The 72,089-nt window shown below is 44.5% G+C and overlaps 1 pseudogene; it reads left to right on the forward strand.

Annotated features, from left to right (window-relative positions):
- The first annotated feature begins 45,033 nt into the window (after nucleotides 1-45,033).
- On the forward strand, nucleotides 45,034-45,150 carry LOC136332614 (U4 spliceosomal RNA; annotated as a pseudogene).
- The last annotated feature ends 26,939 nt before the right edge of the window (nucleotides 45,151-72,089 follow it).

Below are 72,089 nucleotides of genomic sequence, written 5' to 3' on the forward strand. Positions count from 1 at the left end.
TTATTGTTGAGTAGTAGTCCAATTATCTCTATTTTATAGATAAGAAAACTGAAAGTAAGCAACTCATCTAAGGTCACATAGTTAAGAATTAGATTCAAATGTAAGTCCACCTGACACAAAAGCCTCAGATTTTCCCACTAAAAAGTCTGCTTCTTTTCATTTTTAACTGAGAAATGATTCCATGTAAATCTTCAGTATGGGAGAGACATAGCCTCCAGAATTAGCAGAATATAATGACCACACACAAAAAATAATACGTTGTTGGACAATCAGAGAGAATGCCAACTGTCCCACCCAGCTACCCCACCATGCCCACTTTAAACAGTACCACCTTAACCCTTGGGTTTCTCATGACTGTGTTATTGACTCCAAAAAAAGAATCCCAGGAACCTGGGGCTGCCACAGTACATGGAGATCACCATATGCAGGGCTGAGGCTGTAGCTAGCATCCCATCTTATACACCAAAAGGGAAGGCAGTATGTGGGACAGTCAGATTTAAAGTAGTTCTGAGAAGCAGCCAAGGAATTATGAAGACCTCATTAAACTGAGTCACTTGTATGACTTCCCCTGCTAAATGGACTTTTAATTAGAAACAGTAGAGGAGATAAAACTAGACAGTGAAAAGAACAGAAAGGTAGACTACCCTTGCCAAACCCTCAACTGCTCATTTGGTGAAATGAGGCACCCATGGCCCATGGACTATAAAAATAGACTGCATTTTTTTTTCCATAATCCTCAACATACTTTAGAGAAGGCATTAATGACATTAGTAACTAGGATTTATTAGAGTTCTTATTATATGCTAGACACCATACAAGAGAATCTTATTGCATTTCCATTTTACTAACAAGAAAACTAATCCTCAGAATATATAAGTGACTTGTCCAAGGTCACACCACCAGAGACTATAGAGAGAATTCAAATCTCTGAGACTTAATCCAATAGTCTTCCCATGACTCACAAGGACTCCAGACTGCTCTTCACCCAACCACCTCCACACACTTTACCATCATTGGTCCCACCACAGGTTTACCCAAGGGTAGATGTTGACTTAGGTCATTTCGTTTCAGACCCCCTGACACCTTCGCTTATCCCATCAGAACATGTCATGCTGTGTACCCTGCCCTCAGAATACTGTTCAACACTAGAGTCAACTGAAAAGATAGTCCAATAAACTATTTCTGCACCAAAGAGTTAATGATTATAATGTTACAATCTTCTGGGCTGCCAGTGGGGGCTTAAGAAGACAGTGCCTGAAAGACTGATGAAAGTGATGGACATAGAGATTTTCCAGGTCTCATGTTTACACATGAGAATGTCATAAATTTATAGGCTGTAATTCCAGGCAAAGTAAACTACTATCACTCTTTCCAAGGGGTTAATTTGGGCTGAAGTGGCCTTTTGCCTGGGGAAGAAAGAAGAGAAGTAATCATTATAGTTAAATAATAATAGTAATAATAAGAGCCAACATTTACCAATTGCTATATATTGGGTATTTTTACCATTATTATCTCAACCCACAATTCCATGAACTGGGTGCTAGGGCTAGTCTCATTACAGATGAGGAAACTGAGAAACAAGGGCTAAGTAATCTGAGAATCAACAGCTGGTCTTTCAAGCTCCAGAACACTCATTCTTAACCAGTTGCTAAATCTCCACCAGTTGCCGTTTCTTATGCACCTATTAAGTGCCTGGCACTGCGCGAACCTCAGGCATATCAATTTATTGAAACTTCAGAGCAATCCTCTGAGATAGGTACTATTATTCCTATTTTACAAATGAGACCCAGCCAAGAAAAAGAAACTGAGTAAGTATAAAGCTGGAACCTACCACAGGCAGCCTGCCCCGAGAGCCTGCGCTCGGACTCCAGCACCGCTCATTCCTATTGGAGTCTAAGTCTTTGTCTTTCTAATTTAAAAGGCTTTGCGTTGCGGGTGCCAAAAAGCCGAGCGTGGAGTCAGTGCGGCCACAGCGCCAGGTGTTACTCTTGCGCACCACAAGGGGGTGCCGCCGTCCTGGGCTGGAGAGGGAGGCGTGGAAGCCAGGCTCCCTCCCCAAGCTGCCGGGGCTTCTCTCCAGGCCGGCCACATCCCACAGCGGCCAATCTGAAAGCTCGGTGACAGCGCAGCGGTCACCGCGCGAACAAGCGTGGAGGAAGACTGGATAATTCCCCTTTAGGAGCATCTGGTTTCCAAAGATGGAAAGTGACGCGAATGAGTCTACACAAGAGGACAGAGCCGGGAAGTGAAGACTCCAGGCATTTTCACCTGCAAAAATCTCCAGGTGAGGAATCTCTGCCCGGCCTGCTACAGCAGAGAAGGCGGCGACCAATCCCGATAGTCCTCTTACTCATTTATCGCTCCCACCAATTATCGCTCTCTCTTCTGAGCCCATCAGGAGCGCAGTTTGTCGCTTGCCGGTCACATGGCAGAACGAGGCGGGCTCCTTGTGGCCCGAGCTGAGTGTTGGTGCAGAACCCAGGTATAGGTTGGGGACTGCGGGAGGTCCCCGGGCCTGTGATAACAGTCGCTGCGTTTCTTTGACAGATGCTGCCCTCGGCACGGGGCTTGGTCCCGACCCAGAAGTTTAAATCGAATCTGCGCTCATTTATCCCAAAGCCTTGCTTGTGCAGTCCCCCCTACGGTTACTGCGCTCACCTCCACTTTCAGGATCCCATACAAAATGGCATTGTTCCCCTGGCACGGACTGGTCAACTCTGGCGCCTTTGGAGCTTTGTAAATATCAATTGCAGCCTTTACTGCATTTTGTTTTGTTTTGTTTTTAAATACTCCCATACTGGACTACGGGTAAGACCATATCTTAAACATGTTTGCATTGGGCAAGTTATTTAAACTTGATGCAACCCTTTTCTCAATTGTAAAGTGAGGATAATAGTACTTCCTGCATGAAGCGTGTAAATTATATTAACTCTTGTAAAACACTTAGTGTCTTGCACACAACAAATGCTCAGAAAATGTTAGCCACTGTTTTCATGTGCCTGTGGTAAGCATGGAAGTACTCAATAGTGTCTAGAATCAGTTTCACATAACTCACTCATTCTTGACGTTTTAACTCTCAGCTTCCTCAGAACTGCAAGAAAGGGATGACAGAAAGCTTTATATGCCATATATATTTGACAATGACTGGGTCCAGGGTGCTTCAGCGTGTTATTGCAACTAAGAACAGCACTCAGGAGGGATTCAATTTCTGACTGCAGCTTGCTAGTTGAATGACCATGGAAATTAATTTAAAATAATTCCTAGCTGTAAATTGGGGATGACAACAATGCCCACTTCAGAGGGTTGTAGTGCATGTACGTAGTGCACAAGAAACCCTCAGAACAGAGTCTGTCCTGTAATAAGCTCTCAGTTGTTCCTTCCTTATCCCAATTTCACTCTGGGAGCAAGGGCAGGAAAGTCATGGCCCAGTATAGTTTCACATCCTCTATCTCCCACTTGTCTTCCCCTTGACCTTTGGCAAAGCACATTCATATATTAACTCATTTAAGGCTCAGAGCAACCCCATGAGGCTCAGAGCAGTGTCACTAGTTTGCTGAAATCCTAAAGCACCTTGTTTTTTATTGTATTTTAAATTTTACTCTACAATTTTCTTCACTTAATGATACATCTCAGAGATCTTTTAATGCCTAGATCCCTATTTTTAGTTACATCAGTCTTTCACACCTGAATTCATTTAACCATTCCCCTATTGTCATACATTATCATTTTTCCTTCTTCAAAGCAAAATTGTTTTCAAAAAATATTGATTCATGAACACGCATTGAATTTAGTTGTCGCGTCTCTTAAATCTTCTCTCTTTTTTTTCATACATTCTAATTTTTAAGGTCAAACTCTATTGTGTCCCTCCAGGCCCAAGTCTTGATTGATCAGACTCAAAGTGACTCCAGACCCAACGACTCAACTCACCAGGAAATAAAATCCTTATGGTCAAGAGTTTCCACCTGGCTTCACCTTTTTCTCAAACCAGAAGCCCAATGCTCCAGCAAACTGTGGGGCTTGGGTCCTTCCTCCAGTGAGGAAAGGGTCAGGAGGGGATGCTCAGGAGGGCTGCAAAGGGCTCTTTAGTGGCACTGGATTTAGAGGGGCTTTCTTGGCCCCTCCCCAAAGCTTGGGGTTTCTCAGCAGCTTGGCCCTGTATCTACCCCATCCAGGGCCATCACACACATTACCCCCTAAGGACTTACTTAACTGCAACCTCTCCCCACCAAAAGAAGACACACTGACCTATTGTCAGATGCACCCCTATTTCATTAAAGCACCCAAGAAATTCTGGCCGAGTTCCCAGCCCAGCTCTCTCTAGGGATCAGGCTCAGCTGGGAGCTAGAAGGAATGCAAGGAGGTCATGGGCACCCATCACGACACAGGGGACCCTAAGACATCCAGTTCTAAATAGTAGCTCTGTTGTCAGGAAAGTTGCTTATCTTCCCTGACTCAGTTTCTTCATCTGTCAAATAGAAACAGAGAAAGGGAGCATGTAAACATCATGGGCAAAGCTATCAGAAATTGGAAGGGGAGGTGTGGGGGGAACTGGGTCAAAGCCCTGCATTCTCCCTTTTGGGATGGATGGAGCAGCTCCTGAAGCACAGCTCAGGATGAGAGCCTCCCCCAGTCCCGTTCCTTGAAGAAGACATGATACAAGCTTATGTCTCAGGACATCATCTCAGTGCTATTGCTCAAGGCTGTCACCAGGTCTCAGCTCTTATAAAGTACTCCCTCCTCGGCTCCTTGAAGACCCTGAACATCAGTAGAACCAGTCTCACATAGGGCACAGATTATCATCTGTTTACCCCACTATCCATCCCTCTTTCTTTTTTAGTAACAGAACCCTGATTTTCAGGTGGGATCATTGCCCTTTAGAATAAGACTACATTTTCCAGACTCCTTTGCAGCTAGTTTTCTGACTCATAAGATATAAGAGACAGTTTAGTGAGGGGCTTCTACAGCAAAGGCAGCCCCAGCCCCCTTTGTTTTCTTCCCCTTACTCTTTTTCCTCCTTTCCCCCTTGCTCAGTCCTGCTTTCTAGGAATGGGGTGACCTTCACTAAGGATGACAGTCACAACCTACAATAATGGGGCAGAAATATAAAAGAAGCCTGAATCTTGATAATCTGGACCTTGTACTGCCTACCTCTAGGTTTAAGCCATTGCTATTTTAGCTTTCCTGTTATATGTAGCCTGGCCTAAATCCTAATTAACCAATTTCTTTGCCCTAAGGTACAGAAGTTAGTGGAAGGAGAGATGATTAAATCCTACTGATTTTTCTTAAGACCCAAGTAGAGAAATGAGTCTGTTATTGGCTCAACTACCTTAACTTGAGAGAGATACATTTATAAATTAGAACATTTTCTTACTGGGTCAGGTTGACTGGCCCAAAATTAACCTTGGACTCATGAAACATTGGCATCCAAAACATACAACATATTCTCTTTAAGCCATGTGTTGGCATGGCCTTGACGTTCTGTTTTCGTGTAGAAAGAAAACGTGTTCTACTGAGGAAACTCCTCCGCACGCAGGCAGGCTCCTGTACGTTTTTGTTGGAGGTGGTGTTCACTTCAAGCTCCAAACTGAACTTGAAATAACAGCCTCTTTTGAAGGGAATCAGCTACATTTCAGTAATGTTCAAGCAGTCAGTTGACTTCTGGCTCAACACCTTCTAAGCTTCCAACCCCTGTTTCTCCTAGGAAGGGGATTCCTTAGGAAGGGGATTCTTTAGTAAACCTCTTACAATCCTGCACTCCACAAGACATTGCAAGAGGGATCACTTGTCCCTGAGCAGTGGTTCTCACGTGTGAGAGGGCCTCACTGTCACCAGGAGGGCTGTTACACTCCAACCCCGCAATTTCTGATTCAGAAGTTCTGGGTTGGGTCCCAAATATTTGAAGCTTTAATAAACTCTCCAGTGATGCTGATGCTGTTGGTCCTGGGAACCACGTTTTGAGAACCATTGCCCTGGAGGAAGGTCAGATTCTTCAGGCTACTTCTTTCAGGCCTTGGGGGAATTTCTTGCTCTGAGTTCAGAGGTAGCTGCCCTGAAATTCTGCCCGCCAGGACCTCCTGCTGCTTCCCTGCCCCAGGTCGCCCCTCGGGCCATCCAGGGAAGCTCCCTCTCACTGGCCCACTGAGCCAGCCGCCTCCTCTGGGGTCTGCCTTGCAACGTGGGTGATTGGGACTGAAGAGGGGGAGAGGGTGGAATTAGAGACCTTATTTTTCTTTAAAGTCTAAATATGTTAAAACCATATATATGTTCTTTCCATGACAAAATAATTTTTAAAAATGTTAAGGAATGCAGCCTATTTTGGAAGTGTTAATAATTATCATTTGTTAAACAGTTACTACATACCAGGCACTGTAATAAATGCCTACTTAATTGTTGTCACAATATTTCACATCTAAAACAGGCTTAGAGCCTTACCAGGCGGTGGCGCAATGGATAGAGCATCGGACTGGGATGTGGAGGACCCAGGTTTGAGACCCTAAGGTCTCCAGCTTGAGCGCGGGCTCATCTGGTTTGAGCAAGGCTCACCAGCTTGAGCCCAAGGTCACTGGCTCAAGCAAGGGGTCACTGGGTCTGCTGTAGCCCCCCGGTCAAGGCACATATGAGAAAACAATCAATGAACAACTAAGGAGCCGCAATGAAGAATTGATGTTTTTCCTCTCTCTCCCTTCCTGTCTGTCTGTCCCTACCTGTCCCTGTCTCACTCTCTCTGTCTCTGCCACAAAAAAAATAAAAATAAAATAAAATAGACTTAGAGAGATTATTTCCCAGTAAGACAACTAGTCAATGACAGAGCAGGGACTCAATCCAGGTCTATTCAGTCCCCAAACCTGACCCTTTAATGCTTAGGTGACACTGTGGTTTCAAAACGCTGCTAATTTTCTAATGCCAGTAGGACGTGTATTCTCAGTGAGGGTGATAGGGATATGGCCCTAAAGGGAGGAAAAATCGATTCCTGGGGCAGGGAGAGTAAGCAAAACTTTACTCTTTACATATAAAGCACAGATGTACATATGGTACATAACGGATATGCTGTATATCAGTAGTATATATTAAATTTTATGGGAGGAGAGGAAATTGGAAAAAAACATCTAAGAAGTCTCCGTACAGGGACAATAATGAAAATAAGGTTGAGAAACCCTGTGCTAAGGCGTTTGTGCAAAGAGCCTTTTCACTGAGAAAATCTGTGCTATCTTACCCAACTTCCAAAGTTCTCCCGTGGAGCAGAGGACAAACACAACATCTGACATGTATGGCTTCAGGCTTCTAGTCATTATGCCATATGGTCCTCCCAAGAACCCCCTGATGAAATTGTTAGGGAAGATATTTACTATCCACTTCTAACAAATGAAGGCACTGAACATTGGAGATAACCATCCACCTACATTTAGTACCAAACGAAACTACCCTTCAAGAATAAAGTGATATAAAGAAATTTGTAGACAAAGCAGAGTGGAACTTGCTTGAAACATCAAACTTCTTGCCAGGAAGAACCCCCATATTTTGCAAACATTTTTCCCCACTCCATCAAATACAGCAACACTCCGTGAAACCCGCTCTGGACAACTCTGGGCTAAACCTTGTTTGAGGTTGGTGGCTCTGACTGAGGACACAACCAAAAGCATGAGACATGACCTCAGTCCTTTTGAGTGGTTGTCTAAACTATTCTGAAAGGTTGAAACGGAGGCCTCAAGCTGTTTGAATCATGGCAGTCTCAGCTACCTGAAGAACTTCACAGTTCCACTCCTTGGCACCATGCATAACAAATATGTGTTCCGACACACATGGGCGGAGATCCTCTCCCATCCTCTACCTGCACAAACAGCATGCCCACCTTCACCGGCTCGTGCCTCCTGCCATCCTACCCCTAAAATAACCATTGTTGGTTTCCACACCTCATGTGGTCTCATTATTCATTACTTCCCCCACCGTCTTCTTCCTCTCCTGATTGGTGTTGGATTTTTGAACAGAGATGAGACTAAAATGAGATTTCCTAGGAGTCTCCTGGTTCTTTGCGGGAGGGCCCATGGACAAAAGTGCCTGGAACAAGTCATTTCCTTTCTCTCTCTGGGCCTCAGTTTCCCCACTTGGCTAATGAAGAGGTGGGTGACAAACTTCTGAGCTTCTCCTAGTCTCTGATTGTGCACCTGTAAAATGAAAGGATAGGAGAAGATGATTCCTAACTTTTCCTTCAGCTTCGACTTTCTCTGACCCCAGGGACCACCTCACTTCCCTCTCTCAGAGAAGGCAGTGGTAACAACCAATAAATCCAGTGAAGGGAATGTGGCTCTTCAATCTATCATTATTTAAAATTGTCTGCCGTTTTGACATTTTAAAATTTTTTTTTTTTTTTTTTTTTTTTTTTTTTTCATTTTTCTGAAGCTGGAAACAGGGAGAGACAGTCAGACAGACTCCCGCATGCGCCCGACCGGGATCCACCCGGCACGCCCACCAGGGGCGGTGCTCTGCCCCCCAGGGGGCGATGCTCTGCCCATCCTGGGCATCGCCATATTGCGACCAGAGCCACTCTAGCGCCTGAGGCAGAGGCCACAGAGCCATGCCCAGCGCCCGGGCCATCTCTGCTCCAATGGAGCCTTGGCTGCAGGAGGGGAAGAGAGAGACAGAGAGGAAAGCGCGGCGGAGGGGTGGAGAAGCAAATGGGCGCTTCTCCTGTGTGCCCTGGCCGGGAATCGAAAAAAAATTTTTTTTTTTTTTAAAATATTTAATGTTGACATTGGTTATTCATGAGTGGGAAGATTATAGTTAATTTTGAGTTTATTTTCTCCACTCTTCACCCATTGGCTTTTCCAAAAATTTGCAATAAAACAGGAGGACACTTTCATAATTGAGACAAAAGCTAATACTTGGGCATCTGTGAGTATAAAAATATAAATTGCACATAGGCAAAAAGGCTGAACGTCACCCCTCTGGCTTGGAAGGAGCTCAGTACAGTGGGATCCCCCGGCCCCTGAGGCAGCACGGACCAGATGACCCTCCTCCCTGCAAAAGAATGTCAGGGCCAGGAGATGTTTGAAGTGCGGGGTGGCCAGCCAGGCATTCTCTTTGCTGCAGATGGCAGGGCAGTGTGGCCACAGGACCCCCAGCTGCCTGTCAGGCTGCAGGCTCTTCTGCAGCAGGTTTTGTCTACAGTGAGGGCAGGAGAACCCCATGTCCTCTTCACCCCAACAAAGATGGTGCATGGGCAGCAGACGCCGCGCTGCAATGTGGTGATGCAGGCTGGGCAGAGTACTGGGACCAAGAATGAACACAAAGCTTCAGCCAAAAGGGCCTCTTTTTTCCCTCTGCATGCAGCCCTCAGGCCACCCCCTTCATACTCAGAGTCACTCACGCCACCCAGCCTCCAGGCTCTATCTCAGGCCCTCAGAGCCCACACAAAGTACCAGAAGTTGGCCGTGCAGTGAAAGTAAGGAGCTTTCAGAAGACACAGCAATGACCCCTCCAGGGTGACCAAGTGGGTGTAGCTGCTGACATCACCTGCCTCTCTATGCTCAGTAGTGAACTTCCAAGCAAATGCTCCTGTTCAGACTTCTCAGTTCCTTTCCACTGGCATCTATCACACTAGCCCTGCCACTAGAAACTCAACTAAGACACTGACTTTAGCGTGCGCTGCTGCCCGCAGGCAGGGCAGGGGTTGCAGGAGGAGGGAGAAGGGGGCTGCCCAGGGTCTGGCACCTCCATTTTAAAAAATAATAAGAAGCTGGAGCCACAAGCCCTTGAGACTATAGCTCAGGGGAGGGAGGTCCCTTCTCCTCCCTCACAGAAGAGAACTTCCTGCTTCCTGTCTTCAAGTTGGTCTCGTCTCCTCTAAGAGACCTAGAGAAGTATTTTTCCTGGAGGAGCCAGGATTTGAGCCTAGGAAACCTGACTCCTGAAACCAAGCCTTTAATGAGTATGTCAAACTGCCTTCCACATAAACATCTTTAAAGTCCTGTTTCTTAAAGGACCTACTTCCTTCCTCTTGGTTCCCAGGTACCTAGTGGGTTCAATAAAGGCATCTCCCCAGGAGCTGAAATGTTCTCTAACCCCAGCCTCAGGCTGAGCTTTGGTCGCCCTGCTTCTTCTCTCCTCTTCCTGAGGATGAAACTAGGAGAACATCCCACCCTCTTCTTGTGAGTGTGTTGTGTTTATCCACTGCCATGCCCTGTGGCTGTCCTGACCCTCTGGCTGGCCACCAGAAACACTGAAGCCACACTCTTGGCCAAATTTTATCTTGGGCCATTGCCATTCAGTGAATTTTTTTTGTTAGAGACATACAGACAGACAGGGACAGACAGGAAGGGAGAGAGATGAGAAGCATCAACTCATAGTTGAGACACCTTAGTTGTTCATTGATTGTTTTCTCATTTGTGCCTTGACAAGGTGGCTCCAGCCAAGCCAACGACCTTGGACTCAAGCCAATGACCATGGCTTAAGCCAGCAATCCTACACTCAAGCTGGTGAGCCCGTGCTCAAGCCAGGAACCTCAGGGTTTTGAACCTGAGTTTTAATGTCCTAGGCCAATGCTCTATATCCTACCCATTGCATTCATTGGTCAGGCTCAATGAATTCTTCTGAATTTCTGGTCTATGCCAGGCATTGTTCTAGTTCTGGGAAATACAATAGTAAGACTAAATCATTCCTAACCTTAAAGGATGTATGTCCCACCATCAAAATAACACCCTCAAATGCCATGTTATTTCACCTCCAGGGAAGCAACTGACTTGGCTTTGGCCATTATTGTAAATTTTTTTTGGCCTGAAATGTTCCTAGATCAATGTTTTTGTGGCCACCATAGGTAACAGAACCCCTGAGGGGACATGGTAACAGGTAATGAGGGCTCTGCGGAGGGGGCTGGGTATCTCCATGGGGTGTCTCCATTGATGGCTTCCTGAACCTTGAAGTGCCTTGAGGTTAGGCCCAGGCTTCTGCACGTGGCTCTTGAGGCTGCGTACTGCACAACTCCACATACAGAAGCATGTGTGGCACACCCAGCCAGGATTCTGGCTCACGTGGGTCACTCTGCGGGAGCGGGGACTCGTCCAGCCTCAGCAGGGGCCCCATGAAGACCTATCCCTCGGGACTGGGTTCCAGGCTGGATGCTGGGACACAGAGGTGCCCAGGTGTCCGTGATGAGAGCAGGATTTGAAGGAAGAGGGGCACCACAGAGGGCTTCTGGACCAAGGATGGGAGGAACAAGAACTCGGGTCCAGTCAGGGGGAAAGAGGTGGGGCCAAGGGAGCCAGGAGCTCCCCTCCGCTGTGCCTGGGGCTGGTGGAGTTGTAGAAAGGATAATCCCTAGGACCTCTCAAGTAACCCTCCCTGGGCCTCTGGCACAGACTCCCAGTCTGCTCCTAACTCCAGGAAGCCAAGTGCAGGGGGCATCCTGCTCTAGCCGCCCCCCATGGCTCCTCCAAAGTGGAAAACAAACTCCACAGAGTAAGGAGCTGCCTGTCCCCTCCCCCTCTTTGTGCAGCTGGAAGATGGCGTCGCCTCCGCAGGGCCCTGCCTCCCTCCCCGGCGCCCCCTACGGCCACCGCAGGGTGGTTATTCTCCCTACAGAAAAAGAACACCGTTGCCACCCACAGCAAATTAAAATTAAGTGCAAAGCCATTCCTGGGTCAGTTAAACACAGCGGCCCCAGCTATCCCGGGCTCTTAGCACAGCGGCCTTTCTCCGCGCTCCATTCTGCGCCTGTGAATTGCTCTCTGAAGAGGCCACACCGGGATCTGAGTGTTTGTGTTTCTAAAGTGCACCCAGGGAGGCACGGAACATCTCCGTAAGATCAACCTGTGAATAAAAACAAACGTAAACTTCAACTCCTCTGCTCTAGTTCACACGGGATAATTACTTACCTGCTTCTCAAACTTGAGTGTGCCCGGGTTTCCCTGGGGGTCCTGTTAAAATTCAGATTCTGACTCAGTAGCCATAGGGCAAGACCTGCGATTTGGCATCTCTGTTACCTCTGGACCAGGACTCCTCAAACACCCAGGACAAATCCGGGCCTCAGCCCTGAGTGCAGTGAGCTGGGGCTGGCACTCACGTGTGTAATGGACCTGTAAGAGAAACTAAGGCGAGTACACAGCAGAGGATCGTACCCACAAAGCCTGAGGGTGGAGGGTGCTGATTTATAGCATTTGCCAATCTCCATGGGGTAAATACCACCACTGTGGTCATTTCAAAGTGCCAGTGTGATGTCACCAAACATGGCATTGGGAAGATACAGTATAGTATAATATATATAACTAGATGGATAGAACAGGTCTTTGAATTTGAATAAAATCATTTTGTTCAACATCATTTGATTATAATATTGATGAGATGCTGTAGGAACTTAACTCTTTTGATATTACAGGGTTCCGTGGGCTATGACAGTCTCAACATACAACCTCACAATGTTTTGAGTTTAGAGACGCTCACTCCCATAAAAACTTCAAAAAACTGAGACATGAGGCTTATGCCATGGGCTATGTGAGCGAACCAGTTTGGCTGCGCACAGCAGAATCTGCAGTAAGGCAGCGTATGAGTGAGGGGGTGTTGGCATCCCCAGTCCGTTACCTACGCTATTTTGGACTGTTAAAAATGCAAGTGTTCCGTTTGTGTTAGGCTAGGGTGTGTTTAGACTTATACCAAAATTTGGGTTACATCATTGTCGTAGTGTAGCATCCACCGGGTACAAGAACAAATGTCGGAGACTTTCAGGAGTTAAGATGTTACTTTATTGGCCAGTTTAACCTGCGCAGGGGTGAACTCCCGAGATGTCCGGAGACACCGTGCCCACAAGGAGCTGCAAATGGGAGCCGCGCCTGGAGCTTACAGCCAAGCCCTTATATATCCTAAGTGAGCAAGCATAGACAGAAGCAGATGTGGCAGTTTAGCTATTGGCTAGGGAGGTCACACGCAGCATAGCAACAGGGGCCGGCATAGCAACAGGGGCCGGTTTTAGCTTAGTGGCGAATTTCAAACCTAAACTTCTGATAAGGGTCTCTGACCTTCTTTGTTTCCAGCCTCACAGGAGCCATATCAGCACTTACTGTTCCTGCAATAGTTACACTCTTTGGCAGCTCCAGTACTCCCTGAATCTAACATTCCCCCATCTCTTTTGGGCATAAATCAAACCCTTGATTCTTCATCAGTGGGGAGAATGGTATAAGGCTGGGGCTCATGAGAATTTTCTACTTTAGCTGTAACTATAAGCTAATTGGGTCTTATACACTGGCTAGTGATTAGCCTACTACGCCTCTCACAATGGTCAGCGATGAGCTCAGGGGGAGAGGGGTATTTATAGGCGAAACCTACAAGGTTACAATGTTTTCAGCACATTTGTACAATATCTTTGCAAAAGTACATAAGCACACACTGTTTTAAGATAATAAACTGTTGATACTTTCCTGCAATATGGGCAGGGCTGATACACAAGGAACGTGTCCTGCCTTGTATTTTTCTTCTCTGCACTAACTTCTTACAACTTGCACAAACCTTCTGCAACTTACATAAACCTTCAACTTTTATGCACTTTCTTATCCAGAAATAACTGGCCTTTATAATAACTTGCTTTTCCCTTTTCTTTTTAAAAGTACCTCTACACTTCATACTTTCTATTATCAAAACTATACAATTCCTTTCTAGTCAAAACTCTTGATTTAAAAATCTTTAACCTTTAGTAACAATTAAGTTGACTTTCTTTTTATCCTAGTTTCCCTTTTCCTAAAGCCTGATTAAAAGAGTCCTTAGTTAGTTCCTCTAGGCATTAGCCATGCGTGGACCAGTTAACTTCTGGTTTGTGGCTGAAGCAGGGCATGCTGTCCTTCTCAGGGTCAGCTTACAAGGGTTGGCGGGGTCAGTCTTCGCTGTCCACAAAGGTGTCTCTGCTGGGACTACAAGCTTCAGCTGGCTGCGGTGGACCCAGGCGGGTATGCCTTCTACCTTGGCAGTAGTGGGAGTGGTCAGGATCATGGTGTGTGGACCCGTCTACGTGGGAGTCAGTCCTTGGGTGGTGTACTTCTAGAAGTGCCTCTTGGACAGTCTTTGAACAGTTTGCTGAGTAACCTGTAAAACCTTCTTATGTCCTACTTTCTACAGCATAGACGTATCCCTTGATGGGGCCGGGAAGCCTGGCAGGCTTTCAGTTCAATGACCTTTCTTTCTACTCTGAAGCAGGGCCTGCAAGGACTTGAGGAAATTATGATTAGAAATCTCTAGTTCCCCTCTGGTCAATCGAGGTACAAGGGGCACAGGTTGACCAAATAAGATTTCATAAGGGGTCTATTTATTGAGATAGGGGGTACATCTGGTTCTAAAAAGGGCAAAAGGGAGGAGCTCAACCTAGTTTTTGCCGGTCTCCCCTCTCAGCTTAATTATAGTTTCCTTCAGAATCCTGTTCATTCTTTCTACCTGTGCTGAACTTTGGGGCCTATAAATGCAATGCAATTTCTAATTAATACCTAACTTCGTGGCTAATTCTTGAGATATCCTGGATATGAATGCAGGTCTATTGTCTGATCCTAGGGCTAGGGGAATGCCATGTCTAGGTATGATTTCCCTTAATAAGACTTTGCAGACTGTGGAAGCAGCCTCTCCTCACGTGGGGAATGCTTCTACCTATCCTGAGGTGTCTAATAATACTAGTAGATACTTATAACCTGACTTCCCAGGGGTCATATCTGTGAAATCTATTTCCTACAGTTCTCCCGGAGCTTTCCCCCAATACCTTATAAAGGGGGGTAGCTTCTTATTCTGTGCATTTACTCTGGCACAGATGCTGCACCTCGAGACAATGGAGTGGACAATATCTCTGATGTTGGGCCCTACATAATACTTCCTAATAAGTTGTTCTAGCTTGTTTTGTCCTAGATGGGTACTAGTATGAATACTTCCTACTATTTCTCTTACTATTCCCTGGGGTAAATAGAGCCGGGAGTCTGGAAGCTCTATCTCTCCCTGCTGATTTTTCTTCCCTTTCAACTGCATCCCTTCCTGCTCTTCTTCTGGGGAATAACTAGGATCCGGAGGTAGCGTTGGCTTAGGCAGCAATGGCAGAAGGCTTTCTTGTGGCCTAGTGGCTGCCCCTCTCTGGTGTCCTTTGCAGTGGATGATTGCAACTTTGGTAGGTAGCCAAATGGCGTTTAGGAGGGCAAGAATTTCATTGCGATTTTTAATGTCTTTCCCCCTGCTGTCTGTAAGCCTCTCTCCTTGTATATGGCTCCATGGACATGGGCAGTGGCGAATGCATACCGGCTGTCAGTATAGATGTTGGCAACTTTTCCCTCTGCTATCTGTAAGGCTCAGGTTAGTCCTATTAGCTCTGCCATTTGTGCAGATGTTCCTGCGGGCAGTGCTTTCTGCCACAGGACCTTATTTTCCATGGCCACTGCTGCCCCTGCATGTCACTGTCCATCCTTAATAAAACTGCTCCCGTCTGTAAAGAGGGTCAGGTCTGCCTTCCTATATACTTGATCCTTAATTCCGGGCGGGAGCCAGTCACTGTGTCAAGGATTTGTTTGCAACTGTGGACCAAAGTGGAGTCGCTGGGTTTAGGGCAGCAGTTTTGAGGAACTGAACAGATGGAGGGTTCAGCAGCTGAGCCTGATACTGCATTAGCCGCACATTAGATAGCCACCTGTCAGGAGGTGCTCGCAGCACTTGCTCTCTATGTAGTGTTCCACAATGACTTTGATGTCCTGCCCTAAAGTTAATTTACTAGCCTCCTTGACTAGTATGGAGGTGGCAGCAAGTGCCCTCAGACATGTTGGCCATCCCGAGGCTCCAGGATCAAGTCTCTTGGACAGATAGGCAACAGGCCTCTTCTACAGCCCAAGTTCCTGGCTCAGTACTCCTAAGGCTACCCCTCCCTTTTCTGCTATAAATAGCTGAAAGGGTTTGGCCAGATCTGGCAGGGCCAGAGCTGGGGCAGCCGCCAGGGCCTCTTTCAGCGCTTGGAATGCTTGCTTCTTCTTATCTGTCCATGTGAACTGCTCTTCCTTACCCCTGGTCAGTTCGTGCAGGGGTTTAGCTAGTTCTGCAAAGCCTAATATCCACAATTGGCAGTATCCTACTGCACCTTGGAATTCTCGTACCTGTCTCTTGTTAGTAGGCTCAGGGATCTGCAAGACCGTCTGAATTCACTGGCTGGATAATGTCCTTTGTCCTCCCTGTAAGTTATAACCCAAATAACTTACAGTTTGCGTCACAATCTCGGCCTTCTTGGCGGAGACTCGATACTCCATTCGCCCGAGATCTTGTAGCAGGTCCAAGATAGCTTCCTCACACTCTCCTTTATCCTTGGCAGCTATGAGGATGTCATCCACATACTGGAGCAGTACAATTGACGGATGGGAGAAGTGGAAAGCCTGCAGATCTTTGCTGAGGGCTTCATTAAAAATGGTGGGGGAATTCTTAAACCCTTGTGGTAGTCTGGTCCAAGTGAACTGCCCCACCAGTCTATTATCTGGGTTATTCTATTCAAAGGCAAAGATCCCTTGGCTCTGAGGTGCCAGGGGAATACAAAAGAAGGCATCCTTTAAATCCAGGGCAGAATAATAGGTATGAGTTGAAGGCAATGAGCTCAGTAAGGTATACGGGTTGGGCACCGTGGGATGAATAGTCTCTACCTGTGCATTCACCTCCCGCAAGTCCTGGACCGGATGATAGTCTTGGCTCCCCGGTTTCTGGACAGGAAGCAGCGGGGTGTTCCAGGCTGATTGGCACCTTCGAAGGATGCCTGCCTCCAGCAGGCGTTGCAAGTGCCAGGCGATTCCCTGTTTAGCTCGGGCTGGGACCGGGTACTGCCTGATCTTAACCGGTCTAGCAGTGCTAAGCAGTTGCACCAGGACAGGCGGTTGGTGAGCAGCCAAACCTGGGGGGTTGGTTTCCGCCCAAACCTCAGGTACCCGGGCACACAGGGCGTCTGGAACCCTTTCCTCAGCCTCCTTACCTTCTAGGACGGTGGCAATTAAGTGTTCTTCAGACAGTAGGACAATTACTTCCTATGCTGACCTCTGCCTCTTTGTTCCCCATAGGGCTTTCCTCCTGTCGGAAGGTTATGGTGGCCTGAAGTTTCTGCAATAAGTCCCTTCCAAGCAGTGGGTAAGGGCAGTCTGGAATGACTAGGAAAGAATGGGTGATGGTGCCTCGACCTAAGTCAGTAATTCTTGTGGTGGCCCATGGGTAGGCTTCTGCTTTGTCCGTTGCCCCTCTTATCTTAGTAGTTGTCTTCTGCATCTGGCCCTGTGGTTTCTTTAGAACTGAGTAGGTGGCTCCCATGTCGACTAGGAAGTCTATTAGTTTTCCTTCGACTGTTAAGGTGACCATGGGCTCCTGGGAGCTGGCGGAAATGGAGCCCTGGCCCTTTTGCTGTCCCCTTTTCCCTTTGGGAGGAGGTTTCTGGGCAGTGGCAGTAATCAGAATTTTGGCAACTTCCTTTGCCCTGCCAACCTCCGGATCATCCCTATTGACATACATCTTCTGGGCTATCTCTAATAGCTTGCTTCTATTCTCTCCCTCGAACCCCTCAATCTTCTGAAGCTTTTTCCTAATATCTGAAGCGGCCTGAGTCACAGAGGCTATATTTACTAGTCTCCTGTTCTCTTCTGCCTCAGGATCTAGAGGGGTATATACTCTATAAGCCCCTATGAGTCTCTCTAGAAAGGCTGCTGGGAATTCCTCTCTTCCCTGGATGACTTTACTTACTTTACTAAAGTTGGTTGACTTTCTAGCTGCTGCCTTGAGCCCTCTCAACAGAGCCCGGCGATACTGGAGGAGCACGTCCCTTCCCCCAGCGGTATTAGGGTCCCAGGTAGAAGGTTGAGACGGGAGAACGTCTTCTATTTCCCTTCTTCCCTCCTAAGTTTCCCTTTCTTCTCCTAATACTGCCTTAGCTGCTTCTCTCATTATTCTGTCCCTTTCTTCAGAAGTGAAGAGGGTTTGTAAAATCTGCTGACAATCATCCCATGTGGGCTGATGGGTCCTAAAAATGGTCTCAAGGAGAGATATTAGTCCCTGAGGTTTCTCGGAAAATGGGGGATTCTGATGTTTCCAATTGTATAAATCACTAGTGGAAAAAGGCAAATAGATGAGGCGAGGAGGTGCCCGTGGGCCAGCATCTGGTGCCAGCGGCGCCTCCCGGAGGAGGAGGCAAAATGGCTGCCCTCCCGGAGGAGGAGGCAAAATGGCTGCCCTCCCGGAGGAGGAGACAAAATGGCTGCCCTCCCGGAGGAGGAGACAAAATGGCTGCTCTCCCGGAGAAGGAGACAAAATGGCTGCCCTCATCTACCCACACATCCATATACAGGTATTGGTCTGGGTGGGGAGCCCTATAGACCATGGCTCTGACAGCAAACAAAATTGGAAGGTCAAAAGTGCCCTCTGTGGGCCGTCCTACATTAAATGCAGGCTATTCCAGCTGGCTCAAGGTCGGGAGGAAACCTGGACTTGGCTGCGGACCTCCGTACCCCTGAGCCCTCTTCTGGAAATCAGAAAAATTCTTCAACAGGCACTCGAGTGGGGATCCCGGCACAGACTCCTGTTGTCCCATCCTAGATGACTCAGGAATAATGAGAAAGGGTAGGATACAGGCAACACACGCTATTAACACAAGGAACACACTTGTCTCTCTCACACTCAACTCAGTCATTTGAGCTCAGACAAAACGCAGCGCAGCGCAAAACGGATTCCTAATGTGACCGGTCACTCCCAAAGTTAACAAATCCAAATATCCAAATTTCAGAGAGCGGCGTCCCGCTTCTGAAAGCCCTGGGTAGGTTACCAGCGGCGTCCCACCTACTACCTCAGGTTTATATGCTCCGGAGCCCAAAACCAAACCAAATGAGGATCCTCCCTGAATACTTACTCAGCTCGAGCTGTCCTTCCGGTCTCCAACCCAAAACTCCGCCAAGGGAGAATCCCGGACGAGCCCCCAAAATGTAGCATCCACCGGGTACAAGAACAAATGTCGGAGACTTTCAGGAGTTAAGATGTTACTTTATTGGCCAGTTTAACCTGCGCAGGGGCGAACTCCCGAGATGTCCGGAGACACCGTGCCCACAAGGAGCTGCAAATGGGAGCCGCGCCTGGAGCTTACAGCCAAGCCCTTATATATCCTAAGTGAGCAAGCATAGACAGAAGCAGATGTGGCAGTTTAGCTATTGGCTAGGGAGGTCACACGCAGCATAGCAACAGGGGCCGGCATAGCAACAGGGGCCGGTTTTAGCTTAGTGGCGAATTTCAAACCTAAACTTCTGATAAGGGTCTCTGACCTTCTTTGTTCCCAGCCTCACAGGAGCCATATCAGCACTTACTGTTCCTGCAATAGTTACACTCTTTGGCAGCTCCAGTACTCCCTGAATCTAACAGTAGGAACCGAATTGTGTTGTAACCCAAGGGCACCCTGCTTACCTATGGTAAAATTGGTCCCTTTTTTAAAAAATATTAATTGAATTTATTACAAGTTTCTAAGCTCCAAGGCACATGACAGTGTTCTGTGAGCTACAGAGATGTATAAAGGACAAACAGAGCAGCTTCTCCATGTCTAGTGTCTTCCTCTACTGCTGAAAAGCATCCCTGCATCAATAAAGCAGAAACAAAACAACGTGTGAAAATCCAACCCACCAATACCCCTCTTACCATTTTGCAAACAAAACAGAATAGAACAAAATAGAGTAAAGACTTCAACACTTGGGGCTGTTTGGAAAAAGCTGTTACCATTTTACAGCATCATTTTTTTTTAGGCACCAACACTGGCCTTGGGGAGAAGAAAAAGGTCATTTTATTTTATGTGTTTTCCTTTCAAAGAGTGCATAACATTTACAAAAATACAGCCCAGCAGCAGCCATTGTTAAGGCCTATTAATTCTGTACCTAGGCAAACCCTCTGCCCCCCCCAAACAAATCTGATACAAATGACCCACTCGATATTATACTGCCTAACACAAACCAGCTTATCCTTCAAATGAAGTTACATACCTTTATTTTCTATTTTTGTTTAAATTTATTTTAGAGAGGAGAAAGAGAGAGAAGGGGGAGGAGCAGGAGCATCAACACCCATATGTGCCTTGATGAGGGTAAACCTGAGGTTTGGGACTCGCGACCCCAGCATTCCAGGTTGACACTTTATCCACTGTGCCACCACGGGTCAGGCTGCCTTTAGTTTCAAAATATATGAACATACGACAAAAATAATGTCTGTACATAAGACTTTATTTTAGCTTGTTATATTCACAATTCTGCATCTCAGGGGTGCGGACAGGAGGGTAGATATGGGAAAGGAAGGGGCCTTCTGGTTTGGAGAGGAGCTGGTCTGAGGCAAAGGAGGTGGCTGTCTTGTGTTTCCAAGCATGTTCTCTCTCTCTCTCTCTCTCCCTCCCTCTCCCTTTCATTTTAATATCCCCAGTGAGATCTTCATCATTTCACCAGACCTGCAGGCCCACAGTACATGTGACCCAACTAAGGGGTATTGCTCTGCACTGGGGCAGTACACCTCACTGGTGGCATCCTAGACCTCATGAGCAAGAGAATTCATGAACAGACGGGCACAGAGAAAAATCTGTAACATCCAAATGTTAGTGGCAAATGGTACATCTCAGGGTTCCAGGAGAGCAGGCCAGGTTGGGCTGCAGGCACGACCTTCCGGAGCCAGCAAGAAGCCAAAGCAACCAGCAGATCTCGGCAGAAGCCCAGGGCAGAGGGGATTCCTACTATAGGAACAGAGGGCAGCCCATGTGAGAGCCTGGGGCAAGGAGCAAAGCAGCAAGAGGTACCCCGTGCAGGGCAAAAGTCCTCACTCTGGAATCTCAGGTGGCCACTAAACCACTGTGTGACCTTGGGTAAGTCACCTTACCACTCTGGGCTTCAGATAGTTCACCTGTCAAATTGGAGAGCCAGCTAGGATCCTTTCCTTTCCCCATTAGAACTCTCTGGCTCCTGTTTGAGGATAAAAATACATCTTTTTTTTAACCCCAAATGCCAAAATTGGGGCAGTGTTTCCTCTGGAGGTTTTGTTCCCACAGTGGTTCTTCCATTCTCTGTAGGGGGTCAGGGGGGTCATGATTTCAAGCAAGCTCTGACCAGAACAGCTCAGTTCAATTTAGAAAGCATTTACTGAGTGTCCCAGGTGCAAAGCCACCATCACTTGCCTGGTTGAGCAGTTTCCCTGCTGCTACCTTGAGCCTATACAGATTATTCCCAATGCAGCAACTCACTCCCAGAAAAATGCAAAATCAGCAACAGCCCACAGCAATTGTGGGATCCCGTACCCCACCACACTCCTGCCTCAGGGCCTTTGCATATCCTGTTTCCACTGCCTTCTCCCAGATAGCCACTAGTCCTGTTCCCTCCCTCACTTTATTATGGTCTCCACTCAAAACTAGCCTCAACTGAGAAGGTTACCCTGACCTCTTTATACCAAACAGCACCCCTGACCCATCACTCTCAGGCCCCTTATCCTACTTGCTTTCCTTTGCAGCACTCATCACCACCGTCACATTGTGTCTGTTGTTTGCCATCCCCCCAGTACCACCAGACTGTGAGCTTCTTGAGAGTAGGGCCCACTGATTCCCCAGTGCCTGGAGCAGGGTCTGTGAAGAAGAGGTACTTGGTGTATGTTTGGGGAGAATGAATGAATTTTCTCACTAGCCCCAAATCACATGAGTGTGCTTCCTAAAAAGACACTTGAATAAATAAAATAGATTTGTAAATTAAGCTTTTGACCTTTTGTGTGTGTGTGTGTGTGTGTGTGTGTGTGTGACAGAAACAGAGAGAGGGACAGATAGGGACAGACAGAAAGAGAGAGAAATGAGAAGCATCAGTTCTTCGTTGTGGCACCTTAGTTGTTCATTGATTGCTTTCTCATATGTGCCTTGACCGGGAGGCTACAGCAGAGTGAGTGACCCCTTGCTCAAGCCAGCAACCTTGGGCTTCAAGGCAGTGATCTTTGGGCTCAAGACAGCAACCATAGGGTCATGTCTAGGATCCCATGCTCAAGCCAGCAACCCCGCACTCAAGCCAGTGACCTCGGGGCTTCAAACTGGGGTCCTCTGCATCCCTGTCCAATGCTCTATCCACTGCGCCACTGCCTGGCCAGGCATGCTCTTAACTTTTTAGCAAGGCTTCACACCTCTTCAAGCCTGAGTTTCCTGTGTGACTCTGAAGGTTAGCAACTCTGGGACAAGCTCCTTGAGGGAATAACAGAGACCTGTTCCTGCTGATCCCAGACAGGGCACTCAGGAAGGGTTCAACACTTCATAAATGCTGGTGTCTTCATACAAAAGCAAACCAAAGATGCTTTTCCTCCTACCTAGGGAGCTGACATCTAGGTGAGGGAGAATGAGATTGTTTCCCCACACCAGGAAGGTCACAGACTAAACCTCTGCATTACTTAAGAGGCTTTGGAAAACTTGGTCAGGTGGTCACAATCCCCACAGTAGTGCAGTCCTGCCCTCTGGTGGCCACCCAGTGCAGTGCCCTCACGGAAAGGCAACATTTCAGGAAGTTTTTTTCATTATACAAATTGCCGGATTTCATTGTAGACAATTGGGAAGACACAAAATAAAAGTAATCACATCACCTGATTACCCTTGACACTACTTGGGTTTTTAGTCTCATGCTTATTTTATACCTAATTCATTGACTCAATCATGTATCTACAGAGAGCCTACCATGTCGTAGGCACTGTTTTAGGCACTCAGTGGCTATGAAGGAAACAAATAAAAATCACTATTTGTGCCACATACATTCCAATTGTCATCACTCTGTATTTATCCTGATTTCTTCACCTTTATCATAACCTATTTTGCCACATACTTTTCATAAAAATCACTGCTGATGGATGTGACTTTAACTGTCTCTATGTCCTTAGTCTTCAATGCTTCTCATCTCTTTCCCTTCCTGTCTGTCTGTCCCTATCTGTCCTTCTCTCTGTCTCTCTGTCTCTGTCACAAAAAAAAGTAACACAAAGAACAAACGACCTGAAAGTCACTTATAAAGAAACATGTGTATCTAAAGGAAAGCTGTAAATTCTACTGAGGGACAGAAAACTTGAATAAATGGAAAGACACATTTTTGCCTTGAATAAATGATATATGGTGAAACTGTGAAGTTTCCTTAAATGTCCCTATATGTTTGCTACATACGTATAATAAAGCCTTCTGAATTGTATGGCCCCTCTTTTACAGCCTCCTGACTCCCAGTACTTCCCCCCATAACACAGACAGTGTGATTAAATTTTTTTGTAATTCCGTGTTGCACTATGCTTACCCATTACACTTTAAGAGAACAACAGTAAATTCACCTGTAAAATATGAAAGTGAAAATGGCCTGAATAAAACTACTAAACTACAACATTACCAGGTAATAAAAATACAGGGTGGGTCAAAAGTTGCTTTACAGTTATTTGTACGGAAAGCAATACAATAGTTAATAAATAACAATGCAAGAATAAACTGTTTCGTGTACTCACAACTGTAACCCTACTTTTGCCCACCCCTGTATTTACGTTTCAGGTGAAATATAAAATGATATTCAGACAGCTACTTGGGTCGTCTCCAAAATAAAACTCTCTTGATAATATAAACAGAATCTTGCTTTGTTTTAAGATGGCAACTGGAAAACCATGTAAAAGTTATTAAACATTTTCCCCTGCCACAATATAAATTTAAAATCAATCAATCTATTTATTTGGCAAAGTAGAAACATACAAGCATTTTGGGACATCACAGTTTTTTAGCCATTCTATTAACATTATTAGCAAATGTTATGTATATGGTATTGGCCATGTGTCAAGATTTTTAAACCACCTTTTGTTTGTTTCACAAAATAGAGGGTTTCTGTCTTTGATAGCTCCTTCTTTGTGACTTTGCCGGAAAATACAAGACAGATGTTAAAGATTCTAGCAGCAGTTTTGAATTCCACAGCTGTCTGTGCAACACATACAAATATTAGGAGCCTTGCTACTCTTCCTGCCACCACAGAAAAAGGGGCAAAAAGGGAGATAATCAAGAGCTTTTCTTACAGTGAGCCAAAGAATAGCCCCATTATAAAGTAATAAAATATTGCCTCCATGAGGAAATGAGTGCTTTCCCAGACCCTGAAGCATCAGGAACCACCTGGTGAGCCCAGACCCGGCTTCTCCCACAGGGTGAGCTCGGAGACTGTCCGCACTGACTCTAGGACCGCATAGGAGTGGGGGTTCCCAGTTGGCTCCTACAGACCCATAGTCTCTTCTGGAAACTGTGGGGTGAGCCCCGTGTGTGCTCCCGCAGGAGGGAGAGGAGAGGCGCTAAGTCCCGTTACTGAGGGCTCACTCCCTAGAAGTCCCTGCATCTTCCAAGAGCCCATGGCCCTGACTTGCTTTAGGAACCTTATCCCCAGCCAGCCGTGTGGCTGGATACCTCAAAGTCACCACCCTCCCTACCTCTTCTCCGGGGCCCTTTCTTCCTGTTCTGAAGTCCTGGAGTCCCTAGAACAATGGTTCGCAAACTTCAGAGCATGACAGCCCCGAGGTGTTGTTCAGCACAGACTGCTGGAGCCCACGTCCAGAGTTGCTGGCCCAGTAGGTTTCGGTTGAGCTTGAGTCTAACATTTCTAATAAACATCCGGGTAGTGCTCTTGCTGCTGGTCAGGGACCACACGTCAAGAGCCACTGCCCTAGAGGGCTGGAAGGCCGGCCAAGTTCTGGCCACTCATAGCTCAAACTCCGATGCGCTATGGTCTCCTGACCCCAAAGCACTCCTCAGCCTCAGACATCGGAGTTGGCAACTGGGGTGCTCCAGGGCTATGGCAGGAAAAGTGGTAGCTTCACTAGAGGCCCTGAGCCAAACCACCTAATCTTTTCTGGGAAAATTCTTTACAACTTGGTGATCGTACCCACCAGGGGGCAGCAGATCCTCATGAGAAGAAACTTTTCTGCAAGGACAGGAATTGGAATCCTCAGGGCCCGTTACTGAAGACCCGAATATCCCACGGAGCACGTGGGTGGTTGAGGTAACAGGGGTCACAGTATAATCTTTATATTCTGTTACTGTTTCATGGATGTCAGACTTTCTCATATATCATCACTTCATCCAAACTCTACAATGGTCCTGAGGCAATGAAGTATGTGACTGTGACAGATAAGAAAAGGCTCAAAGGTTAAGTTCAGGTGACTTGTCCAAGATCAGAGGGCTTATCAGACCAGGAACGTGGGCACCGGTCCCCTGGCTCCTCCCTCACGCCTGCCCTTTGCGTCCCCTCCACAGTCATCGCAGCCGGGATACCTGGTTCGTTTACCACCGTGCACTTCCTCCCTTCATCCTCACAACAACCTTTAAGGCCCATTCTCGAATCATCCCCACATTAGAGGCAAGAAAAGTGAAGAAAAATAAATTAACTTGCACAATTAGTAAACAGCAAAGCTAAGGTTTGAACTTGAGCTCATCTAATTCCATAATCCACCAATGCTTCCCTACTGTCACTTGTTATCAGCAATTTGTTGAGCATTTGTTGAGCGGCACTGTGCTGATCACTGGCCATGCCAAGTCTTTGCCTCGTAGCAGAATCCAATCAAAGAAAATGTGAGACACCCTCTACTGCTGGTGGCCGAGGCCAGGTAGGTCCATATTGGTTTCGGACAGATGGTACAGACACTGTGGAGCCAGAAAAGCATTGGGCCATTACCATTTAATACAGTCTCAGAGGGGTGGACAAGCACACAGGCAGGGGAAACCACTTCTCCGGCACACAAACAGCAACAATGGCCCCTCACATTGACGAGCAGGCAACCCGCCATCCACAGTCCCCCTCTCTCCCAAGCGCAAGCACCTATAGCCTTACATAGCTGTACATGCACTCACGCACCGATCAGGCAAAGTGCTTGCAGCAGGTAACCCTGCAAGCAAGCCTAACACAGCTGCCCCACAACCCCTAACCAGGTACCACAGGAATCTCACCAAGATGAGTACCATAGTCCTCGTTTCACAGAGTAAACAACAGTGCTTAGAGAGGTTAATGAACTTGCCTGAGGTCACAAGACAATAAGCGGTGGGTCAGGGATTTAAATCGGAATAAAAATGAAAATAGAGCCTTATCAAAATTTACAGGTTGCACCTAATGCAATGCTTAGAGGGAAATCTAAAGCATTTAATATTTATATTAAATCTAAAAAGTCTCAAATCAACTATCTAAGCTTCTACCTTAAGAAACTAGAAAATAAAGAGAAAATTAGACCCAAAGCAAGAGGAAAGTCATAAAAATAAGAGTAGAAAAAGATCAACAAAATTGATAAATGTCTAGCCAGACTGACCAAGCTAAAAAGAGAGAATATGACATCAACCATTGTCAAAAATGAAAAGGAAGCATTATCTTCTAACACTATGCTTTTGCTTTAAAAAGAAATGTGATTAAGATATAGAACCAGAAGGCAGGTTTACGGTTCTTTGATTAATCATTAAAGGAAGTCCCTAGAACTGGTGTTTCAAATAATCTCTCTATTTGGTGCTTCTGAGGTAACACCCTGTGGCCGCCCATCCCAGGAAGATTCTGAAAGGTCAAGAAGTACTGCTCTCTTGTGAAAATCATGGAACATGGTTGTGGGAGAGAAAAAACAGCTTAAAGCTGCTGAGTGAGTAGTTCCATCACCTGCTTTTTAGCAGTGAATTAGAAAAGATACACGTGGCAAGTTCATTAAGCAAGTTCATTAAGAATCTGGAAATAGATTCCTTTCTTGTGTTATCAAACCTCTTGGAAAATCACCCGAAAACCCCAGTCTAAAGATGCTCTAAGATGTTGATCAGAAAATACATCCCATGTCTGTTAAAAGTGGCTCGAGACAAGGTGCCGCCAGGCAGTCCTTCTCACATTGATTTCCATGTTCTCGTTTCCCTGACTGGGTTGGTTCCTGCAGACCTGTTTCTGCTCTCGGTGTGCCTGGGAGTCTCCCTCTGCCTGATTCAAGAAGTCTTCTACGAACTCTTGGTCCAACAGTGCCCTGATGACCCTTTGTCTGTCCAGGCTCAGTTTAGACCTCCTTCATCTGTCCTTCCTTTGTATATATGAAATTGTGCCCCTACTCTACCTTACATTATACCGGTACGTTTACCATATATTTATAATACTTGATCGATGCTGTTTACACATCTGTTCCCCATTTTGGAATTACTGTTTGATTCTTTTATGTATCCTGAGTTCCTAAAATACTGTAGAAGCACAATAAATGTCAGTTGAACGATCCTGGGGCTCACCTGCTATTTCTGCACAGTGACAACCTCTTGTTCCAGCCCTGTCCAACCTTGGCTTGACCCAGGCCTGACATAACGTAACCAAAATTTGGCCACAGTGTGACCTGGTTGCAAAGCTCACTCACCCCTGCTAGGATGTTGTTTACTAACCAGGCTGCATTCAATGCTCAGTGCACGTTAGAATCAATAGGGTGAGCTCTTTAAAAATACTGATGCTCAGGCCTCCACCTAGACCAGAAACTCTTGAGAGTGGGGCCTGGGCACAGAATTTTTAAAGCTTCCAGATGATTCTAACCAGCAACCAAGGTTGAGAACTCTCTTAACAGAAAGGAGCCTGAGGTTTATACTACCTTTAGATGTGGAAGAATTCTCAGTTCACCACCAAATTTGTTTCCTAGTCTTCCGTCCAGGTGTGGGCTCCCAAACCTTTTCCTCTGAGCCCGGTGCACCTCCACCTGGAATTCAGCCCATCGTCCAAGCCAACCCAAGATACCACATGTCTAAATATTTAAAAGTTATAAATCAAGCTTAAAACCATTAAATGCTGTATGTCCTTTCCTCTTTCCTTGACAAGTATAATATTCATAACATCAAAATTGAAAAATGTGTGCAAAGCTATGTTTTCGTATGTCTAAAAGTTGGCAAAATATCAGCCCTGGCCGGTTGGCTCAGTGGTAGAGCATCGGCCTGGCGTGCAAAAGTCCTGAGTTCGATTTCCGGCCAGGGCACACAGGAGAAGCGCCCATCTGCTTCTCCACCCCTCCCCCTCTCCTTCCTCTCTGTCTCTCTCTTCCCCTCCTTCAGCGAGGCTCCATTGGAGCAAAGATGGCCCGGGCGCTGGGGATGGCTCCTTGGCCTCTGCCCCAGGCGCTAGAGTGGCTTTGGTCACAACAGAGCAACGCCCCAGAGGGGCAGAGCATCGCCCCCTGGTGGGCAGAGCATCGCCCCCTGGTGGACGTGCCGGGTGGATCCCGGTCGGGCGCATGTGGGAGTCCGTCTGACTGTCTCTCCCCGTTTCCAGCTTCAGAAAAATACCAAAAAAAAAAAAAAAAAAGTTGGCAAAATATCAAAGATAACTGATTGCACGTGTGTGGTTACACGCCTTGGTGAGCCGATGTTTGGGTGGGTGATACAATAATTAATTAATTATTACAAATGTATTCCCTAAAATCTGTATTTCTTGTCCTTCATTTCAGCACATCACTAACTGTGTTAATGTCATAAAAATTGTTCACAATGATGCCGAATCTCTCTATTTCAATTTAGGGAAACATCCTGCTAAGGTAGTAACTGTTACAATTGTCAATTACCTTCTTAAAGCAAACTGCCTTAATCTAGAAAGCCAGGAAAGAGTCTATAGAAACCAGTTTCCAGAGTGTATTTAAATGAATCTTCTTCAGAGTCATGCATTTGTTTTTGCTTCATTATTTGAATTTCTTTGTGTTTTACTGGAATTATATCTTTGTTGCACATTTATCATGCAGCTTTAAGATATTTAGAATAACAACTTTCTCTAAATTTTTTTTTAGTTATTAATTTTAGAAAGAAGAGAGAGAGAAGGTGTGAGGAGCAGGAAGCATCAACTCCCATACGTGCTTTGACCGGGCAAGCCCAGGGTTTTGAACCAGCGACCTCAGCATTCCAGGCTGATGCTTAATCCACTGCGCCACCACATGTCAGGCCAATTTTCTCTAAATTTTTAAAAACGGGTTTAGAATCCCCTTAAAAGTAAAACAACCAAATTTAAAATGGTTCTGGATTTAGGTTGTTTTTATTTCTGTTTTTATGAACCTTTGCTGACATTATAGCAAGCAACAGTTTATAACAAATAACCAGATGGTGAGAATTCAAAATTAATTTCACTTTTTTACCAAGAACCAAAATTAGCTTTATTTGAGGATCTTCTATTGTTTTGTTTCATATCTTGTTTAAGTTAAATCTAATTGCTTTAACAGCATTTCATTGGAATTCTCATTGTAGAGCAGAATGTTCATCGGTCAAATTTGGTATGTTTTTCATCAAGATGTTCCACCTTTGGGCAATAACAACATAATATATTGAAAATAATGTATATAGTCTTTGAAATGTTCCAAGGAAGACCAGTTCTACCAGCACAGCTGAAACTATGTGTGTTCAATTCAAACCACAGTTCAGAGCATGCTTCCGTATTTCAGCCAAACTTATGGATTCTGCACCTTTTTTTTTTTAACAATCATGTTAATATTACTATCATAGGCTTACACTCAATAATCTTTTAAATCAGTAGCTAGAATTTAAAGCAATGTTTTCAGTTAAGACAAAGCCTGTATTTTTCACAACAGGTGAAAAATCAATAAAATACTTATTAATTTCAAGTTTCTTGTTTCCACCAGACATTTTAGCAACAAGTATCATAAATGTGAGTCATTCAGCATGACTTTTGACTCTGCTACAACCTAGTTGGACTGAATAATATTTTCTTTTTTAAAGTTTATGTATATTTTTATCACTTTATTACCCATTAATTTAATAATCTCTTTTTAATCTTCCATCTTCAGTCATGATCATTGGTGTTTAAATTTCTTTCATGTTTGGTCATTCTAGCAGCAGATTTTTAATTCATTTCTATATAACCCAGACAAGTTTCCAATGTTTTTCATAAAGATTATATAATTAGTACCATTATAAACATCATTTCATTTGGCTAAATATTGGATACATAATATTTCTCTGTTCAGACTATCATGCCAATGTCCTGTATTAGTATTTACTTGCCTTTGTTTAAAACTATTCATTGTTTGTTGCTTATTCACATTTTTTTCTCAATCACCTGTGTGATTTTTGTTTGTTTGTTTACATGTGAGTTTCATCTTCTGGCCGTAAATATTTTCTCTAGCCAAAGGTGATCTTCAATATTGGTTATGATCGGTACAGAATTAGCAAAATACCATCCTTGAATTTAATATAGAAAAGCCAATTTCTATCATTTCTTTCTCCAGTTGAAAGAATGATGGTATGAAATAAAATATGAAATTTTCTGTGATGTTCATCCAAGATTTGCAATCATTCCCTAGATGGGGCTGGGTTTTGAGGAGACATTCTCCCAAAGCACGGGACGCCCCCAAGTTTCCCATTTCTCTCTTCTTCTCCTGTTGGGCTCATTTCCTGAATGTAACTTTCTTGGTGTTTCCTAGGAAGGTGCAAGTTACATCCATTTTGTGAATTTGATATGAATAATTCCCTTGTACATTCTCACTGTTTTGATCACTAATTAGATCTTCACTAAGTAATTAGTAAGGTTCTGTGTATAAGTTACATGGAATGGTCCAACAAAAGCCCACTCACTTACTATTTCTGCAGTTTTTAAAGACGTAAGCAGGTCACATCTTTAGCAGTGTTCTGTTTCTTTTCAGCTTCTGAATGTTACTCTCCTATTTTACATGTTTTATCACCACCTCAACTTGCATTTATTCTCATTTATAAAAGGATTAATATAAAAGGTGGTTCTATTCAAAATTGGCCTAATTTTATTGTATTTCATCAAAATGTAAAGAAAGAAAAAGTAAAATTATTTCCTCCTATATATTAAATCTATTTTAATTATATTTAATATTTAAAATTATCTGTTATAATTAAATGGAAAAATACAAACTATAATTAATAAATATAAATTTCTAAATAAGGGTAACATTTTAATTTGATTTTCTGAAAATTTAATATTATACTGAGCATCTTTATAAAAGTAAAGCATTTTTTATTTTTAAGTTGCATTCAAAATCTACCCAGTTTCTTGCTAATGTAAAAAAATGAGTCATATACTTAACACACATTACATCTAGATGCACATATATACCAATAAGGGTAATCTGAATTATTATGGATGTTAAGCACTTCCAGAAAATGATATTTGGTAAGAATTCATAGTATTTCTGCTATCTCAGATGACTGTCTTAACAAATTAATCAACTTGTTCTCCACCCAAGAACACTGCCACTGAAATCCTTCTTGCACTCTGAAACAGTATCCTTTTCTGATATTGGTGGCAACACAACCCCAGAACCTTCCTCCTATGGAAACATAGCCACCTTTCTTCCCAAGGACACACCGCTCGAAACAAATGGAGAAGCATTTGCTAGCTCTTGAATGGTGTTAGAGAGTGAACGTCTGGAGTTGCAGGTCACACCATGCCAATGCTAAGTACCGCACCAGAGTGACATGCTTCTGTGTATTTGTATCATGTGGGGTTCTTTAGAGCCCTTCTGCCCAGGCCCAGCAGTCTCAGGTCCCACCCTGGCCCCACCTCCCTGATGAGAAAGCACGTCCTTACCTCACCCCAGAGAGCCCCTTCCCTGGCTTCATCCTTCTACTCCCTAAGATAGCATTCTTCAACCCAGCCCTTTTGGGAGTCTGTGGGATCCACCAGAAAATTCTGCCTAACCCCAGCCTGACTGTCTCTGCCCTATTTACTTTGCCTGGACAATATTGACTCTTTAAAATCTTTCAAGTTACTATCATACCACCAAAGTTCTGGCATTTCTGCCCAAGCAACACACACAGACACCCAGACAGACTAACAATACGACCACACATGCTATCTATAAAATGTAATTCTACAAATGGAACAATTTGTTGGGGAAGGGAGGAGGCATATTAAACCATTTTAAATTTGCATAATGAAGTCAATCACTTGTAACTAGCAAATCCATTGTGCCAACTTGTCTCAGAATTGGAGTCATTGTAAAATTCAGTACCAAGTAGTTATCAGTGGCTAGACTCAGGGTGAACCATGCCATGCAAAACAAATGTTATATTTACATGTGCAGGAACCTGAGTGTGATACTGTGTCTTTGTCCCCAGTCCTGGCACAGAGCTCCTAAAACCCTTGGAATTTCCTAAGTGATTAGAGATAAAGGTAGCTTGATAGTCATAGAACAAATGTTTTTTTAACCACACCTGAGTTTATATTAATGTGGTGACTTTGGAAAGCACCTAAAGATTGGGACTGGTTGCCATGGGGACCAACCACTGTGACTGGGGAGTTGGGCCTTTTGGTCCCACCCTCTGACAACCTCTGGGGAGGGGACCCAGCCTGGATATCGAGTTCAATCACCAATGTCCAGTGATTTAATTAATCATGCCTATGCAATGAAGCCTCCATAAAAAATATAAAAGAATGGGGTTCAGGGATATTGGGGTTGGTGGAAAACATGGATATTTGGGGAGTGTGGTATGCTCAGAGAGGATATGGAAGTCCCGTGCTCTTTCCCACACAACTTGCCTTATGCACCTCCTTCATCTGGCTGTTCCCAAGTTGTATCCTTTGATAATAAACTGGAAACCTAGTACTTAAAATGTTTTTTTGAGTTCTGTGAGCCACTCTAGCAAATTAATCAAACCCAAAGAGGAGGGTCACTTGAACCAGGTACCAATATCTAAAGTAGGGGCTGGGCACCCTTGTAGTTCTGAGCTGTTAACCTGTGGGATATGACGGTATCTCCAGATAAACAGTGTCAGAATTGAATTGTAGAACAACCAGCTGGTGTCAGAGAATTGGGGGGGGGGGGGCACGCACACATTGGAATTGGGAGCAGAATTATACTGAGTTCACTGGTACCATATTTCTGATATGGTCACCAATGTCTGGATGCTCCCTATAGATGGGACCTCAAGAGGCCCAGAAATGGGTGTCCTGCACCCCATTTCTCTCGTGGCCCCCCCTTCCTGCAGCCACTGCCCATGCTTTGGAGTTGGCATGAATCACATCAGCACCCCCAACAGCCTGTGTCCTTCTGAGACCCACCACTAAACTCCATTTCCTGTGCCTCCCATCAGGGTATGGTGTGGTTGGTGGTTGCTTTTTCCAGACCTACTCTGAAACCACTGAAAACATATCCTTACAGGCCTGCTGTATGGAAATACCTTATACAAACATGCACACTCAATCTTGCCTCCAAGCAAAGGGAGCCTGTTCCCACGTGTCTCCACAGGACATCAAATAGGTCAGTCTCATCCCTTTACAGAAACAAAAACCAGCCAGACCAGTTGTTCAGCATCATGTGGACCAAGTACAAATAAACTAGAAAGCAGATGTTGACCAAAAGAGGGGCTGCATATTTGCATATAAGTTCCGATCCATTCGTCTGCAAGAGGTGTGAGGCAGGGTAAGAGGTCTGGGTAGTGGTGCCTGCTTCCCCCTCAAGGTCATGATGCTTTCAACCAAAGAATCCCTTCAAAGTGGTGAGAATACTTGCACAGTAAGAAAATATTTTCTTTGTGTGATCAGTTAGGAAGCAATTATCAATTTCTTTCTTTTTGTCCCAGATTTCAAGCCTAAAAGGGAATCTTGGGTTTGATATTTTATGATGAAAGGACACTAGATAAAGACTTTCTCTGATATGCTTATATGCAAACCCTGGACAGGCAGGAGTATTAGCTCAGCTTTGCCCACTTTCATATAACTACTAAAAGAGAGGACTGCCTTACCATCCACCAGTGGCCTTGTCTTTCATCTGTCTCCTTTTCTGTTTCCCCCACTTTGTACCAGACAGCACTTCCCAAATGGTAGAGATGACTGATAAATTTCTATGTTGTTTCTTTAAAAAAGAATAAATTGTGTTTCTCCTTATTATATATGTAAAAAAAGATTTAAGTATAACATCAATATTTCCTACTGAAGTGTTATTCGTGCATACTGTTTTCTTTAAATAGTTACTGTGTTCCAAGAGAAAACACTATACCTAATCATAAATTTACCTTCACTCAATTTATTCGTCTCATATTTATTTTACAGGATTTGGGGGGGGAAATGTATCTAGCTTGATGTTTATCTTCTAAATCTCCATATTCTAAACACATGTCTAACTGCCTATGGTAAATATTACATATACTCCCCTTGTTATTGTAAGCTATCTCTTTTATAAAATAAATCACACCAAAAATACAAAATAGTATTGCTTCAATGTGTAAATATACTGATTTGGAACTAGCATGAAATTGTTATTCAAATAGACTGCACAGGCGGTGGCAAGATGGCGATGGAGTAGGTGGACGTACCAACTTCCACCTCCTAGAACCAAAGTGGATTACAACTTAATTTTAAAAACCATCATCTGGAAAAACCAACTTTGGACTAAACTAAGAAGACTCTTTAACCAAGGAACACTGAAGAAGCCACACTGAGACTGGTAGGAAAAGTAGAAACATGGAGAGGGCTGCCCAACTCCCAGGAGCGAACGGTAGCCAGGAGAGACTCGCATGGTGGGAAGAGAGTTTAGCGGAGAAGGGAGGGTCCTGAGCCCCAGGAAGAAAGCCCCAGCCTGCAGCCCCAGAGCCTAGAGAAGCATATGGACAGTATTTAGCTGCAAAACAAGTCAGGATACTGGTTGTGAGAAAGAGACAGATTTCTCAGACCCAGGATTCTTCTTAAAGGGACCACACAGAAAACCTCTTTCACAACCACTCACCCGGGGCTCTGGGGTACAGGGAGAGATGAGAGGACTGGAGTAGCAGAAAGAGAGTGTAATCTAGGAGGGACAGGGAGAAACACTTTGAGGGACAGCCACCCTAATCCCTGGGCTGAGTCACCCCCCCAATCTAAAGTGAATATTTCCCCTGGAACAAGCAATACCAGCAAAGGGAAGCAAGACACCAGCCAAACAAGCTCTCCCATGGCACTCAGAGCAGAGTCGCTTAGAAGGAGGGAACCTTCAGGAATACAGTATTGAGTGTTTAGGTCTGAGCTGCAGCGCCACCACCCACACTGCTGAGGGCTCACTGGAGGGCAGGCAGTGCAGTCCCATAGGCAAGGGCAGAAGCCAGGCCGGCCAAAACTGAGGCCCAGCGTGAGTTCAGTCTAGCCTGGTGGGGATGGAGGGGACACACGAAAGCAAGTGGTCCAGCCTGGCTGCAGGGCCAGGCAACCAAGAGTGGTTCCACCTGCAATCCTGCCCACAGGGCAAAGGCAAAATCCTGGGAACTGCAGAGACCCTGGCTGAACACGGGCATGCAGCACCTCCCAGCATGTGGAGCTGGGGCTTGCAGCCTGACGCACGAGCACAGCTCTGCCCATGGGAGTGCGGCAAAAGCCTGAAACCGGCAGAGAACCGCAGCAGAGCATAAGTGCACAGCCCTGTCCACAGTGCCAAGGCTTGCAACCCGGGGTGCAGCGCACAGCCCCACCTGTGGAGGAGAAACAGAAATAGCAGTGAGAGCCATAGCAGGCCAGTGCCAGCAATGCCCATATGCAAATGCCCAGGGCATTGGCAAGGGTGGCAGGCCTGCAGACAGACCACACCTAGGGAACACAGAGGCCACACCCATTGGACTCCAGAAGCCACACCTTTCCTATACACAGACAAAATGGGAAGTCAGAAATTAATCAAGAGAAATCCCCAGAAAAGGACTTGATGAGTCAGATATAGCCAAACTACCAGATGCAGAGTTTAAAATAATGATTGTTAGGATGCTCAAAGATCTTAGAACAACAATAAATGGACATAATGAACACCTAAATAAAGAGATAGCAAGTATATAAAAGGACATTGAAATAATAAAAAAGAATCAGTTAGAAATGACAAATATAAAATATCAGAAATAAAGACCACATTGGAAGGAATTAAAAGCAGGATGGATGAAGCTGAGGATCAAATCAGCAAGTTAGAGGACAAGATAAATGAAGGCATGGAAGCAGAGCAGCAAAAAGAAAAGAGACTCAAAAAGTCCGAGGAAACTCTAAGAGAGCTCTGTGACAACATGAAGAGAAATAACATCTGCATCATAGGGGTTCCTGAAGAAGAAGAGAAAGAACAAGGGATAGAGACTTACATATCATAGCTGAAAACTTCCCTAAATTGATGCAGGAAAAAGTCACACAAGTTCAAGAAGCACAGACAATTCCATTAAAGAGAAATCTACACCAAAACACATCATAATGAAAATACCAAAGCTAAGTGATAAAGAGAAAGTATTAAAAGCTGCTGTAGAGAAAAAAAGGCTATCACCTACAAAGGAGCCCCTATAAGGATGACATCTGACTTCTCCACAGAAACACTTGAGGCCAGAAGGAAATGGCAAGAAATATTCAAAGTAATGCAGAACAAGAACCTACAACCAAGACTTCTTTATCCAGCAAGGCTGTCGTTTAAAATTGAAGGAGAAATAAAAAGCTTCCCAGACAAAAAAAAAAACAAAAAACTCAAGGAATTCATTACAACCAAACCAATCCTGAAAGAAATGTGAAGGAACCTGTTGTAAACAGATCAAAGGGGGGAAACAATATAGCAAAAGAGGAATACAGTTTTAAAGAATAAAATGGCAATAAACAACTACATATCAATAATAACCTTAAATGTAAATGGATTAAATAATACAATCAAAAGACATAGGGTAGCTGTGTAGATAAGAAAACAGGACCCATATATATGCTGTCTACAAGAGACACAACTTAAAACAAAGATGCACATAAACTGAAGGTAAAAGTATTCAAAAAAATATTTCATGCAAATGGAAATGAAAAAAAACTGGGATAGCAATACTTATATAAGACAAAATGGACTTTAAAACAAAGGCTATAGTAAGAAATAAAGAAAGTCACTACACAGTGATAAAGGGAGCACTCCAACAGGAAGATATAACCAATAGAAATACCTACACACCTAATATAGGAGCACCTAAATATATAAAGCAGACCTTGATAGATATAAAGGGCAAGATCAACAGCAATACTATAATAGTAGGGGATTTCAATACCTGCTAACATCACTAGATAGATCCTCAAGAAAGAAAATTAACAAAGAAACAGCAGACTTAAAGGACACACTAGATCAACTCAATTTAATAGATATCTTCAGAACCCTTCACCCTAAAGCAGCAGAATATATATTCTTTTTGTGCTCATGGTACATTCTCTAGGATAGACCACATGTTAGGGCACAAAAGCAGGCTCAACAAATTTAAGAAGATTGAAATCATATCAAGCATTTTCTTTGATCACAATGGCATTAAAACTAGAAATTAACCAAAACAGAAAAACTGAAAGATACTCAAACACTTGGAAACTAAATAGCATGTTATTAAATAACAAATGGGTTAACAATGAGGTCAAAAAAGAATTAAAAAATTACTAGAAGCGAATGATAATGAGCATATAACAACTCAAAATTTATGGGACACAGCAAAAGCAGTCCTGAGAGGGAAGTTCATAGCATTACAGGCATTTCTTAAGAAGCTAGGAAAAGCTCAAATAAACAACTTAACCCTGCATCTAAGAGAACTAGAAAAATAACAGCAAGTAAAGCCCTCAGGTAGTAGAAGGAAGGAAATAATAAAGATCAGAGCAGAAATAAATGACATAGAGGCTAAAGAAACAATACAGAGACTCAATGAAACCAGGAGCTCGTTATTTGAAAAGGTAAACAAGATTGATGAACCTTTAACTAGACTCACCAAGAAAAAAAGAGAGAGGACTCAAATAAATAAAATTAGAAATGAGAGTGGAGAAATAACAACTGACACAACAGAAATACAAAGGATTATAAGAAAATACTATGAAGAACTGTGTGCCAAAAAATTAGACAACCTAGATAAAATGGACAAATTTCTTGAAAAATATAATCTTTTAAAAAATCAATCTGGAAGAATCAGAAAACCTAAAGAGACCAATTACAACTAATGAGATCGAAACAGTTATCAAAAAACTTCCAACAAACAAAAGTCCTGGACCTGATGGCTTCACAAGTGAATTCTATGAAATATTCAAAGAAGAACTAACTCCTATCCTTCTCAAGCTATTTCAAAATATTCAAGAGGAAGGAACTCTTCCAAGCTCCTTTTATGAGGCGAGCATAATTCTGATTCCAAAACCAGGCAAAGACAACACAAAGAAAGAAAATTATAGGCCAATATTCCTGATGAATTTAGATGCTAAAATGCTCAACAAAATATTAGCAAACCGGATCCAGCAATACATGAAAAAAATCATACACCATGATCAAGTGGGATTTATTCTGGGGAGGTAAGGCTGGTACAATATTCACAAATCAATCAATGTGATTCACCACATGAACAAAAGGAAGGAGGAAAACCACATGATAATTTCAAGAGATGCAGAAAAAGCATTTGATAAAATCTAGCACCCATTCATGATCAAAAAACTCTCAGCAAAGTGGGAATACAGGGAACATACCTTAACATGATAAAGGCCATCTATGACAAACCCACAGCCAACATCATACTCAATGGGCAAAAATTAAAAGCAATCCCCTTAAGATCAGGAACAAGGCAGGGTTGCCCCCTTTCACCACTCTTATTCAACATTGTTCTGAAAGTCCTAGCCACAGCAATCAGACAAGAAAAAGAAATAAAAGGTATCCAAATTGGAAAAGAAGAAGTAAAACTATCATTATTTGCAGATGATATGATATTATATATAGAAAACCCTAAAGTCTCTGTCAAAAAACTACTGGACCTGATAAATGAATTCAGCAAGGTGGCAGGATATAAAATTAATACTCAGAAATCAAAGGCATTTTTATACACCAACAATGAACTGGCAGAAATAAAAATTAAGGAAACAATCCCCTTCACTACTGCAACCAAAAAGTAAAGTACCTAGGAGTAAATTTAACCAAGGAGATTAAAGACTTATACTTAGAAAATTATAAAACATTGATAAAGGAAATCAAGGAAGATACAAACAAGTGGAAGCATATACCATGCTCATGGTTAGGAAGAATAAACATCATTAAAATGTCTATATTACCCAAAGCAATCTATAAATTGCTTACCAATTTATCAATGCAATACCAATGACATACTTCAAAGATATAGAACACATATTCCAAAAATTTATATGGAACCAAAAAAGAACACAAATAGCCTCAGCAATCTTGAAAAGGAAGAATAAAGTGGGAGGTATCACACTTTCTGATATCAAGTTATATTACAAGGCCATTGTACTCAAAGCAGCATGGTACTGGCATAAGAATAGGCATATAGATCAATGAAACAGAACAGAGAACCCAGAAATAAATCCACAGCTTTATGGACAACTGATATTTGACAAAGGAGGTAAGAGTATAAAATGGAGTAAGACAGCCTCTTTAACAAATGGTGCTGGGAAAATTAGACAGCTACTTGCAAAAAAATGAAACTAGATCACCAACTTACACCATTCACAAAAATAAACTCAAAATGGATAAAAGCCTTAAATGTAGGCCATGAAACCATAAACGTCTTAGAAGAAAACATAGGCAGTAAGCTCTCTGACATCTCTTGCAGCAATATATTATATTTGCCGATTTATCTCCACGAGCAAGTGAAATAAAATATACAGAATAAACAAATGGGACTATATCAAACTAAAAAGCTTCTGCACAGCTAAAGACAATAAGAACAGAATAAAAAGACAATGGGAGAACATATTCTACAATACGTCTGATAAGGGGTTAATAACCAAAATTTATAAAGAACTTGTAAAACTCAACACTAGGAAGATAAACAATCCAATCAAAACATGGGCACTTGAATAGACACTTCTCCAAAGAGGACATACAGATGGCCAATAAGCATATTTAAAAATGCTCAACATCACTAATCATTAGAGAAATGCAAATTAAAACCACAATGAGATATCACCTTATTGGCCTGACCTGTGGTGGTACAGTGGATAAAGTGAGATATCACCTCACACCAATCAGAATGATGCTCATCAACAAAACAGCACAGAATAAATGCTGGAAAGGATGTGGAGAAAAGGGAACCCTCCTGCACTGCTGCTGGGAATGCAGACTGGTGCAGCCACTGTGGAAAACAGTATGGAGATTCCTCAAAAAATTAAAAATCGAACTGCCTTTTGACCCAGCAACCCCACTTTTAGGAATATACCCCAAGAACACCATAGCACTGCTTCAAAAGGAGAAATGCACCTCCATGTTTATGGTAGCATTGTTCACAATAGCGAAGATCTGGAAACAGCCCAAGTGTCTGTCAGTGGACTAGTGGATTAAAAAGCAGTGGTACATATATCCAATGGAATATTATGGGGCCATGAAAAAGAAGAAAATCTTACCTTTTGCAACAACATGGATGGACCTGGAAACTTATGTTAAAAGTTTTTGTTTGTTTGTTTGTTTGTTTTGTATTTTTCTGAAGCTGGAAACAGGGAGACAGTCAGACTCCCGCATGTGCACGACCGGGATCCACCCGGCACGCCCACCAGGGGGCGATGCTCTGCCCACCAGGAGGCGATGCTCTGCCCCTCCGGGGCGTCGCTCTGTTGCAACCAGAGCCACTCTAGTGCCTGGGGCAGAGGCAAGGAGCCATCCCCAGCGCCCGGGCCATCTCTCTTTCAATGGAGCCTCGGCTGCAGGAGGGGAAGAGAGAGACAGAGAGGAAGGAGAGGGGGAGGGGTGGAGAAGCAGATGGGCGCCTCTCCTGTGTGCCCTGGCCGGGAATCGAACTTGGGACTTCTGCACGCCAGGCCAATGCTCTACCACTGAGCCAACTGGCCAGGGCCTGGAAACTTATGTTAAGTGAAATAAGCCAGGCAGAAAAAGAAAAATATAATATGACCTCAATCATTTGAGGAATCCAATGAACAATGTGAACTGAGGAACAGAATTGAGACAGAGGAGAGATCAAAGGGACCAGAGGAAAAGAGGACAGACAGAAGGGGAATGATAGGACAGGATAAATCTGAAGGGAAGGGGGAGGGCCATATGGGGAGGGAGGAAAAGGGAGATGTTGAGGGGAGTACGGGGGAGTGGGGATGCATTCAGGGCAACACTAGAATCTATGTAAACACAATAAATTAAAATCAATTAAAAAAATAGACTGCCCAGAGTAAGCCTCAATCTTGTCATATTTAAAGTGGTCAGATTCATTGTAATTTAGAGATAGTCTCTAAGGTTCTCTTCTGCTCAAAGTTTCTTGGTCATTCTCCCAGGGCCAAGGCAACAGGATTCTGCCTCCCAGTAGGAAGCAGCAGAAATCAGGGAAATCGTTAAGCTGAGAAAGGGAATTGGATTATAGCAGAAAGGAAGCTGTCCCAAATCTAGACAAAAAATGTCCTGGGTGAGGAGCAGCTGGGGGAAGACGCTGCTCCACTATCTGCTGCTTACAGCCACAAATGCCACCACACACACACAAACAACACACATTCACCCACACACCCTACCCCCTGCCTGAGAACACCATACTCACCACACACTCGCCATGCACACACGACATACACATCATCTACAGACAGCACACACACCCTACCCCCACATACCATATTTAGACATCACAATGCTCCACGCACCACACACACACACACACACACACACACACACACACACCCGTAAGCACCCACACAGAGAGTTGGTGATGACTCCTCCTCCTTAATTTCCAGTCTTGTGTCTGGATTTGAAAACTGCTAAAGAGGTAGGAGTTGGGTGTGGCGAGTAAATTAGAAAACAAAAATGGGCTTTGAATGGGGGTCCCTTGGGGTCTCACAAGATATCATTTTAGGCCAGGACTGGTTTTCTGTTGTGCATGGGTAGGAGGATAGGGGCTGAGTCCTGGGGGTGGGGGCCTCAGGGCAGAAACTAGGGTGGGGAGGGGAACAGAAGGTGGAGCACTAATAAGTACACCCAGGACCCCAGGGAAAGGATCTCGTGGGTTCTGCTCTAAGCTGGGATGCCCTTTACCAAAACTCAGAGAGTCATCCTGGACCCAAAAGGAAGTCACCGCTTGTATTGGCCAGAACTGACCATGACCCTGAGGGGAGTGAGGCCTGAACTCCGTGCTTTGTGTGCAGGGGTAGGAGTTAGCTCACCCCCAGCTGGGCAGCCAGCATCCCCACCTCTGCAGTCACAGCCACAGACATCCCACAAATGACCATTTCAATGAGAGCTTTTTAACACTGGGCCCTTGAAATTTAAGAAATTCTCCACCCTTCAATTTCTAAAAGTAAATCTCATTCGAGCATTTTATAAAAGGTCAAGCAGTTTTGCCACCTACATCAGAGACATGTAGCTTTTCTTCCCTCCTCTTCCTTTTGAAATGACAGCCAAACCCCAGTGGTTTGGTTGCCTGGGAGAACGCTGTGCCACATGCAACATCTGTAAGCAGTTAATTTTCCAAATGGGAGATGGTCACCACAGATGCAGAGCTTTTCAAAATAAACACTAGAAAAATATTACTCCGGCAAAAATGCAAGCTTAGAATCCACCGGAGGGGCGAGGGCCTGCGAGGTAGTCCATGCTATGACAGGACCCAGTGTGCACAGATAAAAGCTGCATCCTAGCTGGCCCAGTGTGCAAAAGCAAGAGAATTGCAATCAGTACTGCAGCACATACAGGGATATTTGGGGGTGAGAGTATTCCAGCCTCTGTACAGGTGGGGGAATTACAGCCTGGGGCAGGGAGTGAATGTTGGTACATGTTGGGACTGGAACACAGGCCAAAAGATTTTTGCACTATCATAAGCTTCATTTTTATTTGAATATTTTTAGCTTTTTTTTTTTTTTTTTTTTTTTTTTTAGAAAATTAAAGGCCTCTGACTTTTTACTGTTGCCTTTAGGCTCATTTGGGGTGGGAGGGAGACTGCCGTCCTGGCCTCCTGAAACTGGGTGCTTCCTCCCCACATGCTGTGCTCTGCAGCCCCAAGCAGTGAGAAGCCAGGACCCCCGCGGAGGCCAAGGTGGGCGGGACTGATGAGGCCCACGATGCAGAACTCCACTTGGGCAGCTGCTTCTTATCCACCTTATGGAATGAGGCAGCCAAGCTTGAGGGCCCCGTGCTCCAAGACTGAAGAAAGCCAGGTCACTATGACCAGCGCGAGTCAGAGGGAGTTGGGGACAGGGCCGGCTAGAGATCCGACTGCACTCACATCCTTTCCCTGCCACTCCTCCCCGCCCCCATCAGGACTAGATGCTTCTGACCAGGAGTAAAAGCAGGCAGGGAGTAAAGCCCCAACGTGGAGACTGGCACTGACTAGGCACTTAGACGGTTTTAGTTGTTTAGGGTTGAAGAGGAATGGAGGAAATTCAAAAGACAAATAGTGCATTGACAGAAATATTGTTCCAGCGGGGTGAGCCCCTGACCAGTGCTAACCTGTCAGCTATTAGTGTATCCATCTCGGCTCTACAGGATGGTTTTCTGCAGCAAGGTTTCAAAAGACAAAAGCTCAGTTCTGTCAGGAGACAAAGAGAAGGGACTAGATGAAAGCAAAAGATAGAAGAAAACAACAGTGGGCAAGCAGGGTCCTAGGAAGAGGAGGTCGGACCTGGAAAGGAAGTGGGAAGCCAGGAAGCCTAAGGATAGGAAAAGTGGAGGAGCGCTTGGACATAGTGACCACAAGGGGGCGCTATGGCCCCATCATCACCCTGGGGCAGGCAGGGACTGGGGGGGGGGGGATTCCGAACTTCAACTGGGCTTCACTCCCTCCCTCACCCCACTCTCACTCCCAGACCCTTCTAAAGGATTTGAGATCTCCAGTCCTGGGCCCCTGAGGATTGTCTCAGAGGACTCTAAAGGGACCATTCCTTTTGAGCATTTTCATGGCGGGATGGAGGCACCAGGTAAGGAGTGAAGAAGCCTCCCTGACCTGCACCCCAACTCTGTCCCCCATGTTTGATGCCTGGCACCCTGGGGGTAGGATAGAAAGTCATCTCTGCCCAAAGGCTGCAGATGAGTTTGGCTCCGACAGAGGACGTGGCTGGCAGCAGGAGCTTACATACCCTGAAGCCTGTTTTCTCAGAACTTAAAGCAGGGAAGCGCTGGTCCTGGCTCTCCTTGTCCCATGGCAAATTCAGCCAGGACTGAAAATGTAAGCCAGAGTGTTAGGTGTCCACCCACAGTGAACCCCAGAGGGGAGGCGGAGGGCCACCCTGTGGCCAACAGTGGCTGGGACTCGCATTTAGGAGCACAGACGCTGAGCCCAGGCATTGCATGGGCTTAGGACCATGTTCAACCACCCCTGTGCCCCTCTGTCTGAGACCCAGCACCTGTTGTCTAGAATCAGAACATACTCACCCCAGGGCAGACACCCTGTCAAATTCTATATCCTCCTCGGCTTCTCTGTTTTCAGTCTGGTCCTCAGACACAGAAAGCTCCCATCTCTACAACCTTCCTCATGTTACCTTTTCCTAGATGATGGCTTAACAGGTATTAGTTACAGTTCAAGGTCATTGATTTCTTTCAAGAAGATTTCAGAGAGACCTAGGCCCCCCCAAGTTTAAATCACATCTCAGGATGGTTCTTCCACAAACTCAGACATTCTTTCAAAACATATTTATTGGTTTTCTCTTGCTTTTCCAGAGGCGTGGAAAAGGCAAGCTTAGGAACCACGTGTGGTGAGACTCTGGGCTACTTGTTTCAGCCTCTGAGGACACTTCTGGGAAGGCACTGAGCCACGCAAGGCAAGCTCAGGTGTGATACTTGCAGGTGATCACTGAGAGTCTGGCCCCACTGAGACAAGAGGAGACACCAGCAGAATCCAGGCACGGGTGGGATCCTGAGCTGTCCATCCTCAGCGGGACCCTGCTCAGCAGGCTGCTGTAACTTGGGGAGACCTCTACCTTCAAACCAGAATGCAAGGAAGAGGAGCAGAGTCAGAATACTGGACAAGACTATGGAGAGATTGTGGATTCAGGAACCGCAGCTATGGCATTGGAGGATGGGGATGAATGGGAAATTCTGGAAGTGGGGGCTGCCCGGGCAGCCAGGCTGCCTCTGACACACCCGATCCTCATTTGGATTTGAGCAAAGGAGACTTAAGAGCAGGAGGAAGGCACCCAGGAGCCTGTGAGTCGTGCCTAAGCCTCTGGATCCCACATCTGAGGATCATGACTTACTATCAGCTTTGAGCCGTGGTAGTACCGTCGCCTCTGAGGTTTAACCAAGGCACGATTGTTACTGATTGAAAACATGAGACTGAATTCCAGCCCCTCCTCCCTCCAGTGGCAGGCTGAGGCTCCACATTCATTTCCTGCCTTGGTCAGAATTGGCCGGGGAACAGGACAAGCCTGCTGGTGGATCCTGCCAGTGGCTCCAGCCAGGAGAGGCTGCAGAGAATAAAGGCAGGCACAAAGGGGTTCCCCAGGGAATGAAGCATGGACCTGAACAGCGGATGCCCCCTTGCATCTCATGCAGGTCCTTCTAGAGCCCCAGGCACATGCTTAGGGAGGGTGTCGAAGGTCACTGTTGTAAGCCCATCTTGCGGCCATGATGCCACAATGCTGTGATGCTCTGAAGACAGCCCGGCTGCCCAGCTATTTTCCACAGGAAGACAGGCTGTCATCACGCCACATTCCCCTGGGTTCTGAAGATGGTCAGCTCTGCAGCTAGAGAAAATCAGACACCCAGAGTGTTATTGGAGGGTTTAGCCAAAGCCCCTCACATTTTATAATCAGGTTCAGACAGGTTAAGCAACTTCACAGAGCTAGATCTAGTCTGTAACCCTTGATTCCTGACTCCTGAGTGCTTCCTTTCTGACACAAGAATTTTCTAGAATGTCTTTGAAAGAAATCAAGAAATAAGCAGCTCTAACCTGGCCAGTTGGCTCAGTGGTGGAGTGTCGGCCCAGCATGTAGAAGTTCCAGGTCTGATTCCCGGCCAGGGCACACGGGAGAAGTGCCCATCTGCTTCTCCACCCCTCCTCCTTTCCTCTCTCTCCTCTCTCTCTCTCTCTCTCTCTCTCTCTCTCTCCCCTCCCCTCCTGCAGTCATGATTCAATTAGAGTGAATTGGCCCCGGATGCTGAGGATGGCTCCATGGCCTCTGCCTCAGGTGCTAAAAAATGGCTCCGGTTGCAACAGAGCAAATGGGCAGAGCAGCGCCCCCCTGGTGGGCTTGCCGGGTGGATCTAGGAGTCTCTCTGCCTCCCCTCCTCTAAATAAATAAATAAATAAATAAGAAGCAGCTCTGATCAGAGTATCAAAAATCAGTTTCAAAACTGTGATAAGTGGGTCAAAGTGGGCCCTTACCAAATGAACACCCCACCGCACCATTTCTTTAGCGTGATTCTGAGAGCCACACCTCAGGAGAGCCACTACTCACGCCTTCCTGTTTCCCCCTCAGTCCCCTTGCTGGGAAGGGAAGCCGCAGGCCTGCCTCAGAGAGATGCATGAGGCAGCCACGGAGCAACACACACAGTAATGTCTCACCAATCCTGAAGTCACTTCTCCAGCTTACAATCAAGAGCAAGGAAGTAGAAAAGGCCCCAAACAGCCAGCATCGACATCACAAATGTCCAGGTTCCAACGTTCAGGCCACTTGCTCACTGAAAAGCCTCTCAGACTCATTTAGATCCTTTCCAACTCTTGTTTCACAAACAGTTCTAAAAGCTTACCTTTTAGGTTTTTGTTTTTTGGTTTTATTATTATTTTTTGATCTCTGGAATATCAGAAACCGCCAACAAATTAAAAGGGGTTGAACTGCTAATGAAGGCATATTGAGAATTGCAGAAGAGATAGTTAGCTGTAAGATGCCTGGTAGCAAAAATAAAAAACATAGAAATAGAAGTCCCGAAAGCACTGAAACCCGGAATTATTTTAGCATAGGACTCAATAGCCATGCACACCTCAGTAAACTTGAATGTATTACTGGTTGCCTGAATCACATACACAAAAAAGGAGTTCTTCAACTCATCTTTTGATTACAAGAATAATGGCCCAGCTTCACCCAGTTCAAAGCACTCCTCTGAGTCCATACATCATTTTCAGTGTGGAAAATGAGACATCCCTCCCTGCTCAGGAACCAGGCCCTGTGTTAGCACTTCCTCTTCAGATGTATTTAACATGCAACAGACAGATGCACTCAGCATTTCCACCCTTTTAGCAGATAAGAATATGACTTTAAATTGGCACAAGGATTCTTCAGAGATGGTACACAGAAATAGAGCGTGCAAGATATTGCAGGAATGTCTAAAACCCTTGAGAACAAGCAATAGCCAAGCTCCCATAAGCAGTTGGAAGCTTCTATTTATCTACAAACAATTGACATGCTCCAGATAATCTTTCTTTTCTGTTTATTAAAGGAGGCCCTAAGAGCCCCTCTAGGCCACTGTTGAAGGATTGGATGAATGGATGGATGGGTGGTAAATAAAATAAACCTGGCAACATAGCTGGAGTTATTTGAAAATAACAAATCAGCCCTGGCTGGTTGGCACAGTGGTAGAGTTTTGGCCTGGCATGTAGATATTCCAGGTTTGTTTCCCCGGTCAGGGTACACAAGAGAAGAGCCCATCTGCTTATCTACCCCTCCCCCTCTCATATCTCTCTCTCTCTCTCTCTCTCTCTCTCTCTCTCTCTCTCTCTCTTCTCCTCCTAGAGCCATAGCTCAGTTGGAGTCAGTTGACCCCGGGTGCTGAAGATGGATGGCTCCATGGCCTCTACCTCAAGCACTAAGAAGAACTCAGTTGCTGAGTAATGGAGCAACGCCCCAGATGGGCAGAGCATCGCTCCCTAGTGAGCTTGCTGAGTGGATTCTGGTTGGAGCGCATGTGGGAGTCTGTCTCTCTGCCTCCCTTCCTCTCACTGAATATAAATAAATAAATAAATAAATAAATAAATAAATAAATAAATAAATAAGAGGGAGGGAAGGAGGGAGGGAGGGAGGGAGGAAGAAAGAAAAGAAAAAAACAAATCATCTTTCTTTAAATATAACCTCTGCATACTTTCACCGATTCATACATTGCTCCCAAAGAATCTGCATCGGCAAGGCCTGAAAGTATTAATATTTATATCTTTTGGATGATGTTTTCTCCTTTTAGTCTAGCATGGCGTCCAATATTCAGATGAAAAATCAGGAATCAAAGGATGTATAAAGAGCTTCCCAAACAAGAAAAAACTAAAGGAGTTCATCACCACCAAACCAGTATTACATGAAATGTTAAATATGAACAATAAAATGATAATAAAAAACATATCTTTCAACAATTGAATCTAAAAAAAGATAAAATAAACGAACGAGCAGAACAGAAACAGACTCATAGATACAGAGAACATGTTGAGGGTTGCCAGATGGGAGGAAGGCTGGGGGATGGGTGAAGGAGGTGAAGGGGTTAAGAAGTACATATTGGTTGTTACAGAATCGTTATGGGGATGTAAAGTACAACATAGGAAAATAGTCAACCATATTCTAATAACTATGTATGGTGTCAGATGGGTACAAGATTTCTCAGGACAATCGCTTAGTAAGTTATATGTTTAATCACTGGAGTGTACACCTGAAACTAATATAATATTGTATGTCAACTGTAATTGAAAAATAAAAAATGATTTAAAAAAAACTAAAAAAGTAAAATGATATTAATATCTTAAAAAAGAAAGAATCTATCCATTTAGTAGTTTCTAAGTATCCAGATGGCTGGCATGAGTAGATATAAGCATTGTGCATCCATTCATTCAACAAATATTTATTAAGTGTCTGCTCCATGCCTGGCTTTCTGCTAGGCCCTGAAAACCCCAAACTGAGTAAGATTGATTATTCAGTCAACTTCACAAAACCACATCATCTTGAAGCAGAAGGAAGAAAGCAACCATGTGTATAACTTGCTCCATGTCTAGCACTGTTTTAGGCACCATCCTAACATACCAGTTTTTGTTTCATGACAATTGTCGAAAGTAGGGATAACCAGTCATTGGATCCAAGTAATCTAACAACCAGTTATTTGCCTAATGACCATTGTAACTATAAAAAACCGATATATCGAAGGTAGTTTATTATTTCATGCATTTAATACTTAAAAAAGAACAATAGAAGAGGTACACAAAACTAGATTATGTTATAAGAAAGAGTTTTAAAATATTAATGAAAAAAATTAAATAAAACCTGACCAAAAAAAACAATAAAACTTATTTAATAAGACATTTCCATATTGCTTCTTGATCGGCATCCTCACGTGCAATTTTCTTTGCTTTTATCCGAGCATCATGGGCTGTGTGATTTATCCCTGACCATCTTTTCACTGTAGGAGTAGGATCCCATCCATTACCTATGGACGGATTGAACATTACTACGGCACTTAGAAAACACTGTTGCGCAGATGAATGTTAAAAAAGAGTAAGAAATGTGAATTTGCGATTGCCACATTGGGCGGCTGCTCAGGTGCCCAGCAAGTACCCTCATTACAAATGCCATTTTAACAACCAGTTCGCCAAACTCAACAAAAAATTAGGTATTGGTTCTGCCAAACTGGTGCAAAGTGGCTGAATCCCACCACTGGATACAACCCTTAAACAGATGAACTGAAACTCGGAGAGGTCAAGTAACTTGTTCAAGCTACGTAACCAGCAAAAATCACAGTGAGAACTGCAGCCCATTGCTCTGCACAGCCCAAAGTAAGGGCCTGTGCGGGCCATCTGCTACATCTCTTCAGGAAAATAATAAGCTCTTCTGAGCCTCAATTTCTCCATCTGTCTAATAGGACCACAATGCCTTTTCAGAAGTTACTTGTGGGAATCAAAGAAAATGATATCTGTGGGGTCTCCTGTATTTGGATCCTACACACACTAGGTACTAAGCGAGTGTTTATTATGTGGGTGCAGTCTCCGAGCCCTCTTCTACACCGACCTCCCACCTCAAAGGTCCTCTGGCAGTGAGGACCCCAAATGCTTCCAGAGCAGGCAGCTCACGGCTGCCTGAAGCACTCTGTTCTAGACTTGGGAGGCCTCACTCACCTGGCATCCTTTGTGCCCAGACCACGCCAGGTGTAAGGAAGAAAGCACACAGTCCTCCCCAGAGAAGTGATAGTTTAGCTGTGGAGACGAGGTCTGTCTAAAGAAGCATTCAAGAACTCTCTGAAATACATCATCTTCGAGAACAGGAATAGCAGGCAATGGAGGTCTGGCAGTCTCCTTCTTCCTCCCTTAGCCTCAACCCTCTCCATCTCTAGAAGGAGCTGAACTGACCCCCTGCCAGGCCAAACCTCCTGGACAAGAGTGGCCAGGCCCCCTTGGATGCTGATGCTCACCGAGCTGTTTCCTTCTCTCCCTCTCCCTCCTGCTCAGTCTCCTTTTGAGCTGTTGTCCCACATGACTCCTAAGCCAGCCAAATATCTCCCAGCCTTGTGAGAGACCAGTCTTGTCCTAATGTTTTCTCACCTAAACCACCATGAAAAAGTGATCAAAAAGATGATTTGGGCCCTGGCCAGGCCAGTTGGCTCAGTGGTAGAGCATTGGCCCAGTGTGTGGATGTCCCAGGTTTCATTCCTGGTCAGGGCACACAGGAGAAGCACCCATCTGCTTCTCCACCCCTGCCCCTCTCCTTCCTCTTTGTCTCTCTCTTCCCTTCCCACAGCCAAGGTTCCATTGGAGTAAAGTTGGTCCGGGCGCTGAGGATGGCTCCATGGTTTCTGCCTCAGGTGCTAGAATGGCTCTGGCTGCAACAGAGCAACGCCCCAGATGGGCAGAGCATCGCCCCCTGGTGGGCATGCCCGGTGGATCCCGGGTGGGTGCATGCTGGAGTCTCTCTGACTGCTTCCCTGCTTTTAACTTTGGAAAAATACCAAAAAAAAAAAAAAAGATGATTTTGTAACTATGTTAAACCACAGTCAGAGGGCACAAGGACCCCCACAGTCCACCACTCTTAACTGGCAACCCCTGAAGTGTGTATGTTAAAAGTTCAAGTTCCTGAATCTGGCCTTTCAGAAGATAGTCCATCTCTGTGACTTCTAAATGGTAAACCCAGACAAGTTATAATAGTTAACCTCATTAGCCTTGATTTGTTCATCTACAAAATAGTTCCTCCCTTAAAATGTTCTGGTAAATAACCAAGATCAGCAAACTATGTACCATGGGTCACTGCCTGTTTCTCTGAATCCTGTGAGCTAAGAATGGTTTGTTTATTTGTTTCATTTTAAATGATTGAAAAAAAATTCAGAAGATGAATATTTTGTGACACATGAAAATTCTATGAAATTCAAATTCAGGGATCCATAAATAAATTTCTATTTGAACACAGCCATGAACGTTTATTTACAGATTGCCTATGGCTAGCTTTTTTTTTTATACAAGGGCAAAGTTGAATAGTTGCAACAGAGACGTTATAGCGCACAGCCTCAAGTATTTACCATCTGGCTCTTTACAGAGAACGTTTGCCGATCCCTGGTAAAGAGCAAAGGAAGCAATGCATGGAAGTGCCTATAACAGTAAATAATGTCAGCTCTCATTTTCTCCTGTCACCATCTTGCTCCCATTTGCTTTGGGAGATACATTCCCAAGTAATTACAAAGATTTTCTAAATTATTTTTTAAATCACTGCATAATACACTGTTCCCTGTAGAGCATATGGTGGTGTCTAGTTCTAACTGGCATTATTAATATACAACACATTGACTGTCTTGAGATGACAGAGAGGCGATGGAAGAGAGGTCCCATCCCCCCAATGTCATCCTCTAGACTTATTCTTACTGGAATACATGGTGGAAGGACCTGGAATGGAAGCCAATAATAACACAGCTTCCAGATTTGTTTGTGTCACAGCACATAGAAGGGAGAAAGGGCCTTAGAAGTTATTTGATCCAGTCACCTCTGTTTCATAAATGAGAAATCTGGGCCCTGATGAACTTCAGGAACTCAGCCAAGAACACCCAAATCTCTGTGACACCCCCACATCTTGTTGTCCCTCTGAGTGTGCTTCCCTTCCCTTTGATTTTAGATCTTTGGCTCCAATGACATGTCCTGACTATCATCTGATGTGACCTTAAAAACATGGTTATGTGCAGGTCCTAGTTTATTAAATATTAATAACCTTGAAAGCAAATCAAATTGATTATTTAAAATTTATTTTACTATTTTAAATTCTATTTCTTGATTTTTGAGAGAGAGGTAGGGGGAAAGAGGGAAAGAGGGAGGGAGAGATGGAGGAAGAGAGAGAGGGAGAGAAGGAAGGAGAGAGAGAGAGAAAGAGAGAGAGAGAGAGAGACTGATTTGTTGTTTCATTTATTTATGTATTTATTGGTTGATTCTTGTATGTGCCCTGACTGGGGATAGAACCACAACCTTGGTGTATTGGGATGACATTCTAACAACTAAGCTACCTGGCCAGGGCTATTTTATTATTATTTTTTTAATTGAAGTATAATTGACATATAATGTTATATTAGCTTCAGGTGTACCACATAGTGATTTAATATTTGTATACATTGTGAAATGATCACCATGATAAATAATTAACATCTGTCACCACACATAGTTAGAAAAATTTTTTTTGTGATAACTTTTACTCACTTAGCAACTTTCCAATATGCGATCCAGTATAATTAATTATAGGCACCATGCTGTACATTATATCCCCATGAGTTATTTTGTAACTGGAAGTTTGTTCCTTTTGACCCCCTTCACCCATTTTGCTCATCCCCAACCCCCTTAAATTCATTCTTAAAACAAAGGTGCATCTACCCTGCCCCAACCTCGACATCCATTCCTGAGCAAATGTAGGCTCTTCAGTGTCCCTAATCAAGCCTGTCCATGTTGAGCCCAACACTTCACAGGGTCCTGGCACCACCCTCGCTCAGCTGCCTGTCAAAGGTCCAGAACAGGTGAGAAAACTGAGCCAGCCAGGCAGGGAGCAGGGGAACAGCAGGACAGAAGAGGCATTCACTTTCCCCTCCATGTCGCGATACCAACCAAAATTACCTTTAAGTGAGGAAGAAAGTCATTATTTAATTAATAGGATTGCGTCAATTGAGGAAAATTTGTCTCCAGTGTAAACAAGCAGAATGTTTCTGCGCTCTGTGTAAACAAGGTTAAATTACTTGCAGATCCAGGCGATGAGAGAGATGTAGGAAGTGAATCTGAAGCCTGACACATTCAAGGTCTGGGAATCAAAAATAATGGGAATTGTTCTGATTTTGCCAGCAGAATGGAGCTCACAGATGGCCACGCCTCCGTGCAGAACCAAGGATTCTTGTGCCCTTCCCTTTGTTCGTGAGAAGGTTCCTAACCTCCTCCAGTGACCATATATATCCCTTACGTGTCCATCAGAGAAACACAGCCACCACACACCTAGGCCCTGGGTCACCCCAGCAGGGATCTGACCTGCCCTCCATCGGCCACCTTCTTGGCCTCCTTTGGGACAGACTGTGGCGGCCCAGACAAGAGAGTAAGAGAGGCTGGCCTGCTGAGAAGAGCTTCGCATTTTAAACGAAGAAAGAAAGAAAGTGAAATGAAACATATTTGACCTGGGAAGAAATATTGTAGAAGACCTCTTGAGTTGCCAAAGTGACAAATTAGACAGGGAGGCCAAGCAAATGCGAACTCCTGGGGAGTTGTCAGAGCCCAGCTGGAGTAGACTGGGCTGGGGTGATGGGATGCTTTATCCGGGTCGGGTCAGGTCGGGGAAACCCAAAGGAACGCGCCACAGAGCTCAACAGTCTGCCCTTTGTACTGGTATTTATCTAAGTCGTCAATTTTGTAGCCACATTACCTTCCCAGTCAGCAGGAAAGCAGATATAGGTGCCGTCAAGAGGCCTGGCTGTGGTTTGCACCGCATAATGACAGATGCCAAAAACAAAGGGGAGGGGAGAAGGCACTTGGGAGAGACCACAAAAGAGCCTTTATAATTATGCCTCTGCCTCCCTGGGGGGCCTGCCACTCCCCCTCCTGTTGCGGAGGTACCCAGCCTGCGGTGAGGGGGGGGTGCTGCTGCCTCCCCCACCCCCACCCCCACCCCCACCCCCACCCCCACCTCCGGACGTGCGGGGCAGCTGCCCAGCACGCGTCTATTAATAACCGTGCAGGGACTTGCAGGGAGCTGTTACGTCGCTGTCTCTCTTCTCCAGGCTAAATAGCGGCAATCCCTTTAACCTTTTTTCATGGGCCTGATTTTCCATCCCTTTAATCATTCCTGTCACTTTCTGCTGGACGGACTCCACTCTCACCACATCCCTCCCGGAGCTGGAGACTCTGAGCCAATTATTAGGACCAGCCTCCCAGCTGAAGAGCTGCTCTTTCCCCAGCTCCCGTCCAGCCTGCCCTGCGGCCATGGGATCTGGGAAGCCCATGGTCCCGGCAGCCCCACAAGATTAAGTCACTGATTGGTTATCCGTTGGAGCCCTTCCCTCCTCCCACTGGGATGTTTCCTGGGACCAGAAAGTTACTAAAATCTGAGAGTCTCCTCTGAGCGGATTTTCTCTACCAGGGCCAGACCCCAGCCTGACGTGTGGAATATGAGAACAGCCAGCTACCCTGCTGCCATCTTCCCCTGCCAACACACTTAAAATACAGTTTTAGAAATAATATTTTTTGTTAAACAAATGTCATTTTTATCAGGTTCCCCCTTGCTCAAGAACACTGAGGAGCTCCCTGTGACTTTATGGTACTGCAATGGTAAACACCAGATTCTGGATCCAGAAGGTGCTTGTCTGCTCCCTCCTTCCTCTGTCCAGATCCTTACCCCCAAAGCTTTCCCTAGTTAATCGCACTCTGTCTACACCTTTGTCAGCCACCCGTTCCCATGACATTTTATTAGATACTGATTAGGGGGCATTGATATATATGTATATGGCTTAGGGTTCTTTGACAGAAAGCAACCCTGGCGGACTTCAGAAACAGGGATATACATTGAAAATAAAGGCCTTATTTGCAGAATTAAAAGAAAGGCTGAACCCCCGGCCTAGGAAAGGACAGAACAGGGCAGCAGTTCTGGAGGTTTTCTAGAACATTACCATCATATGTTTGGCACTTTCATCCTTATTAATTTTTACTTAAGATTCAGAGTCTGAGGACCTAGAATCTAAGACAAGCTTTGTGATGAGAGAGGGGGGTGCTCCTGTGATTAGCGACCCCTCTGAAACCACACATGGTGGGGACAATTGTCAGATTTAGCAAAAAAAATATACAAGATGCCCAGCTAGATTTGAATTTCGGATAAGCGATGCATAGTTGCTATTGTTATCTATAGTTCCATAGTTCCTGGAGTCTTCCTCTCCCCGCCCCCACCAGCCCCACCCTGCTGCTCCTACCTCATCTGAGGCCATGGTACCCTATTGTACCTAATTTCTTCAATCCAGCCTCAAAGTTGCTGTGGATTTTATTTCTTTCTCTTTAATTGTAATAGCCCAGCTAAAATTGCCTCAAAACTATATACAGTAACAGACACACACACACACAAAAAGGCTACTGTGCCCTTCGGCAATCATTTATTATTTGTTTCTTCTTTACCTCTACCAAGGAGCAAACAACTTTCTTTGCCTTCTCTTTTTTGCCAAATACTTTGAACACAGCCCTAATGCGATTTAGTGTTTGTGTAACTTTTTACAATTTAACATGCATTTTCACATTTATTATTTCTTTTAGTGCCATAAATTTTCATAATTAATGAGTTAAGTGGTTAGTTGGCACCAGTAGTACAACCCCCCCCACCTCATTTCACAGATAAGAAGTTAATACTTTGAAAGGCTGATTATAAAAGCTAGTGTGGATTCAAAGATAGAGACCCAGGACTTAGAACAATGTGTTCTTTTCTCTATATCAAGAGTCAGCAAACTTTTTCTGTAAAGAATCAGAGAATAAATATGTCGGGCTTTGAGCACCATATGATCTCTGTCACAATTACTCAACTCTGCTATTATGCTACTATAACACAAGAGCAGCCATAGTCAATACACACATGAATGGATGTATGGTCCAATAAACTATATTTACAGAGGTCAACAGGCTGTATTTGACCAATGGGTTGTAGTTTGCTAACTAATGCCTGCTCTATACCACACAATAAGCACTTTTCAATGTTTATAAGTCTATCAAAGTAGGCCGCCAATTGAGGCGCCATGATTTTGACCTATACTAATATATTAGCATTTTAATTGCTAATATATTAAGATTAAATGCTAATTCTTTTTTTTTCCTTTTTACCTCTTACATGTCAGAATTATTTAGACAATAACTGAGTTGGTTTTCCACTATACCTTAGCACCATCCTAGACTATAGCAAAGCTTTCTCTTGTACTATGAACATACTAAGCCCATCCTTCCTCCCCGGATCCTCTTTGACCTGCATGTGTGATCAGTTTTGACAGGCCTCATGAGGAGGCGCCTTTCCAGTACAGCACATTCCCTAAGGCTTTCAGAATTAACCAGGATAAATCATCCTTCCAGTTTCCACTCTCTCTGGGGTTCATGTGCCTCCTCCCTGTGTCTCCTCCACTGGGACTATTTAGTGTTCTCTTCTGCCTGCAGAGTGGGAAGCCTGACTCAAATGCTCTTCCTGGGGAGGGCAGGAGCTTGCTAGAGCAAACCAGCTAGTTTGGTTTGTATCCTTTGCTATTTATATACTGCTAACAAAAATTACGGGATATTTCAAAATGAATATGAAGCTATAAAATATCCCCTAATTTTTGTGAGCAGTGTAGATCTCAGGACAGGAAGGGTTGGGGACTGTGTGTAAACAGCACCTTCCTGGGCAAGGAGGCCAGTTGCTTTAGATGACTGGAGTTGCAAATACTCAGGCAGGGTGGGGAACAGCTGGAACCAGAATTCTACACTATAGGAGCCAGTGACACCTCACGTTAGGGATTCCAGGTCTTTCAACCAGGACTCTATGTACTATTGTTTCAGTTTTCCATGAATGTATATTGTTTCAGCTTTCCATGAATGTATAAAAAGTTTTTTAAAATGTAAAAAAAAAAAAAAAGAATTCCAGGTCTTTAAGTGGGCTTCTAGGTTCATGTGTGCACGCACTGAGCATCAAGTCAAAGAAGACTGCAGAGTTAAAAGCTGCTCAAACCCCTCATTCACAAGTAAGGAAACTGAAGCCCAGAGAAATCACCTTAGTTTATTATCATTGATGCCAAGGGGTAAGGATCCATATTCTCTTTATAAATAGTATCCATAAAGATGTTAATGAAGTGGATCAGTAAAACTAAAATTTATAACTATAAAGCTTTCCCTGAATATCAGTATATTTAATGTTAAATAAGAAGCAGAGGATGTACTCAACCCGGCATAACCCAAGAGCCATGAATGCGATCAACTTTTTCAAAAATAATTGAGATTTGGCTTTTTCAAGGCTTCCATGTGTCCCAAAGGTAGAGTTTTCTGGGCACACTCACAGCCCTCTCTAAGTTTCATCAGAGGTTCTCCGAAAGGGTAAAGAAAAGCAGCAAAGGGTAGAGGGTACAAGGAATACCAAATGCCCTTGCTCTACCATCTGGACGTTGTGACCTAGCAAATAATTGAACTGTTCTAAGCCATGTGTTCTGCTCTGTAAAAAAATATATAACAGTACTGATCTTGTAGAGGTTATGTAATAATTAAACAAGATAATGCATACAGAGTGCCTAACATAGGGCTGCTTAATAGTAACTACTCAAATGTGCACTATTATTGCAATTCTTGTTGACATGCCAGGCTTTTTGAGCCAACTCTAATTTTGAGTTTGCCACTCTGCCTACTTTTCTGACTTTAGCTGGAAAGACAGATAATTAGCAGTTAGTTGTGACTTGACGAACCATATCAACCCGATAAATTTTTTAAATAATAACATTTTTTTAAAAAGAAGAGGAAGGTAGTTATGACTGAAAGACAGTGCTGCCTCCTCACCCAGAGCCACAACCTGGCCCGAATGACTTCCAAGCTAAGAGACATGTGCCTTTCTGAGCTGTGTCTCCTCTGAGGGGGTCGTCTTCAGACCAAGACTCAGGCACTCTCTTAGAGGTAACGGGCACTCACAGGTCAGAGGTTCAAAGAATTAGAAAAACAGACAAGGAAATGTGAAAAAGGCCAATGCTCAGATTATTTTTTGTGGGTAATCTTTCTGCCACTATGGTGTTTGAGTCAAACTGTGTCATCCTTTGAAAGTCCTGCAGACTAAAGGCAAGGGAAATCAGGGAATTCCTACAACAAAAAGACAAAGGGCTCAGGACAGATCCCAGATAAGAGTCATGCTGCAGGGGTCCCTCAGTGGACCTGACTGTAGTATTTGTAATATCTAAAAACCATTTTTTTTAAAATAAAATAAAGACAAAGAGAAAAAGCAGACTGCTCAGAACTTCACTTTCCTGGTGATAGAAAAACATGCTAGACAAAACAACTCTTTCTTCTTTTCCTTGGATTACTTGGCAAGAGCAGAAAACACTTCAGAAAAAGTTCCAGAAGGGTTTGATATTGAATTTGAAAAGTACAAATTCCCACCACAATCAATGACTAAAGTAGCAATATTTTAGCTCTTCACAGGAATCTGGTTATTATTACCATTAATGCCAAGTACCTTGCTTCTATTCTTTTTGATTTAAGGTAATTTTCTTGGTAAAAGGCCTGCTTTGTTAAGCTCTGTGTGGTTCCATTGGTTTCGGGAGAAAGAGAACTGGGCATGTTGGGAAAGTATCGTGTTGTACTGAAACTTGAGAGGCCCTGGTTGTGAAGAACCCCTTTGTTCTTGCTCTGAACCTGATGCAGTTCTTCAGACTTATTTTTCTAGTTCAGTGCACTAATTTCAGCATTGTCCACTCTGATGATGATATCTCTTTGAACATGACAATTTCCAAGGAAGGTCTCCACAAGGCTGGACCTACCTAGTCAGGCCTGGCTAGGACCTGGCCCAAAGGAGACCTAGGTCAACGTTCACATCTAGCAAGTAACCACATGACTCAGGGTCCATCTTGTAGATGATGAGGAAGCATAGATACTGACAAGTGAAATATCTAGCTCAGTGATTCTCAGCCAGGGGCAACTGACAATGTCTGGAGATGTTTTTGATTATCACAACTTTTGGGGAATGATGGTTCTATTGGCATCTAGTGGGTAGATGGACAGGGATGCTGCTAAACATCCTACAAAGCACAGGACATGACCCATAGCAAAGAATTACTCAGCACTAAATGCCGATATGCTAAGGTTAAAAAATCCTGAGACAGAAAGAGACACAGAGATCCCTGTGTGGGCTGGGCCTGGCCCACCTCCCTCGCCATGTGTTGTCCCATTCTCCATCATTCCCTGAACTCCAAGCATCCAGACACCCTCCAGTTCTTGACAACATTGTATTCCCTCAGCATATTGGGATCCGTCTGCCTGCCAGTCTCTTCCATCTTATTCCATCGAGTTAATGTCTCCTCATCCCCAGATCTCAGCTCAGTAGATAATTTCTTGGGAAGCCTTTACATCAAGACTAAGTCAATTCCCCCCCCCAATCCCATGCTCTCTCCCCTTTAGTCTTTCTTTTTCAAGGGTTTTGAAAATGTCTGCGTGGCTTTTTTGGAACTCCCCAAGCTCTTAGGTGTATGGGCTAACAGCACCAAGTCTGGAGCCAGATGGTTAGTGTTTGAATCCCCACTCTGGCATGGTCTAGTTGTGTGACCTTGGGCAAGTCACTTAACTTTTCTGTGTCTGTTTTCTTACTGCTAGCTCCTAGGGGTGCTGTGAGGATTGAATGAGAGATGCTTATCAAGAGTTTAGAATAGTGGCAGCAGACCCATCGTGAGCACCACATAAAAGTTTGCTATAATTATTACCTTAAGAATTAAAAACCGCCCTTCTAAAACATGGAGCTACATGATAAGACAAGTATGCAGCATTTTCTCTTCCCAGCAGCGTGACCCTGCCTGTCTTTTCTCTACCAGGGAAATTAGCTCAGATCATTTGAGTCAGGGGAGTCAAAGTCAACACTCTTTATTTAGAGATAAAGAACTTGAGACCCAGAGAGGTTAAGGAATTTAGAGAAATCACATAGCAGGTTTCTTTCTACTTGATCAGACTCTTTCTCTCTTTCTCTGTCTCTCTCCCTCTCTCCGCTCCAACTCTTCTCCCCACCCCATCCCACTCTGAGGTTATAACTGGTGCAATTCCTCATCTACACTAAATGAATATCCCATAACAACTATCTCTGTCTGACCACAGGTCCCTGCTCCCAGCATTTCTACAAAAGACCTGGGAGTTATAAAATCTTTGCTTATCAGAATGAAGCACACCAGACAGAACACAGTAAGACTCCTAATCAGAGATTTAAGGTGCTTATACAACAGGAAAATAAAAAATCTAGGCCTGAAAAAAAAAGTAGACCAAAGGCAAATAATAACCTAAATAAATTAAGCAAACACAGAGGCTGTCTCCTAAAGTTCTCTGCCATTACATCACCGCTCCCGAGACAGGGCTGCGGAATGTCTCTGCAGGGCTATACAGGCAGGGCCACACCTCATTTGTTTTAACTGCCTCGAATCCTGGCTTACTCCTTGACACCCTCCCAGCCTCTCATAGCGGTCCTTGCTCTTTCACCACTCCCTGCAGGTTTTTGTAAGTTCACTCTTTGCCAACAATGTGCTATTTTAGCCCAAAGACCTCAGATCTCATGCAAAGGAGTGTGGTGTCCAGACTGTGGGGTAGCGATGGCCTCTGACCTCTCAGTCTGGCCACACCTGGGGAACCCAGCTCTGTCTGGGATCCTACTCTTTAAAAAGGATGTGAACAGACTGGCTTAGCCTGAGTGGATGGAGTACAATCAGGAAAATACACTTTATTACATAAGGGACACCTGTGTGATGAAGGCTCAGGGAGGAGCAGAAGGGCTCTCACCAACCGGTGTCAAGGCTATCAGGTTTTCGGATCCCAACAACATAATGAGCGAATGTGAACTTCTAATTCCTCCAGAAACCCATAAAAATACTAGTAAAATATTGCCCAAAATAAACGTTTACAAATATAGCAAAGCTCACAAAAATGAAGTAAAATCTCTAGGTGCCAGAAAAGTAAATCAATAAAAAGAGGGCAGTCCTGGTCAGAGTGGCAAACTGCAGTTATGGCCTTGATGGCTCAAGGTGGTACTGACCCAAATATTGGACCTAGTGTCGAGAGGCTGGGATTTTAATGCCTTCAAAAGAACAAATGGTGGAGATGTGGGACCCTGTAATGAAGATTCTAGAAGCGTTAAGCAGAGACCCTGAGAGGACAATTGCTTCAATTTGAGCTCCACTTACAGGCGCAGGGAAACCCCTGTGTTACGGGGTCTCTTTCCAGAGTTTCGGGTAAAGAAACACTACCCCTCAGAAACAAAACCTCAAATCATCACCAAACACAAGTGTGTTCACAAAATGTATACTCTTCACCTGGTGTATTAGTTAGGGTTCTCTAGAGAAACAGAAACAATAGGAGGTGGAGAGAGAGAGAGAGAGAGAGATCAATTTATTTTAAGAAACTGGCTCATGGAGTTGTGGGGACTGAAGAGTCTAAAATCTTCAGGGCAGGCCAGCAGGTTGAAATACTAATCTTTCCAGCCCTTGAATCTGGGTAGCAATGGGTTGTAGTTCTGGCTAATGAAATAAAAACACAATATACCAGTAGGCTTCTAGGAGGAACACTTTCATCTTTCCCCTTTCCCCTCTCCCCTTTTCTCTTCTACCTGGAATGAGGACACAGTGCTTGGCAGACACCTTGTGACCATGAAGGGAGGACAAAGTCACAAACTAAGAATAGGAGACACAGGTAATAAAAAAAAACTGGGTGCCTGACGATAGCCTGACAGAGGTATACCAGCTCTGAACTTCTCATTACAAAATCAACCCCTTGCTATTCAATCCATCATTTTCTATTATGTGCAGCCAAATGTAACCCTAAATTGCACAGCATGTTAAAAATTCAAAGATAACCACTAAAAGATGAGCATTTGAATGTACTGACCTTTTAAACAGCAAAAGAGAAAAAGATGAAATGAAGAAACCTCAGTCAATATAATAGAAGCCAGAAGAGATGTAAAGAAACTAAGAGATTAAAACAAAAAACATTAAAATATCAATACAGGCTCTGGCAGGGTAGCTTAGTTGATTGGAGCATTGTCTGATGTGCCAAGGTTGTGGGTTTGATCCCCAGTCAAGGTACGTGCAGGAATCAACCAATGAATGCATAAATAAGTAGAACAACAGATCAATGTTTTTATCTCTCTCTCAAATAAATAAATAAAATGTTTTAAAATATATCAGTATATACCTGTAATAACTGGATCCCAATAATGAATATAAATGAAAAGGATTAAAACTACCTGTTGAAAGATTGGGATCTAACAAGAAATTCAACTTTTTGTTTTTTCTAATAGATCCACATTGTTTTAAGTGTCCACTGGAACACAGGAAGATTGAAAGTAATGAAATTGGGAAAAATATACCAAGCAATCATTATCCAAAAGAACAAGTGATGAAGCAATATTAATGCCAGAAAAAATTAGGGAAATGATTACAAAATAATGAAAAGAAGAATTCTTCAGGAAAATACAACAGTGCCAAACATGTGTATACCTAACAACAAAGCTGAAAAAATTAAGCGAGAGAGAGAAGGAAGAAAGGAGGGAGGGAGGGAGGGAGGGAGAAAAAAAGGAAGGAGGGAGGGAGGGAGGGAGGAAGGGAGGAAGGAAGGGAGGGAGGGAGGAAGGAAGGAAAGGGGGAAAGGAGGGAAGGAAGGAAAGAAAGGGAAATTGATAAATTCACCATCATTGTGAGAGATTTTATCTGAAAGCAGACTGAGACCAATGAGCGGAAGTTACAGACAGGAAGAACAATGACTCAATCTATAAGAGAACTTTTTTGACTTTCAGAGCTGTCCAAAAGTGAAATGGGCTGCCTTGGGTGGGAGAGCTTCAGAATCATGGAGGTTTTGCAGAATCTGTGTGACCCTGGATGAGGCTGTTGCTGCCACATGCAGGCATCTGGCACTTAGCTCCACAGGGGCAGGAACCACGTCTGTTTTGTTTAACCCTATTGACCCAATGCCTAGAGTAGACCCTAACACAGGACAGTCATCAATCAGTGTCTTCTGAATAAATGAAGGAAGAATGAATGATTCAGCCAAAATAATGGATAATATTACCTCTAAGAGTACCCTCCAATTCTAAGATTCAGTGACTCTGACATGCCCATTCCTCTGCTCTTTGTCCTTACTCCATTCTGATGGCCAGAGTCAACATGAACCCAAGAGACTCGAGGCAACACTGAGAGGTAAGGGCGGGGTGAGGGAAGGACAGAAGAGCGAAAACACAGAAACCTGGAGGACAGAAGACAGCTCTGCAAAGACCTTCCAAGAATCTTCCTGTCACAGATCCACACTTAGCCATAGTCACTGCGCTGGCCGTGGGCCTGGAGGCAATGGTGGCTGGCCGGCCACTGCAGGGCTTTCCGGTCAGAATAGCGTATCTGTGCTGCTGACAAAGGCAGAGAAGTGTGGCTGTAAGTCACCCGGTCGGCCAGGTCCACAAACCGCATCTTCTCTCATGTACTGGGTTCTGGGACTCATAGAAAAAAGGAGATAAGTTCCCCAGCTCCAAAGAGTCTTTAGGTCAAGAAGGGACAAGGTCCCTGAACTTGGGAAACTTCCAGTCTGATAGGAAAATATAGCCCCAACCTCATGGGGCTATATCCTCATGGAGCCTGTTATGGACTGAAAGTTTGTGCCCCCCCTCCCCAATTTCATACATTAAAATCTTAACCCCTAATGCGATGGTGTTAGGAGGTAGGATATTTGGCAGGTTATTAGGTCATGTTACTTGTGAATGCAATTAGTGTCTTTAGTCCATTGGAGGAGAGCTCCCTCGCCCCTTCCATTATGTGAGGACACAATGAGAAGGCAACCATCTATGAACCAGGAAGCGGGCTCTCACCAGACATTGAATCAGCCGGCATCTTGATCTTGGATTTCCCAGCCTGCAAGGGCTGCGAGGAGTAAGTTTTGTCGTTTATAAAGTCACCCCTTCTAGGATACTGCATTCCGGCAGCCCAAACACACTAAGACAGAGCTGCAAGAATGAAAGCTACATCCAGTCCCTCACCTCCGGGAGATCAGCTCCAATGCAGGAGACCTGGCCCGGCCCTCAGGATGCCCTGGTCAGAGTGGGCGGCATCTCTCACCACCGCCCCTGACCCCCACCCTCAGCCACTGAGACCAGGGAGGAAGGGAAATGGCAGACCCAGGCTAATTTCTGTGATGAATGGAGCCTGTAAGCACTGCCGCCAACATGCTCTCAGGGGACATTCCCACAGTCCCGCCATCAGGGTCAGGGCTCCCTTCCCTTTCTTCCCTCCCCACCGTAATGCTGGACCCCTTGGAATGAATCCTGCGTCCTGAGCCTATTTCTAGCACAGGAATGTTGGCCCTTTTGTCATGTCCTGCTTTCCCTCCTCTGTTTTTGTTTCTTTTCCCACCCTGTCTCCCACCCCCCCCACACCCCCACCCCCATTTCCCAACCTCGCTCCTGGGAGACCAGACCCAACAGCCCACTGGTGATCTTGTTTTACATGAGACATTTCCAAAAAAGACCAAAAAATCCTTTCCAGGAAAATGCCATTTTTAAAATTCAGCTCCAGACACTGCGGCAACATTAGGAAAACAAAGGACTTGGCAGAAAGGTTTTTCTGAATCGGGACTTTCTAAAATACCTTTTCCAAATTGCCTCCAGTGGGAATGGCTCCAAGGGTCAGCTCTGGAGCATGGGCGATCCCAGACGGGCAGTGACTTCTGGTTCTCCCAGCACCCGGCCCTTCCTTCCCTGGACCGCCCTGGGGTCCCCTGGGGGCGGAGCAGGGAGCCCCTCACAGGGGTTGCCAAGGAAAGCAGCTGTCTCAGAAGGGTTGGGAAGCTCTGTGGCTTCCTCCCTCAGAGGAGGCTGCTCAGCCCTCTAAGCCACCATCAGTCACTCAGCAGGGGAGCCAGACTGGAGGCCTGGGGGACAAACTGTGCTTAGTAGGGAGTTGTCCTCTCTTATCATCCGAGTGACAGAAATCTACAATTTCTCCTGGGGCATGCACGTTGGTGTTACTCCTTTTGCATGTTATCAGGTATAATAACGGTGATGTCCTACATAATATAATAGTAGTAATGGACATTATTTATTAAGCACATTCCACGTGTCTACCACTAACCTATTCTTATTTATTTTACCTCATTTGATCCTCATAACAACTGTTATGGACTGAGTTGTGTCCCCCACCCTCCAAAATTCATATAACTGTTAACATTCTAACCCCCAGGACATCAGAATGTGACTGTATTTGGAGACAGGGTTTTTAAAGAGGTGCTTAAGTTAAAATGAGGTCTGTAGGTTGGGCCCTGATCCAATCTGACCGGAGTCCTTCTAAGAAGAAGAATTGTAGACACAGAGAGACGTGTCCACAGAGGAAAGGCCACATGAGAACAAGCAAGAAGGCAGCCCTTTCCCACGGGGAGAGGCCTCAGAAGAAACCAAACACAACACTATCACCTTGATTTTGGACTTGTAGCCTGAAGAACTAGGAGAAATTTTCTGGTTTTTAAGCCACCCAGTCTGTAGTATTTTTTTATGCAACAACCCATAAGATAAATATTGTTATTATCACCATCTTGCAGAGGGCAAAACAGTCTCGTGATGTTATGAGACTTGTCCAGCAAGCAAATAAGAGAGCTACAGTTTGAGAGTCGGCTGTCTGATTTCAGCATACAAACTCGAAAGCACGGCGTTCAGCTGCTTCTCCTTGGTGCCCTGCTATGCATGTGCACGTTTTTTTTATTTATTGATGCATAACAAGCAACCTCACAATGTAATGGCTTAAAACAGCAACACATATTTTGTTCATTCATCCGTAACTGGGCTAAGCTTTGTGGGAACAGCTCATCCCTGCTGCACTTGGTGTCTGCCGGGATGGCTCCAAGGCCAGACCAAATCATCTGAAGCCTAGCTCACTCATGTGTCTGGTGACTGATGCTGGCTATCAGCTAGGACCTTAGCGGAGGCTTTGGTCCAGACCCTTCATGTGGCCTCTCCAGTTGGCCTCTTCATGTGGCCTGAGCTTCCTCCTAACATGGCTGCTGGTTCCAAGGGTGAGTCCCGAGAGACAGAGCCAGGGAAAAGATGCCACTTTTGCTAACCCACCACATGCTCTTCCTGAGAAGCCAGTCAGTAAGGCTAGCTCATAGTCAGGGGAAGAGGAATTCGATGCCACTTCTCATGGAAGGGCTGTCAAAGAATTTGCAAACATGTTTTGAAATCACTGGGGGTATGTGTCACTGACACCGTTGTCCCTATTTTGTCATATGTTTGTTTATTTTTGAGCAAGATCATACAGTTGTAAGGGACCAGGATTCCACAACTCATGCATGAAAAAAACAGGACCTGCTTCTGGCTTGGCCATTCCAACCTCTAAAACAAACACTGATCTCCAGCAGAAGGAATTCTAGGATGCTGCCTTTCTGACACTTCCCTTGACTCTCAATTATAATAACCTAAGTCCTGCCTTGTCCCTGTGCCCAAGTGGCTGTCTTGGACTTGTAACCATCCATGCATGGAGGACTTGCTCGGTGCTAGACACTACTGTTGGCACTTCGTTATTTCATTTAGTTATCATCTCAACCCTACAAAGCAGGTAATATTATTATCCCAATCTTACACATGAAGAAACTCAGGGGGGGTAAGTAACTTGCTTAAAAGTTAGTAGAGGCAGAGCCTGAACTAAATAGCCTGTGCCCTGGCTGGAGCCATTTCCCCTCTGTCCTGCCCCGGGACCAGGGACCAGCACTCAGGGCCTGCTCCCTGCTGGCAGGCTTCGTGCTCAGCCCAGCTGCCTGCTAGGACATCTCATAGTTTCTGGGTTGTCCCTGTCTCTGTTCCACTCCCCTTCGACGGCTTTGCCATGCTTCCCATTGGACCTTATCCCTGCCCCCATCGTGAACTACTCTCCAACTCCTACCTGGGAACGGCCACCACACTGTGTTCACCCTCCTATTCTGTGTCCCAACCCATCACGTCAGCCCCAGACCTGCCTGGTGACGGGCGAGCGCTTTGGCATGGATGGCCAGAGCACAAAACCAGCAAGACAGCATCGTGAATGAACAGAATCTGAGGCCCCAAAGTCATACCAATCCAGATCCAAATCCTGACTCGGCCATGCATTACTCATGCATGAGAATAACGAGGCCCACACTGCCTCGCTGTGAAGATTCTCCGTGAGTTAATACGGGTACAGGGCTTGGCGCCACGCCTAGCACATAGTAAGTAAATGCTTAATAAATATTAGTCATCTTCATTGGTGTTATTATCAAAAATATTTGTAAAAGATCCACTAGAAAGCCTAGCATATGGTAGGCATTCAAAAATGATAGCTGTTAATCTCATTGTTTAAGTCCTGGAACAGCTACAGGAATTCAGAGAAGGGCCAGATAACAAGGCAGTGAAGACAGAAAACAGGCTGCCCGAGCAACTGTGCAGATCTGCAGATCTCTGCCTAATCCTAGAGCTTGGGTATGACTGGCCTTGATTAAGTGGAAACGCCTTTTTACAGAACTCCCATCTTCATCTGCCTCAATTAGGAGATGACAAGAGCTTCCTGAGCTTGGAAGGCCCTGGGGGGGAAAAAAAATCAAGAAAGAAAATCAGAAACACCCTCTGCGCAGCATTCGCCCGCCTTGGCAACACAAGCCACCGGCCACCATATTCAACCCTGTTCATCCACTGGTCTATGGTTTCACAGGTTTCATCTGAGGCTATAAGTTCTCAGAGAGCAGGTGAACATGATCAGGATACATAACAGTGTCCCAGCCTCAAGCACACTACAGGTTGAGCTGTTAGTAAGAGGCGGACAGAAAGCAACTCTTAGGTTTATTAAAAGTGGGCCATCACAGACATACACATGAACACACACACACACACACACACACACACCTTTGAGCACTGGGTGCTGCAATACTGGTATTGTCCTCTCCCATCATATTTTTTCCTGCTACTACTTTCCCAGAATCCTCAGAGCTACATTCACCAATGCTCATAGCTCTTGAGTCAACACCGCCCAAGCTGGAGTGGGGTATACAAAGTTGAACAGGCCCGATGACTTAGAACAATGTCACCAGCTTAACTACTCTAACTGCTTGGCTCCTATATTCTTCCTGATTTTCCTTCAAGCCAGATGATCAATGAGGTGACAGTTATTTCCCCCAGACCACTCTCATTTCCCTCTTCCAATCAGACACGGATCTGGTAACCTCTGCAATGACCTCTAAGAGCCCACATTACTGCTCATGTTGCCTCTGAATCTGAGTTCTTCCCTTCCCACTCCAAGCCTAGCCCACTCTGGTACAATCACACTTATGCCTTGACCCCTAGTCTCCAATTTTGCCTAGAATCCAGTTCTCTTCTGCATTAGCCCACTATCTCTGTAATAATACTATGTAATAAACAATCTCCAAACCTCAGTGGCTTAGAAAAACAAACAGTTCTTTTTTTCACTTAGTCTGTGGGTTGGGCGAAGTAGCTCTGACTCAAGCCGAGACAGATACAGGTGAGTTTCACATGTCACTCACCCTGGGACCAGCAGCTGCATGAGGCAGGCTTCTCATTACAGATGGAAGAAGCACAAGAAAAGGTTAGTGGAAACTTTCCATGACTCTTAAGGCCTCAACTCAGAACTGGTCATTATCAAGTCCACCCATATTCCATTGGCCTAAGCAAGTCAACTGGCCAAACCCAAAGTCACATAGATGAAAATATATGGTCTACTTATTCTATTAGGCTGTGTGCAAAGTCATGTGGCAAAGGACATGGACATACAATTCTATTACAGGGAGGGAGGGAAGAATTAGGAATAATCATCTAATCTTAAAAATACAGTATTGTTATGTACTCACCTCTGGGAACTTCTAGCTTCTGCTTGCCTCACAGGCTTCCTCTCTCCTTACCCCTGATTACCTCCCTCCTTACCCCAGCTCCCTCCTCACCTCCCTCCTTACCCCAGCTCCCTCCTTACCCCTCCTCACCTCCCTCCTTACCCCAGCTCCCTCCTTACCCCTCCTTACCTCCCTCCTTACCCCAGCTCCCTCCTTACCCCTCCATACCTCCCTCCTTACCCCAGCTCCCTCCTTACCCCTCTTTACCTCCCTCTTTACCCCTCCTTACCCCTCCTTACCCCTCCTTACCCCTCCTTACTTCAGGTCCCTCCTTACCCCAGCTTTCTCCTTACCCCTCCTTACTTCCCTCCTTACCCCTCCTTACCCCTCCTTACCCCAGCTCCCTCCTTACCCCTCCTTACCTCCCTCCTTACCCCAGCTTCCTCCTTACCCCTCCTTACCTCCCTCCTTATCCCAGCTCCCTCCTTACCCCAGCTCCCTCCTTACCCCTCTTCACCTCCCTCCTTACCCCAGCCCCCTCCTTACCCCTCCTTACCTCCCTTCTTACTCCAGTTCAGGCACAAGGGTTGGCTCTGTGTGGACAGACCTGTCATAGGAGACACCTGCCCACTTGACTGCAAGCCATTGGCTGTCTCCCAAACTTCTCTCTTTTTAAATTGACTTTAGAGAGGAAGGGGGGTGGGGGTGGAGAGACATCAGTTTGTTATTCCACTTTTTTATGCATTCATTGGTTAATTATTATATGTGCCTTGATCAGGGATCAAACCTGCAATCTTGGTGTATTGGAAGGATGCTCTAACCAACTGAGCTACCAGCCAGTTGGTTAAAGCATCCGATCACCTGCATTTCTTACTGTGATTTACCCACCTGATTGTTCCTCCTGAACTCTTAGAGAAGCTTCCCAGCCTAATGAGCTTCTCAGTGCCTAGCATATCCTGGCTTCAGAGGGGGTAGAACCAAGGATTGGGAAGCTGAAAAACTACTGAGCAACGAAGGCAGCTACACCCATTCTCTCACCCTCTCTCACTACATGTTTTCTCTCTTTGCTCTCTCTGTATGTCTGCTTCGGTTTTCTCTCTGGGCACCAGCCTTCTCTGCTCCTCCACTGACTTGGTGGAATAGAGTCTGCTCCAGCTCCAGAGCTACAGAAGCTCCCACTTTGAGCACCATTACCACACTGAGGGGTATTTCATTGTCTCATTTCCAAAATCCTACAGAAAGAATCCAGTCAATCATGGCCAGGATCATGTAGCACAGACATGGTTACCCACCCCTCTAGATGGAGAAAAAGAATGGTGTGGGATTTCAAACATAAGAAAAGAAAGAAAGAGAGAGAGAGAGAGAAAGAAAGAAAGAAAGAAAGAAAGAAAGAAAGAAAGAAAGAAAGAAAGAAAGAAAGAGGGAGGGAGGGAGGGGAGGGAGGGATGGAGGAAAGGAGGAAGGAAGGAAGGAAGGAAGGAAGGAAGGAAGGAAGGAAGGAAGGAAGGAAGGAAGGAAGGAAGGCGAGAAAGAGAGAAAGAAAGAAAGAAAGAAAGAAAGAAAGAAAGAAAGAAAGAAAGAAAGAAAGAAAGAAAGAAAGAAAGAAAGGCTCCAAACTGGAGTCCTCTTGGTTGGCTCTGGTCAGAAGATATATTTAGTTTGGCCACATAGGGTTTTTAAATGTTTTGAATTACTTGACAAAATTTAGAAATTGAGAGTTGACACATGAATCCAGCTTTTTTTCTTAAGAAAGTAAGTGACCTCAACTGGAAGAAAGTGTGGTGGTGCCCTGTGGGGCTGGGTACTGTTCTATTTCTTGATCTAGCTGCGGGTTCTACCTCTATGTTCCATGTATGAAAAATTCATCAAGCTATACACTTAAAACTCAGCCACTTTGAACATGCATATTACACTATTTTTGAGTTTTAATAATCTAGAAGATCTGGAAAACTTGGAGCCACATTTCAGCAAGGAATAAGTCACCTGGAGCTGAGTAGTCCGTAGTGTACTGCTCCCCATTACTCCTCTCCTCCTCATTCCTTCCCTGTCGCTGAGGCTGAGAGTCAGTAACCATTTATCATCATCTTCGGTACATTTTCCTTATAATAAAGTTAAGAAGAAAGTAAACTTTTTTCTTTTATTTCCACAACTCCATCAAAGGAGGAAAACAAAAGAGCACCCAGAAGATGCTCTTTTTTTTCCCTCAAAAATATTTAAATAGTTTTGTTTTTTGTTCATTTGTTTTGCAGAAGTTAAAAACATTCTTCCAAGTTTGACATGCAAATAAAATGGGTCAGTATCACACACACACACACACAATCCAACCAAAGGGGCTGTGACTAGTATGTGGAAATTTGATCTAAAAGCAAAGGACTTGGTGGTTTAACATGTTTTATTTTCAATTCAACTAAAACAAGTGATGCAATTGTGAAATGAAGTTGTAGAGTAAATAGGTGTGAATACCGCTCAGGGATTGAAACCCTTCATGAATGGTGAGTTTGTATGAGTATCTACTGAGGACAAAGGAAATTCATGCCTTGAACAAAACCAAGTATTTGCAAATGGAAGACTAAACAGAAATGCTGTTGCTCAGCAAGATGATGACATGGCTGAGAACTTACAGGACAGGTTGTATGAAAAAGCTCAATCATTTGTGGCATTTCCTAGGGAAGCTTATGAGAGCCCAGTTAAAATAATACCACCCAGTCAGCTATATTTATTTATGGTTCCAAAAAGACTTGGACACGATTGGAGAATTTTTGGGCATGGTGTCCATCACAGGCACAACTTCAGGAAATGGCTTAGCTTTGTGTGTTGAGAAGCCATGAAAAATTTAAAGCAGACAGGTCAAAATTAGTAAGCCAAGCTATGAAACAGAGCTCCTGAGATGGTCAGCATTAAGACTGACCCTGTTTTCAAACTTAAATCCACAGAGGCAAATTTTGTGTGCCCATGGAAACTAAATGATTCACCAGGAATTGCTTTGTGCTAATAAGTTAAAAAAGAATGTATCATGGGCTAGGAAACTGGATTCAATCCCATGGTTGAAAGTACAGAAATTTCAATGCTATTCTTAATGCACTGGAAACTCGGTAATCATAACATTCATGTGTTCTAACAAACTAAGGGTCATTGGTGCGTAATGTTGGAGTGTTTTATTTGCAGATGGGAGGAACAGTTGAAAAATTATTAACTTGTTTTATCATCCAACAAAAAATACTTACTCCAACTCACCAGCATATATTGAATTAATGTATTAACCTTTTTATAAATATCACAAGCCATCTAACCATGGGGGTACTTCTCTGCAAGAATCGTCACAAGTACGCAAGTGAGCTATTGAATTTGTTCACTGTTAGTGAAATTATATCTT

The sequence above is a fragment of the Saccopteryx bilineata genome, chromosome 3, assembly GCF_036850765.1.
Source record: "Saccopteryx bilineata isolate mSacBil1 chromosome 3, mSacBil1_pri_phased_curated, whole genome shotgun sequence".
In the NCBI taxonomy this organism is placed as follows: Eukaryota; Metazoa; Chordata; class Mammalia; order Chiroptera; family Emballonuridae; genus Saccopteryx; species Saccopteryx bilineata.